Source organism: Dendrobium catenatum, unplaced genomic scaffold (assembly GCF_001605985.2).
Source record: "Dendrobium catenatum unplaced genomic scaffold, ASM160598v2 fragScaff_scaffold_80, whole genome shotgun sequence".
In the NCBI taxonomy this organism is placed as follows: domain Eukaryota; kingdom Viridiplantae; phylum Streptophyta; class Magnoliopsida; order Asparagales; family Orchidaceae; genus Dendrobium; species Dendrobium catenatum.
In genome coordinates, this window is record NW_021318542.1 from 10,434 (window position 1) to 65,948 (window position 55,515).

Sequence of the window (55,515 nt, forward strand, 5' to 3'; positions counted from 1 at the left end):
CACATTTTTAATTAGCATTAGATGGTTATGGAATGAGTAGATTTCTACCACCCCATGTTGAGGGAGAATTATGGATTGGTGTCACTTCATTTTCTTATTTGTTTGTAGATTTTATATTACGCTCCATTTTATTTTTTTTAATTTTAAATTATAATGCTTTATGTAATAACTTAAATCTTGCAGGTATTCATGATAAAAGTAGAATATGTATTTGATAAAAAAACTAGTTATTTTCTTGGGATTGTGTGCTTGGTTGCCCCCAACCTATGGTTTCTTATGGTGGAAGACTTAGTTGTCCCCAAAGGTAATTACTTAGATCTCTTAATTCTTCTTTCTCCTACAATTATATCAACATATTTCCCAACATCTCACTCATGCCTAACCTTTCCATTACCCCTATAGCCATCATATAAGTCATACCCTCATCTACATGCAATCATTCACACTAAATCTTCTTGTAACACAATTTTTATCCCTTCCGCTCCATCACCCTCAAAGACCCTTCGATTTCAAAAAAAAAAAAAAAAACTCTAAATTTAACATGCAACCAATTCTTTAAAACTTTTAAGCCTTTTAACCCTCTACATATACTATAAGGACACTCATTCAATTCAATATTTCAAGACTAGTCTAAATTAGCCTAAATGGAACTTTTACATAGTCTTGATCAAGCTTCCCATACACAACCCTAAGACTTTAGATCTCAACCCCAAAAATCATAAAATAACTCTCCTAACATTCTCCTAGTACTTCCAATTGGATCCATGTCCTAAATCCCCCTACATATCATAAACCTAATTTAAAAGGCATAAGGAAAACCTTAGGACTTAGTCTACCACCATGGTTTAGCCTATCTTTCCTTTGGTCCATTGCCTCAAGTAAACTTCTACAAACAACTCTAAGGGTTGTTCTTATATTGAGTATACTGTTATATGGCAAGGGCATATCTTAGATCAGACAATCTAAGGCTAGGTCTCTATGTGCCTAGAAAAACTTTAATGGAAGGTTAGGAAAATTAGTTCCTAGACGTGGCTTTTCCAAAGGGAATAAACTAATGGTATTGAGGAGTCAATTTTTTTACCAAATTTCCATTGAGGGTGGAATTTTCAATGATAAGAGTGTTGCAATGAGCAGCTTGCTTGCCAAAAACTGCAAAGCTGATCATTTGGAGATGCAACTAGCAAAGTCATTGCTCCTTTTGACAAGGGTGTCTCAAGCTCCGACCAATATAATTGGAGGATCAAAGGAGACATCCTAGTGGGGTTATAGATGATGATTCTTCATTGCATTTTTAACACACTTCTTTCAAATATTAAGCCTTTGAAGATAAACGAACTCATAATATTGCAAGATAAAATATCACTCTTTGAGAGTCGCACGAGCAATAATTTTAAGAGAAGGATTTGACTAATTATTATTTAATATCAGGAGAAAGACACATTAATACAATCCCAATAATAATATTCCATGACTAATCCATGCTAATAATCCTAAAAGAATAGGTCATTTTCCACCTACTTTCATCCTTATTGTGTTAATGGAACTGAGTTACATTAGATATCTTATCATTATTTACTATTACTTACACATCATTCATCATTTTTAATTGATTATTATTACATGCTATAAATAACTAGAAGACAGTAGGTGTTACAATAAGCTCGGTTCATGCTAATTCTTTAAGTTATTTATCCTCATGTAATTTGAACAATTCTTTAAAAAAATATTGACATTTTCTCTAAATAGTATTTTTTATTAAAAAAAAATAATAATAGAAGTATCCTCTCCCCATTATAATGAACTATATATGTAGTGCCCATCAATGAGTTAATCTATTTGAATTGGTTCTAATTGCTATTGTAGTATATGTATAGCTTGTTTTAGTTTCCTTTGAAGTGTTGAGTCATGCCAAGTGGAGCTTATTATATGTGCAAGCTTACTTAAATTGTTTTATTACATCAAAGAAAGATATTAGAGTTTGTATTAGAGCTTTTTTTTTCCCTTTACTTTGGTATTCCTAATTTTTCTTTATTTTTAGTTTGGCACATATATTTTCCTACTTTCATGCTTATGAATGATTTTTGTAATATTTTTGAGTTTATTTCTTTTTACTAAAAATTTAATTTTTAGTATTACATTATTTTTTTACTATATTCAATATTTTCTAATGAGGTTGGTAAGGAAAATAATATTATTCAAAATAAGGAACTTAAGTTGTCTAGGTTTTTTTTTTTTTTTATAAAACTTAAATTTTATAAATTTAATTTTTTAAAAATTTAAGTGATCCAAAAATTTTAATTAGTTTAGGATAAGTCTTAACACCTTTAATTAAATAAATTATATCATTACCTAAAATTTTATCTCATAAATTATTAGAATGTATTAATTGATGTAGAATGTATATACTTGATAATCAATCCATATTAAGTTTTTGCACTCCAAATGTCATGTCTTCCTTGGTCCTTCATGAATACAAAAATGTATTATAAGCCTACTTCTTATATTTTAATACTCAAACTAGTTTGGGTCTACTAACTAGTATTTCACTACAAAAAAACACGAGTTTTAGACAGCAATTTATCGCGGCAGTTTGCAAATTGGCGCCATAAACATATTTAGGCACCCGTTTAATTTTAACCGGTGTTCAGAACTACTTCATATTGCGGAAAGCATGTTGTAGATTATTAGGTTGTCCCTTACCCTAGATTCATACTGCTTCATTGGCCCAAGCTCCATTCAGCGAGCATCCATGATCGACCCGCTCGATCATCCCAATGCAAAATCAATCCACCTCAGTCGTCAAATCCAAGGTCTGGAAGTTATCCCTTGTAGGTCCTAGATCAGGTCATCCCCTGTCCTAGCTCCGTACTGCTTCATCTGCCTGAGCTCCATATAGAGAGCTTCCATGAGAAACTCTCTCAGCCCGATGCAAAATTAATCCCTTTTCCAAGATCCTTGCATAAATTTCTCCATGCGCCTAATCCGAGGTCGTAGATCAGGTCATCCCTTGCCAAAACATCATTATCTTGTTTTGCATAATCTTAATATTCTTGCAAATTTATTTATTTGAGATTAAACATATAAGTTTCCTTAGAATCTCCTAGAGAATGTGAGATTATTAGAAAACACCTAGCCTTGTTGCGTTTGTGAGCAACCCATGGCATTGGCTTTTTAACTGTTTAAATGATTTGTGAACTACAAAGTTTCTCTTCTACTACCCATCACTATCTTCAACTTAATTTGCAAATTGATAACTATTAAGATGCTAAATCATTTAATTTTACTTACGCTTCGTTTGGGACGGCTTTTTTATTGCTTTCTAAAACGAAGTTTTAATACAATTTTTTTTATTTTTGTACTAAAACTCCGTTTTAGAAAGCAATGAAAAAACCATCCCAAACGAAGCCTTAGTCACGACTATCATTGAGATTTGCATGTCACATAGGAATGGGATTGTGTTTCAGGTTTCACATTTTGGGATGAGCGTCAATTGAAGAAATGCCTAATTATTGATAGCTCTTAAAAATTCTGATAACTAGTAACATGAAAGAATTCTCACTTAAAATAGAATCTTATGAAAAATCCATTAATAAGTGTCAAATGGAAGTATAAAGCTTCGATATCTATTTTCTTTGAGTATCTTGCAACATTTAAATTTAATAAGCTCGTAGTTTAGATAGAAAATTATAGCCATACGATTTCTATTTTTTTGTCACTCCAAATATATGTACTCAATTTGAGCTCTTTTTTATTTTTAAACCTATTATTTTGAGAATTTTGTATGTTATAGTTATTTTTTTAGAGTAGCAACTATTTTGTTAGTTGTGATGAACTTTTTTCTTTATTTTTTGCTTTTGTGCTTTGCTTAGGGTATTATAAGTGTTGCGTCATGGAGTATTCGCGGCGGTATAGAAATATATAGTTTAACGTCTTAGCATTGTACGAAGATCTAACACACAAGAAGATAAGAGAGAGGGTGTGTAGCGTTCATATGAGACACTATAGTTTTTACGTGGAAACCCCTGAAAAGGGGAAAAAACCACGGGGCCTGGCCAAGTTTGAATAAATCCACTAGTATTTGCAGTCGATTACAAGTAAGTCCCTTCTTAGGGTGAAGGCCTTGGTTTGATGTTACAAATGTACATCATATAGAGCGCATTACATTGTGGGAGTTACAATAATCAACATAGACATGTTTGTTTTGTTGGAAGGGTCGTAGTCAGCACGAAACAAGGGTCCTAAAGACCGTAGTAGGCATGAAACCGGGGTCAGAAAGACCGTTGTCTGGTGATGAAGGTCAGAAGGACCATAATCAGAAGGAGACAAGGGTCCAAAAGATCGTAGTAGGCTGGAGACTAGGGTCAGAAAGACCGTTGTCTGGTGATGGAGGTCGAAAGGACCATAATAGGTGATAGAGGTCAGAAGGACCGTAGTCGGCAGGAGACAGGGGTCTAAAAAACCGTAGTAGGCATGAGACCAGGGTTAGAAAGATCGTTATCTAGTGATGGAGGTCGGAAGGACCATAATAGGCGACGGAGGTTCAAAGAGGGGGCTGCGGGCTACCAAGCGAAGAGGAAGGATCAGGAGAAGAACATGGGAGGAGCTTCGTCACGCTTCCCTCGTCGAGCTTGCGAATGAAAATGGGAGGAACGGTCGAACGGGAGGGAGCTTCGAACGAAGAGGAAGGAGCGAGTGGCTTAGGAGATTGGAAAATTTATTCTGTGCGGAGTCCAGACCCCAATGAAAATGCGTCACGTTCGGTATCGAGCTTAGTACCGAGCGGTACTCACGGTACCTAAACGTAAACCACACGGTTCTTCTGTTTGGTGTCTGTACAGAATAATCTCTCTAGGAGATTGGGGATGTCAGAATAATTGAATAAGAATGAATTTAGGGGTTTTTTAGTTCATCTGAACCGCTTAATCGAAAACGAACCGTCCAAATTTCATTATTCTTTAACCGCACGGTTTTGAGAAATTGGTGTCTGTTCACAGGTTCGACCACCGATTCACCCAATTTTTAAGCAGTTTTATGCTATCCTGGTTCCCTGGTTCCCTGGTTCCCTGTGTGGATCGAAATGGCCGCTCGGCCGGTTCGCGGTTCAACCGGCCGGTCCGGTCAGGTATTAATAACCATGTATATAAGTTGATTTTTTTAATTAAATAATTTATAACATTTTATTCATTCATTTTTAATTAATATTTTTTCTAAATCAAACTCTAAGCACGTAGGTGAATAATGTTGACAAACTTACTAAAGTTTATTGAAATTTTCAAACTAGTGGAATTACACATTTAGTTAACCCTTAAATCTGCCTATAATTTTTTTTTTAAAAGTATTATGATTCTAGTAATTTTCCTAAGTAATATAGAAGTGGGGCAAAATTTTGTAGGTACCAACTTTTGATATGAAGGATTTAGCTTTTTAAATTTTTTTATTTTTTATTTATTTAGCTAAGTAACTTATATCTTTTGCCTCCATTTATTTTTAAGGGGTGTTAGACATTACAAGTATATATTTTTAATATCAATACTTAGCCTTTTTTTAATCATTTTCACTTTAACCTTTTATTTTATCCACTAAATAACTTATGTAAATTTTGAATACATGTTTATTGCCTCCACTTTGTATACTAATATAAAGTTTATTATATGTTTTATAATTTCCTATTTACTAACTTTTTATGTGATTTAGAATTAATCTAATTATTTAATTCACTTTAATCCTAAAACCTAATAGTTCTTTATAAGTAGTCAAGTGCTTCAGTGATTCATAGTAATTTAACTTATCTGTTAGTACTAATTTTAAAGAAAAAGATTAGTTGTTTCTTGTAACTACTTTATTCGAGAGATTTTGCAAATTATGTACTATTAAATACTTAAGAATTTAAATTTTTAATTTTCCAAATTTACCCGTTTGCCTACCCGGGTTAGGTTAGGGTTGACCTGATTGAACCCGGGTCAGTTCCTGGTTCGACCCGTACCCAACCCATGGCCCGAAATTGACACCCCTACTTTCGGGGGGAGAATCAAAGAGCTTTAATTTTAGTATTTTAGTTTTCAATTTTCTTGTACTTTGAGTAAAGAATAGGGTGTTAATATTTAACATGACCCGAAATCTGATCAGAAAATTTTAGATTCGGGTTAAACCATTTTTAAGATCGGCTTGGTTTGATTTCAAATATTTACCAAATTGCAAATTCAGGCCCGGTTTGGTTCAATCTAAAAACCCAAAATGACATCAATCATGCACAGTGCACTCACGCTCCCCGCCTCACAGAATCGCCGCTTGTCGCGCTAGTGGTCACCCGCACGCACTCGCCTACACGCACGCCCCCCTTACCCGCACCCGCTCACCCTCGCCTGCTGGTCGTGCCCGCATGCCTGCTCATCATGCTCATGGTCATCCTTGCCCGGGTCAGCGAGTCGTGTTGGGTCGTACCCGATTCTAACCGGGTCAGATGCGGACTTGGTTATGTGACCCATTTCCCTAATCGGATTGGGTTCAGGTCGAGATGGTTGATGACAGATCATGTTCGGGTCGGACCTAAATCCGACCCAAAAATCCACTTTGACATCCCTAATAATGAAGCATAAAAATATATTCATGTAGAGCCTCAAATATTAAACTCCACGGTTGAAGAAAACCCTTAACAAGGCCAGTAGCAATTTGAGGTGAGCTTTAATTCAAGTTCGTACATTGTCATATTGAATATACGATTATGTAATATATATATCCATCTACCATAATCATAAAGAAGTGGTATTTAGTTATACATAAGCGATTGTGATGCATATTAAGAAGAAGTGGCTACAACCAACGGTTGAGATCACTTATTCCATCGCAACCGTTGGTCATATTACATATTCTTCTTCGATCATCGCAATCGCTTATGTATAACTAGTTACCAAAAAGTCCACTTCTTATTATACACTCGGTTGAGAACAACTCTCATATTACTACAGTTTTCTAACTTCCATCATATAATATACAATGTAGTTAACTACAAATACTATTGGATTCATTTCAATTGGGCTATGTCCCGTGAATTTTATCCTTTTTCAAAGTTATCAAAATAAAATTATGGTGCCTCTTATTACTCTCTCACCCCTCTCTTTTTATATGTATATGCGCTGGATCTTTATTCAAAACTAAGATATTAAACTTTTTATGACTATACTGCCGTGAATTTTTCAATCCACAATAAAGAGAGAATGAAGTCAAATCTAATCAGAATGATAAGCTACAACCCCAATGTAGCCCAAAAAACAAAATAGAAGCCATAAAGGTCTCAAGAATAGGAATTTTTATTGGGTCAGGTTACCTAATGTAGAGATACATCAGGTAACCAATAAACAGCCGCCATGTGGTTTTATTTGAGTCAATTTCAGGTTAGATATCTTTATCCGAATAATTTTGAGTGTGATTTGGGTTGACCTAATGGCCATAAATTAACCTTATAATCATGAACTTTTATTAAGTCCGGTGCAAGGACGTAGAGGAACGTCCGGTCGGAGGCAATTTCCCGTCAAAAAACTATGTATTTGCTCGGTACAACTAGGTATTATTTGATAATAATGAAGAATACCGTGCTCTGAAGACCAATACCGAGTTATACAGAGCTGTACCGAGTTGTACCGAGTTTTTCCCAGAAAAACTCTGTACAACTTTGGTATAACTCGGTATTTGCTCGGTAAAGTCCGGTATAACTCGGTATTGGGTCTTCAAAAGATGGTATTCTTCGTTATTGTTTGGTATTGCTCGGTATTTACTCGGTACAAATCATTTTTTGGCGGGAATTTGCCTCTGACCGGACGTTCCTCTACGTCCGGTCGGAGGACATAATAATTGTTCCATAATCATTGGTTTGGATTAAGTAGATGGGTTTAGGTCCTTTAGGATAAACAAGTCGTTCTTATGTTTAATGATATGTATTTTGATTAAATAGGTCATGTTGATAAAATAAATTATACAATCTACATAACAAATGGGTCAAATGAGTAAAATTAGGGTTATGCATAATAATTTTAAAAATAGTGGTTTTTATTATTTTTGAATTTTTTAAACCAATTTAAAATAACTCTAATAACATTATTAATTCTTGGGATTGATTTTCCTTAACTTGCTAGGTATCTTCTATAATTTTCATTGAATTGTCTCTCATCATTTTTAGAGGTTTCATATTTATGGCCAAAAACTAACCCTCTGTGAAATGATCAAACTAATCTTGGGTGGGTCGCTAAACCATTATAATAATTATATAGGCTTAAGTCACCTTTTTAAACATCCACAAATTTCCTTAGTTTTTTTAGATTTCGGCTTTGTTTGGGATGACTTTCTTCCTACTTCTTAAAATGACTTTTTAGTACAAAAATTAGTTTTTTTTTGTACTAGAAAGCTGTTTGAGAATCAGCAAGAAAGTCGTCCTAAATGAAGCCTCAACCTCCCATTTTTCATAACTAAAATAAGCCTTGTTTCAATTATTTAATATAGGAAAATAAATCAAATGCCTTTAAAATTTTAGAATTGCTTGAACGTAGGGGTGTCAATATTTGACACGACACGAAAATCCGACTCAAACCCGACCCGGAAAATCCGGGTTAGACCCGACCCGATTTTAAAATGGGTCAGGTTCCCGGATTCGAACTGTTTGAAAAAATGGGTCGGGTTCGGGTTGACCCGACAGGTTGGCGGGTCAACCCGGAAACCCGCTTAGAATGAGCTGCCTGAGGCTGCCCCGGCTACCCGCGCCTGCCCGCGACTGCTTGCGAGGCCGCCAATAATGCCCGCGCCCTGCCCGAGGCCACCCGCGTCGTACAGCTGCCGCTGCCCGCTCAAGATTCGCGCCCGCGCTACTCAGCTCGTGAGGCCGCCAATGCTGCCAGTGCCTGCCCTTCCCGCACACACGTGCCCGCCCTGCCCTCGCATGCTCGCCCTCATCCGTGCACCCGCCGCGCGCCCTATTCTGCCGCGCGCCTTGCGTCCGCCAGCCTGCGCGCCCTGCATCCGAGCTCGGGTCCCGTGTTGGATCGGGTCAACCCGGCAACTCGACGGGATGGGTCCGGGTCCGAGTTTTCGACCCATTTGCCTATTCGGGTCGGGTTAGGATGGACCCTTTTTTCAAGAGTTAGCTCTTCTCCTTGCTTCTTTTTCCTCACACTTCTAATTGTGATTTAAATAATATAACGTACATAATAGCATAATAGATGTGGGTTATTAATCGAACAACTTTGAAACTTATTATGTGTTGAGCACTGTTTCTCTGCATTATGTCGTTGTTGGTCTCTCTTTACCTCTTTATTGAGCAAGTTTCTTCTACTTTGTATTATCCCTTCCATAGCTCCCCATAAACCTCTAATGCTTTTAATCTCCCTTACAACCTCAGTTTAGCAAGTTATCGCCATCTACACATCTCATTTTTTTAATGATCTTATCAGATAAAAAGAAAAGAAAAGATATTGCATGCTGGAACATTTGCGACGGTAGAGAGATATGAATTTTAATGTCTTAGTTTTGAATGAAGATCAAGTACACATACAGATAAAAGAGAGAGGAGTGAAGCATCCATAAGAGACAAAAATTTTGACGTAGAAAATCCTAAAAGGGAAAAAATCATGGGGTTTTGCCAAGTTGAGAAGAATCCACTAGTGTTTGTGGTTGACTAAAAAGGAGGCTCTTCCTCGGGTAAAGGCATTGGCACAATATAGCAAATATACATCATAACGGGTACATTACATGGTTGGAGTTTGAAGAATCCAATGACATGAGAGTTGTTATCAAGTTAGTGGTGGCCTATTCGTTCAGTTGGTAGGTCCATAGTCGGGCGACGGTGGTCGGAGGGACCATAGTTGGCGGATGACAGAGGTCGGAGGGACCGTAGTCAGTAGGCGAAGGAGGTAGGAGGGACAGTAGTTGATAGGGGACAGTAGTCAGAGGGAATGTAGTCGGCGGGCGACAGAGGTCGGAGGGACCTAGTCAGCGAATGATGGTGGTTAGAGGGACGATTTTCGGCGGGCGGCGGTAGGCAGAAGAACCATAGTCAACGGGTGATGGAGGTTGAATGAACCGTAGTCAACAGGCAATATCGGCTGGCGATGGTGGTCGAACGAACCATAGTTGATAACAATCGGGTAAAGGTATGATGGTGATCATGGATGGGCAGAGGTCTGACGAGCGGTGGTCTAATGGTGATTGGCAGAAGGCCTATGACCTGGCGATGGTTAGCGGGGCCGGCAAAAGAGCGGTGGTTAATGAACGGGCAGTGGTTGATGGAAGTTTGTCGGCATTAATGCTCGGGTAAAACTCTAGGATACTTGAAGCCTCAGTTCGTTGGCGCTTACAGTAAATAGGGTGATGATCATGACTACTTCACAACTGGTGACTTATAATCAGGCCAAGGAGGCAATTCTTGGGAGGAGATTGTTACTTGATGGATTGCCGTTGCATGTAGATCGACGAGGTAAGTGCAGAGCTGGGTTGGCTGGTAGTGCAGCCATGAGGCAGGAGCGAGTGCTGGACTTGAGTCCGCAGTAGGATCCAGGATTGAGTCATGATACGGGGATCTGGGTCACCCGAGACAACTTTGGGTTTTCAGGTTAACTCGAACCCGAATTGATTTTCAAACGGGTCCAAAATTCAAACTCAAACCTGACCCGTTTTACAAATGGTTTGACTCAAACCTGGATTTTTTCGGGTCATGTCAACTTTTGACACCCCTACATTTTTCTTGATTTTTGAAAGTAGATTGTCTCATAAATATGAAGAAGATTTATGACAAATTCAGAGTGCTTCATCGGAAAGCCCATATCTATCCCCTCAATAATAGAGCATTAGTCAAGCGTTTATGTGCCCAAATAATGCCATAATTAAGAATTCTTAGGCTCAATGGGTTTGTCTCATCGAGCCACTCAATTTGTCAGTAAGCATGTCATATCTGAATATCATATAGTCATCAAATTAATGTTTTGAAGCTTCCAATTATGCTTTTCCCTTTATTTGGGCCCATATTGGACGGATTTTAGTGTCGTTGGGTTCATCTTCTTGAAATGTTCATTTTGACTATAAATCTGTTGAAATTGGAGTTTAGATGGTCCTAACTTCGAAAGTTGCTAACTTTAAATATGTCTCAAGATTCGTGCTGGAACAAGGAGATTTTTGCTCACATATCAGACAAAAAATTGCATGTGAGTGGAAAGCTTCATATAATGTATAACCATGCACGAATGCAAATATCACTTAACGTTAATTTCTATGTAAATAATAAAAATAATTTTTGGTATTAAAATTACTTCAACATAATTTTTTTATGAAATAATTATCACATCAGAAATTAAATTTTAAAAATATTATTCGCTTATCAGACTGATGCGAAAGGGTCTTAGTTAGAAATGGAGCGACTGTAGGGCAGATATGGCTCTTATTTGGGATTAATTATTCCTTGATGACGCTGAACGTCGTTCAGAGACCAATCATAATATGCCACGTCATCCATTCGCTCGATACCACGGCTGGGTACTGCTTGGTACCGCGGCTCGTGGTGCATTCTAGTTAGTCTCCGGACGACATTCCGCGTCCGGCTTCCGCACAAAATTTCTCCTTATTTGGCCACCCTAATAATGCCAATTCATTAAAAAAGATTACCTAAATCTAATTTAAATATTTATAAAACCTATTCCTAATACATGCAATCTATCTTTAATTTGCGTCCGGCCTCCCATTAGCATTTGTTTCTTTACTAACGTTTCCATTCTTGCTCGCAACTACTCGAAAAAGAACACATCACAGTTCTTGGAGAGTCATCTGGAGGAGAAGCCAAATTTTACTAGTTAAAAACTAAATTTTAATTGATATGTCACAAAACTTCCTCTTGGACGGGTATGAATTTCGATGCAAATCTAAATTAAAAACTGTAGAAAAAAAATTTGGATCATCCAAACTCCGATTATAGTCAAATTGAACATCTCAAGGAGACGAATCCGATGGCACCAAATTCAATCCAATCCAAGCTAAATTGAGCCCAAATCGAAGGACGGGAGCCAACTTGAAAGTTTCAGAGCATTATTGGAAGATCAAATGATATCCAAATATAACATGCTTATAGTCAAATCAAGCGGCTCTACGAGACTAAGACAACAAGCCTAATATCACACAATTCTAACATCTCTAAGGCATGTAAATGCTTGATAAATGATCCATGATCATGGGAATCCCTTTGAGCCATTTGATTAAACAATCATAGCTTGTCCTAGATCTTTTCTATATTTATTAGGCATGCCACTCGAAAAAATTTATAAATAGTCATACATTCTTCACATGAAAGAGGAGGAAGAGAGAAAATCTTTGGAGCTTGAAGATTCCTGGAATTCCACCCCGGCATCATCATCGACAAATCCGCACCATCAGGCCGCTGCTATTGAATGTCCTTCAAACAATTGTCATCAGACCTCCATCTGGAAGCCATTGACGAGCCTTCCTAACCTCCATTGTCTCCCACCAACTATGGTCCTTTCGACTATTGTCATCTGCCGACTACGATCCTTCCGATCACTGTCGTTTGCCGACTACGGTCCCTCCAACCACCATCACCCAACTGCAATCCTTCCCACCTCCGTCGCTAGCCAAATACGATCCTTCTGACCATCATTATCCAACTATGGCCTTACCAACCAAAAGAACAGGGCAACACTATCTTGATAACAATTAACACTACAAGAAAAATGCTAATTTCCATTAAAATTTTCAGAGAAAATAAATTCGTCAGAATTTCTGGAAAAATATTTTTAATGGATTACCAACGGTTTTTTGATTGGATTTCCGGTGAAATTTCACCGCAATTTAAAAATTTAAGAAATGTATATGGTATAGGTATCTAGTCAGAAACTTATTTTATGATGGTATGTATCTAGTGGGATAAAAGTTTCACATTGTTATTATTGTTGTTGATATCTAATAATAATAATTATTATTCTATTTCCATCATTGAATTTTTATAAGGAGCTTGATTATTATTCTATTTCCATTATTTAATTTTTATAAGGATAAAATACAGTTCAACAAAGAAAACGATAAAAAATATAAGAAATAAAAAACTTCAAACTAAAGCTGGATAAGAACAATGAATACCAGCTGGAAGAAAGTTCAAATAGGAAGACAACAACAGCAAGAAGAGAAATTTCAAGTGAGTTTACAAACCGATCAGCTATGCCGAAATGGTCTGTTTGTGCTATAAAAGGAGCTATCAAATACCTTTATTTCTCCTTGTAGGGCTATTATATTCACCCCTTGAAGGGAATCCATGGCTACTGCCATTCATGTCTTCCTTCTTCTTCTTCTTGTAATCTTTGCAGTATGTAGCCAAGTGACCGATTTCAGTTCAGCAAGGAATTTTTGTCTAAGAAGGATGGGCATCAGGTTGATAAATTACTTTTACTCTCATGCTTTTCCTGTGGCTTATTGATGTTCTTATTGTACATTTATAAGAGGATGTAGCTTAGTGCATGTATGCTTTTGTGTTGATGAAATTCTACTTGTTGAGAAGATTAGAGTGGGTGTTGATTAAAAACTTGTATTTTGGAGGTCAACTTTAGAGCCTAAAGATTTTTATTTGGGTAGATCTAAAACCAAATGCATGGAGTGTAATTTTTTGTAGTAATAGATCTAATTGTGGGACTGTGACATTGGGTGATCAAGTCATTAAAAAGAGTGCATATTTTAGATATCTCGGGTTCATTATCCAAAACAATGTGGAAATAGATGGGGATATTATTAGTAGAATTCAAGTTTAATGGTTGAAGTAGAGGAATGTATTTAGGCCTATTGTGTAATAGAAAAGTACCCTAAAACTTCAAGAGGATTATATAAGATGGTGATGGGACCTATAGTGCTTAATGACACAAAATGTTGGGTATTAACAAAGAAGCACAAAATTAAGTTAAGTATTGCGTATATGAGGATGCTCAGGTGGATGAGTGACTTTACATTTAGAGATAGAATTCAAACTGAGTATATACATGAAAAAAGATGGAGTAGCTAGCTCAAGTGGCAGATAAGTTTATAGAAAGTCCACTTAGATGATTTTGGTCAAATAAAATATCAGACTTTTGATGACCCTGTTAGGAGAATAGATGCATTAGATCTAACATTTGTTGAAAAAGGTAGAGTTATACCTAAAAAGACTTAGTTAGAAAGTAACGAAAAATGACTTTTTTATTAGATTTAAATGAGAATTTGACTCTTAATAAAGTTGCAATGATGAAAAAGGATTCATGTACAAGGATTGTTGCTATTGTTTATTCTTTCATATATTTCTCATGAAATTAGAGTTATTGAACAATATATTGAAAGTTTTCTCTTCAAAAATTCAAGTCTATCATAGGGCTATCAAAGTCAGGTCACAGGCCGTGTTTGGATCTAATTAACTTGAAATTGAACTGGCACTAATTCAACCCTACCCGTTTTTAAAAACGGGTCAGGTTTTTGGACCCAAACCCGACCTACCAAGGGCCAACCAGGTTCGTGAAGGTAACTTCGTTGTTGTTTGACTTCGCTCGCTGTTGTAACTTCGAACCCGAGACTTCGTTGTTGTTCGACTTTGCTCTTTGGATGACGTTCCGTTCCGGTCGGATCGGAAGTTACAACATTTTGATCGGAAGCAACGACAGGAATTTGCTCGTTGTGAAGGTAACTTTGTCCATTTCGTGCACTTAAAGGAGTCTACCCTCTAGGGTTTGTAGGAGTCGCCGACAATCGGCTCCCTTGTTGTTGTTCAACTTCACTCCACGGACGACGTTCCCTTCCGATCGGATCTGAAGTTACAACATTTTGATCATAAGCAACGATGGGAGTTCGCTCACTATGAAGGTACCTTTCTCCATTTCATGCACTTCTTCGGCTACATTAATCACGTAAATAAGCTCGAACTATAGGATTCTGGGTCAAAACCTAGTCACTCTCATGTTTCCGGGTCAACCTGAACTCACCCAAAATTCAAAATGGGTAATAAATCAAGACCCAAACCCGACCGATTTCAAGTTCGGGTTGACCTAAACCTGAAATTTTTGACTCAGGTTCGAGTCGGATTTTTTAGTCATGGCAAATATTGACACCTATAGTCTATAATAAGATAAGTTATTTAAAATTTTAACAAAATTTTTTACAAATTACTATCACATATTGTCTGTTGAGTCAACTTTATTACATTTTAGAAGAAGGTTATGGAGTGTATGTGGTAAAAAATCTAATTGATTTAAAGAAAAATCTTCTCTAATTTTTACATGATCATATACAATTAGGGAGTGTAGATATATTTACATAAATGTAGTGTAGTAATACCTTTGGCAAATAGAAAGAAAAGACCAAATTATTTTGTAACATCATTGTATCTACTTTTTAAGCTTTTTAAACAATGCTATTGACTTATTCTAATGTATTAGAATTATTGGATTACTCTTTGTTGTATCTAACATATAATTAGTTATGCTATAGCTAAACTTCTTTTTCTATTTTATTATAATTATTGGATGCACTTTCTTATATCTACCTTGCAATATAATGTGTTATAGGCAACCTTAAAGCCTGTTGAGTTATAGCAAATGAATTTTACAGTGTTGAAAGTACCTTATAAATTTTTTTCCTAAAGTTGTTTTATAGATGTTGGAATGCAATCTAGTGGATATACTATAAAGTATGTAGTATTATAATTGTTGAATTTTACTCATTTTTATGCATTCGAACTATGCTTGAATCATACTAAGGCTTCGTTTGGGGCATCTTTTTTGCTGCTTTCTAAAACGGCTTTTTTTATAAAAATTTCTAATTCACGAAATTTTTGTACTAAAAAAATGTTTTAGAAAGCAACAAAAAAGTTGTCCCAAACGAAGCCTAAATAATATTTGAACTAGATACAAGTTCTGAATATAGTTTAAATAAGGTATTTCCACAAGTTTGAATAAGGTTTGAGCTAGATTTGAACAAGTTTTGAACTTGGTTCGATCTAGGACGGAAGTAGTATCTAATTTGAATCTTTGCATTTGTACTAGACTTCTAATGAGTAGTTGGCAATTTAGCCTACAATGAACTTCCAAGCATATTTTTTTAAAAAAGAAAATAGCTGGCACATTTGACTATTTATAAAAATACATTTTCTAGCTTTTGACTTTGGCTACTATTAAAAAACTAATCATTTTTCCCTAAACTCTTTCTATTGAAAGAAATTTATTTCAAAATCTTTTTTTTGTTCTATCATAGCTTATTCTCTTGAAGAAGTGAGAATCATCAAACTTGATGATACTCATGTTTCCTTCTTCTATTTCTAACCTTTGCCTTCTATGGCCAAGCCACAAGTTTTGGTAATCTTATACTTTACTTTGTTCTCTTTTAAATTCTTTTGTGAGTTTTTAATATCTATTCCTCTTTGCTAATACACAAATTTTAAATAAATAGTATATCATTGAATTAAATCATTTAAAATTTTTATTTTTGTTACATTAAAGATTGCTCGCCAGAGATCCCTTCTACTTCGAAGAGGCCACCATCTCTGACATACAAGAGGCCTTCAAGAATGGGAGTTTGAATTCCTACCAACTAGTCAATATCTATTTGGATCAAACAAGGGTTCTAAACCCCCACCTGAATGCAGTCCTAGAAATCAACCCTGATGCAGTTGATGATGCAGTCAAAGCTGACCTTCAACGCAATGCTGGCGGCAATCTTAGCCTTCTCCATGGCATCCCGATTCTTGTCAAAGACAATATCAACACCCGTGACAAGCTCAATACAACCTCAGGCTCCTTTGCCCTTCTCGGCTCTATCGTGCCTCAAGATGCTGGTGTCATCCAAAAACTCCGCAAAGTCGGTGCTATCATTCTCGGCAAGGCTACCATGAGTGAGTGGGACAGCTTTCGATCATTAGACATAAAGCATGGATGGAGCCCACGTGGAGGACAAGGTCGGAATCCCTACCCTACAATGGATAGTCCATGTGGGAGTAGTAGTGGGTCAGCCATAGCAGTAGCGGCAAATTTAGTGACTATTTCGCTAGGTACAGATTTAGATGGTGCCATCACTTGCCCTGCAATTATGAACTCGATCAGTGGTTGGCATCAAGCCCACAGTAGACCTCACAAGTAGGTCAGGGATGGTGCCCATCTCGCCGAGGCTGCAAACCATAGGGCCAATGGCACGAACGATGGCAGATGCAGTGACACTCTTAGATGTGATCGTAGGATTCGATCCCCTAGATGCCAATGCGACCACGACAGCATCAAGGTTTATACCAATCAATGGATTTCAAAAGTCATTGAAGGATGATGGACTTAAGAGAAAGAGATTGGGGATTCTACGCCACTCATTCTCTAAGGCTTCGTTTGATTCGGTTTATGCTTACATAAAAAGGAGTTTTAGAAAAGGAGGTTGAGAAAAAGCCGTTCAATAAAATGGAGTTTCAATAATGAGATATGTTTGAGTAATATTTTTAAAAGTGCTTATTAATACTTGAAAGTAAATTTAAATTGTTTGTTTAGGAGTTCTGCTTTTGAGATTTTATTATAAAAGACATAATTGCCCATGAAATTTATGTACACGTAATATATGTGTATATATTAAGTAAGAGCAAATCCTCATATCAAAGTCAAAACATAGTGTTTCAACTTTGATGGATTCCCTCTGCCAATCCTTTGCATCACGTATGCGAATCATTTTACCAATTAAAGCATTAATAGTCGTCAACAGCTTCTCCTTTGCTTCTCTCTCTCTCTCTCTGACAGTTGACATGGAAAGCAAAATAGCTGCTCGCAGCTGTTTGCAAATGAAGAAGAGGCACAACAAAGGAAGAAATATAAGAAGAAAAGAGCAGATCAGACGAAGGCCAATGGTGCAGCGAGGGCAGGTCAAGTACCGAATAACAGCATTAGCATTTAGCAACGCATGCAATAATTTCTGTTATAGTGAAAGCTGCCGCAACTCATCAGTCTCGAACATATCACAAAACATTCTGATGCTTGAAGAACTCGATAAATGCAAATTGATATAGCTATTGATGCTTGTGAAATTAATAAATGTAAATACTTCTATTTTTTAATTCAAAAATTTGTCTCAAGGAAAGGGGAATGTAACGGCTTATCAAGAGCAGGATTGACATGTGCTATCATTTAACTGCTTATCAACAGCAATAAAGAAAATATTAAATCGTAAATCCACAGAACTCTAGGATTTAGTAAATCCCGGATTTATCGCAAAAAAGGTCCTAATGGCGAATTTATTCCGCCGTGAGATTTAAGCTGACTCGAAATCCTGTTTGGCAGGATTTGCGCTAAATCCTACTCAAATCCTGTGTAAATCCTATTGCCAAATAGCCCCATGCCAAGCACTTAAATTGTGTCCATGTGTGCATATATTCAGCCATTTTGGTTTTTGATCAGCAAGATGATACTAGAACTCAGATTGAATACATGCATGTGTTCTTCATGACGTTGCTGCACAGTATCCAGCACTCACTCGTAGTCTTCGAGCTTGGCCTCTTCTACAACATTGCTTGTTTGGGCATTTCTTTATTTGTTTTCTTTTGGCTTCTTGATCAAAGTTGGTATATATCTTCCATACATTTTCTAACGACTGAATCTAGCACTCGCTCAGGAGCCAATGAACTCGGCCTCTTCTACACCGTCGCTTATTTGGGTATTTATTTATTTTTCTTATGGCTTCAAGATCAAAGTTGGTATCTTTCATTCATTTTCTAATGATTTATGTTTGTTTCTTGGCAAAGGTTTGAACTTTCTGGCGTTGCTTGGGCTCATCTTTTGCTCTGCATCATTTTTTTATCAACCTGCTTCTTCGTGAGGTCCTCTTGGTGTTTTATGCTATTTTCCAAAGCTTTCTTATTTTATAATGTAGCTTGAAATAAGTCAATTGGTGGTTGCTTTTGGTAGTTTTTGTTTGAATTAGCCTAAGTTATCATTTCAACAAGTTGGATTAAACCTTCGAATAAGCGAAACCGTGTTTGGACAAGGGATGAGCACATGAGAAACAATCTTGTTCTCTGATTACATATGATGTGAGTTATGCTGCATTGTTTCTTTTAATTTCGTTCATCTAGCTCTAATCTTCTAGCAAGTATTTTAATAGCTTAAATGTCTCAAGCATTGATACTATTTTCATTATGCATTAAGTTTACTCAAAAGGTATAGTATAAACAACTCTCCAGTGATGCAAAATTAATTACTTCTAAAGTGAATTAAGGAGGGTACGTATACCCTTATTTTATACTTAAGGTATAAATTCTCTCAGTGTATATTTGTATATTTCAATTTCAAAGAGTTGTAAAGGTTTATAGATACTTGTTTATATGCATATGTATAGGGCTCCAAAAGATAGCCTCTCTCCCTTAAGGGGTTTGTTTTCTTTTGAAATCGTATAGAAGACGAGGAGCCAAAAGATGATAAGCAAGTATACTTAATCCTATATTTCATAGAAGTAGAAAATTAAATTTGTTATGATGGAACCTGGCCATCTTAATTTCTTGTAGACCCTGGATTGTATTTATTTTCTAAATAAATGATTAAAATATTTTATTTAAACATTTGTTTCAAGCATCATATATGCCGGCCGATAGATAGATGCATTTGTATATTTTACATATCCTGATTTGAACTACTAAATTGAAATCATTGACTCATTAGGATAGAATTATCCTATCTTGCATTCAAAAGGAGATCAATTGTGTTTAGGATATTATCTTACATCTCACTCTAGAAAAGCATAAGCCCATATTATACACCCCTTGGTGTGTCTTCTATAATTCATAAGAAGTCATTAATCTATAATTTCTACGAGCACAGTAAATCAATATTTAATCTTTTAAATTCAAAATTTTAATCAAATCTTCATATATTTAAAAATTTTAATCCTCACTAAAGATGAAGAGAGAAGTTTATCCTATTTAGATTAGAAGGGTTTAGGAAACTCTATTATGTATCAAATCAAGAAGAGAATAATATATCATCCTTAATCGAAAGTATCCTTGGGTCGAAGCCTAAGATGTAATTAACCATGGGGGCTTGCGCCTATGGGGAACCACTCGGGTCGAGGCCTAGGATGTAATTAATCATAAGGGCTTGCGCCTGTGGGAATCCACACATTCGAGATGATGCATCGAATGGGAGAAATCTCGTGATTATCAAGTTATACATATTATCATCATCGAGATATATACACGAAATTTGTTATTCTCTATGGATAATCATAAGTATAATTCTATCTTCTCTCATATTAGCTTATTTATGTAGAGTGTAAAGGTCTACGACTATTTTGTCCTACGAAATGGTGTGATCGTATCATTTGTACTTTAGACCCTGTGAGTTGCATCCTTTCGGAGACCCATAATTATCTTCAAACTACCTCACCATTTTCTCCATCACACCCCTAATCATGTATATTGCCTCGACGCTATCTCTTTGCTAGTACAATCAGATCAAACATCAATACACATAATAAAACGATAGTAGTCAATTAAAAGTTGATCGAATAATGATCAAATATTGATCGAATTATCTTAAGGATTATTTGAGCATGATTGAACTTATTTCGAAACATGTTTTAAAGATAAAAGATCATGATTTTAATCCTCTTAAAAGATGATCGATCATGGATTCAAACAACTTCGAATATGATTGAAACATGGTCTGAAGCATGGTTTGAAGCATGGCTTGTAGATGATTGATCATGGTTTCAAATATATTCAAAGAAGATAGAAGCATGGTCTGAATCATGTTTGAAGCATGTTTTGAAGAAGATAGATCATGGTTTCAAGCTTCTTTAAAGATTATTGAAGTTTTAGGATTTACCATTTTACCTTAGGTAATCTGAATATGAATAAAAAGGCATTCAGAGTAATACTGCTCAGTGAGGTTACCACTTGAATATTATATCATATTTTCTTAAAAAGATAAATAACGATCATGTTATTTAAATGTTGAGTAGTTTGAGTCATATAAAATTAAATTTCTCTTAAGGGTTGTTTGTTTGAAAGAAAGTGATTCTAAAGTAAAGTAAATACATTACTTTTCCATTCTTTGATATTTGATTTGATGAAAAACAAATCCAAGATAAAGAAGAGTAGATGCACTGTGTTCTATTTTAATTTAGTTCATTTTTAAGGTAAAGTGTTCTCATCCAATTTGATTGATAACGCTCTAAGCAGCTCAAGTGCTTCCTTGATCACCCACGGTGACCACTGTCTCCACCACCACTTGCTGCCCGTCGCCTACCATCACTATATGTTGGCGGCCCATGCTTGAAAACCGGGTGGCAAATTTTTCTGTTGATTTTGCAGAAAGCCTCCTGTTATTTCCTGAGTCATGCATGCCTCATAGCCTTCTTGACTGATTTTTGGTTATTTTAGTTGCCCACATAATGACTAAATTTTGGGTTATTTTATCTTTTTGAGGTAGTTTTTCAATATGTACGTTTATTCTAGTGATTAAAAGCTTTGTAATATTTAGTTTTGGTCTTCGTTTGGACCTATGATCGTAAATCTTTTTTCCATTTAATGAAATTTGGAATTTATTGTGAAAAAGATTTGTAAATTATAGCTGCAGGTCTTTGAACGACCTGTTCTTTTGAATTTATAGCTGCAGGTCTTTGAACATTCCTCTCCTAGATGGCTGCCTGCTTACTTTTTTTTTTTTCTTAGCTACTTTGGTTAATGTGGGATTGATTGTTAGTGCTACAAAAGATTGTGAAATTGAGATTAGTGCTCCAATTGCCTTAGTTATGGGCGATATTTACTACCAAAAAAGACTTGTTCTTCTTCTAGTGATTTGTTAGTCTATTTACAGATAATGAGCTTGCTCAAATTAGACTCCCATTGAATTCATTTTACTATTTGTTGATTCTTAAGGCTATAAATAATCTAAATTGACCTTAATATTATCTAGATCAAGCTCATTTATTTATTTATTTATCAAATTTTGATCAAATTTAAACATTTTTTTGATCTTAAATCTTATTCAATCTTATTTATAAGTTTTCTTTCAAATAATTTTTTTTTTTCAAGTTGATGTCAATAGGAAGATATAACATAAATTTCATGAAAATAATTTTTAGAGGTATTAAATTTATATTGAGATAAATATATCATAAATTTTGATTGATAAAATATGTTTAAAACATATTTAAAAATATGAATGATGATAAAAATAATTAAATATGCATGAGAATCTCATGAGTCATGACTTAATTAAATCTTCTCTCTGTTAGCTACACGGTTACACGGCAGTCATTAGTTTAATTCCTTTTGTAACACAAGTTGTAGCCTGTACTTTCTTTACTTTATTTGTCTATAAATACCTATTGTAACCAACAGTTAAACGAATGAAAAGCTATCTTTCTTCTTTATTCTGTTTCCCATCTTGTTCCCTGTTCTTGGACGAAAGCCACGTCCAGGCTTACTCTTTCAACATGGTATCAGAAGTCTAGGTACCTCTCTCTACCCTCTCATCCTTTCCACGACAATGACCACTCCAGGCAATTCTTCTTCCTCCCAGGCGGAATCCTCCACCGCCGAAGGCACCTTCTCATCTCTTCAAATCCCATCCTCTCTCAAATTTTTGATGAGTAACATCAAAAATGTCATCTCCCAACCATTAACAGCCGACAATCACTCCCTATGGAGGTCCCAAGTCATCAAACTCTTCAGGGCAAATAGCTTTGAAGGTTTCTTGACCGGCTCCACCTCTTGTCCGCCTGCTTCCACTAATCCAGATCACTCCACCTGGATTTTGCTAGATCAGAATCTAGCAGCCGCCCTATATTCCGTGATATCGCCCTCAATTCTCCCCTACGTCCTCTCCGCCGATCATTGCAGCGACATTTGGAAGATTCTTGACAGCCGTCTCCAATCGTCCACTCGTTCAAGAATCTCACAGCTCAAGAACGAACTTCACTACCTCAACATGAAAGACAAATCAATGACGCAGTATCTACTTGATGTTAAATCCAAGGTCGACGCTCTTGCTGCAGCTGGCGCTCCCGTCGAAGTCGAAGACGTTATACATTACACTCTTAATGGGCTACCTACCACGTACCAAGCTTTCAAGACCGCCATCCGCACAAACCTTCGCTCGGTAAGCCTTGACGAGTTGTATACTCTCCTATGCAGCGAGGAACTCAATCTCCTTCACGAAACCACGAAAGAACTTCACGCTCTCAGCCTCAACGGCAACCAAACAGCGCTTACAGCAAACCGTGGAAGAGGACGAGGCCGCTCTTCCAATTACAGAGGCCGAACCAATCCAAGATCCTCCTATACTCAATCAAACAACAGAGGGGTTAAATCAAGCAAACCAGCCATTTCTTGCCAAATCTGTGGCAAGCCCGGCCACTCCGCCATCAAATGTTGGCATCGCCACGATGAGCAGTACAATTCCGATCCACCGACCGCCCTGTTCACTTCTTCAAACTCAGCAAACCCCTCCGAATGGTTTCTTGACAGCGGCGCCACCGCACACCTCACATCCGATCCTAACAACATCCAGCAATCGCAACCTTACTACGGCTCAAGTCAAATAACGCTCGGCAATGGACAGCAAGTTCCTATCAAAAACACGGGCAACGGCCTTCTACCCACCCCATCCGGTAATTTAAAATTATCTCATTTAAACTTAGTTCCAAATTTATCTTTCAATCTTTTATCCGTTCAACAACTAACCGCCGATAACGATTGTTTCATCATCTTCCATCCACACGGCTACGAAATCAAGGACCGGAAGACCCGCCGCAGTCTTCTCACGGGTCCATCTATTAATGGACTTTATCCACTCCAGCTCAAACAACAACCAGGACACACCGGCAACAACCTCGCTCTTCTTTCCGTTCAACACATTCCAGACCTATGGCACCGGCGTCTCGGTCATCCGTCATCGCAAACACTGGTCGCAATCTCCAAAAGAAACAGCATGGTTAAACCCGGTAGTAGTGCTTCATCTTGTAACCAGTGTAAAATGGCTAAAAGCCATCGTCTCCCTACCTCCTCTTCTCATTCTGTAACTAATTCTTTGTTTTCCGTTATACATTCCGACGTATGGGGACCCTTTTCTATGGTTCCAGCTCAAGGGTATCGCTACTATGTATCCTTTATTGACGATTTTTCAAAATTTTCATGGCTATATCCTCTCACTAATAAATCAGAGGTTTTCTCTAAATTCATTGAATTTCAAAATCTTATTGAACGACAATTTAATCTTAAAATCAAAATTCTTCGTTCAGACAACGGCGGCGAATTTGTCAATCACCACTTTCATAATTATTGCAAAACCACAGGAATCATTCATCAAGCAACCTGTCCGCACACTCCTTCTCAGAACGGAGTCGCCGAGCGCAAACACAGGCACTTAATCGAGACCACCAGAACGTTGCTGCTACAAGCCTCGCTACCTCTCTATCTCTGGGTGGACATACTTCTTGCGGCCAATCATCTCAACATCTTCCACTGCCCCTCGGCCAACTACATCCTCCCACACCACCCTTACCACTCAGACTCAAACTCACACAGAGATCTTACCAACTCCAACCCATAGCACTCCCGATCCTATAAGACCTCCACAAACATCTCAACTCATCACTCCTCAACCTCATCCTATGCTCACCAGACTTAAAGCCGGAACATCTAAACCGAAGAAAATATTCGATCTCACTCATATTATCCAGCCATCCGAACCTAAGACGTACAATCAAGCCTCCAAATCCGCACATTGGCGCAATGCTATGTCTCAAGAGTTTCAGGCTCTTCAAACACAGGGTACATGGGACCTCGTCCAACCGAACTCCACTATGAACATACTAGGATCCAAATGGACTTTCCGCACAAAATACAATTCAGACGGCTCGGTCGCTCGATACAAAGCACGTCTCGTCGCCCAAGGCTTTAATCAAGAACAGGGCATAGATTATAACGAGACGTTCAGCCCAGTAGCAAAAACGCCAACAATTCGGGTGCTCATCCACATTGCATTGCATCACAACTGGCCAATTCACCAATTAGACGTCTCAAACGCCTTCTTGCACGGTAAGCTATCCGACACAGTCTACATGTCACAACCGCCTGGCTTTCAAGACTCAACACATCCCGATTACGTCTGCAAGCTCAAGAAAGCTCTCTACGGGTTGAAACAATCACCGCGGGAATGGTATGCAACCCTCTCAAACCATCTCACCGACTACGGCTTCCACATCAGTGCTTCCGATCCATCGCTACTCAAGTTCCATTCCGGTACCACTCGCATGTACACGCTCGTCTACGTCGACGACATCTTACTCACAGGTAACTCTCCTACCGAAACACATAAATTACTCTCTAATCTTCACGCTTCGTTTCAGATGCGGAATCTAGGGAGCTTATCTCAGTTCTTGGGCATTCAAACAACCAAAACTAAGAACGGCTTCATACTTCACCAACAAGCCTATGCCAAATCCATTATCCAGCGGGCCGGTATGGATACAGCAAAGCCGGTAGCCACACCAATCTCCTGCAAAACAACTATCACTTCAAAGTCTCACGCTCCATACGATCAACCTCAACTGTACCGACAAATTATCGGAGCCTTGCAATATCTCACACTCACCCGACCGGACATTCAGTTTGCCGTCCAACAGCTATGCCAACACATGCAGAACCCGCTCAACATTCATCAGGAGGCATTAAAGCGTCTACTTCGCTACATTCAAGGATCCTCCGCTCTCGGCATTCCCCTCTACCGATCCAACCTCACCCTCACTGGATATGTTGATGCCGACTGGGCCAGCAACAATCAAGATAGAAAATCCATATCTGGGTATTGCAATTTCTTAGGAACTTCCATCATCTCATGGCAAGCAAAGAAACAAAACACGATCGCCCGATCCTCTACTGAAGCCGAATACCGGGCCTTAGCCACCGAGAGTACTGAGATCCTTTGGCTTCGTCAACTGCTCGAAGATTTCCATACACCGCAACCGGCACCTACCACTGTTTTCTGCGACAACACCTCCGCAATCGCATTGGCTAAGAATCCCATCTTCCATGCCCGCACAAAACATATTAAAGTTGACTGTCACTTCATCCGGGATTGTATCAAGAAAAACAAAGTTTCGGTTCACCATATATGCACTGAAGATCAACTAGCCGATCTCTTCACCAAAGCCTTACCAAATCACAGATTTCAGCTCCTTTCCAGCAAACTCACCGCTACCTCCCTAGCATGAGTTTGAGAGGGGCTGTTAGCTACACGGTTACACGGCAGTCATTAGTTTAATTCCTTTTGTAACACAAGTTGTAGCATGTACTTTCTTTACTTTATTTGTCTATAAATACCTATTGTAACCAAGAGTTAAACGAATGAAAAGCTATCTTTCTTCTTTATTCTGTTTCCCACCTTGTTCCCTGTTCTTGGACGAAAGCCACGTCCAGGCTTACTCTTTCAACACTCTTCCTCTTTTTCACCCTGTACCATTCTTGACTTGTAAATACATTCATTTTCTTATTATAAAACGAAGACTTCAGTCGTGAACTTACGACGACGCGGCAGCTTCGTCTTCTCTCTCACTTATTCTCCGTTTACTTGACTAAGGTTGTTCACATATCCGCGAAGCCGTCCGATTTCAAAGGAACGGTCGAAATGAAGGCTTCCCCTTAACAAGGCAATCATCTATTGGAAAATACCTCTTCTAAAAGTCCAATCTCTGTTTCTCCTACTGTTCAGTTGTTCTGCTCTCTCTACCTCGATCATCGGAGCCATGGCGGAATGGTTTGTTGGTCCAATCATGGAGAAGATCATCAACGCTTGCTCTGGTTACCTGGAAGATCAAGTAGGATGGCAAACAGGCATGAAGAAGGAGCTGGAAAGCCTGCGAGAGAACCACCCTAAGATCCAAGCTGTCCTCGAGTTTGCTTCGAGCCAAGCAAAAATTGGAGGCCATAATAACACGCCTCTCCACGAATGGATTTGGCAGCTGCGAGATGCCATTGATGAGGCAGATGATGTGCTCGATGAGTTTGAGTACATGAAGCTTAAACAGCAGCTCCCCAAAAACACGGAAGAAACAAAGGTTTGTTCCGCCACCGCCTGCTTCCTATTTGATTCTGCTCGCGAATTGATAATATATTTCTAATTAATTTGACCAGAAACGAAAGGTCACGAGCTTCCTATTTGAAAGTGCTCATAAAATTCTCAAAATTGGCGAACGAGGTCTCAAAAGGGATCCCAACTTGAAGCGACTGGAGGAGGCTGTGCAGAAACTTGATAAAGTTTCGGCTGATGTTACTACTTTCCTTCCTCTTTTAGACAGCGCGAAGCAGGAACAGAAGGAGAAGGAGGTTGATTTCTACAAAACACGTGAAACAGGATCTTTTCCTAAGAATTATCTCATCGGGCGGCGCAAGGATAAGGAGATTGTTATGAACTGGCTGAGGAATCCATCAAATGAACATCGGGGAACTGATTTGTACAGAAACATTTCTCTTCTATCTATAGTGGGGCATGGTGGTATGGGGAAGACTACTCTCTTGCAACATGTTTATAAAGATGATGAAATTACAAAGGAATTTGATCTTAAAATGTGGGTTTGTGTTTCCAACAACTTTGATGTGAAAAAAGTCATTGCAGATTTGTTGGAATCTCTTAAGAAGAAGAGGCCTCGTTTAGAGACACTTGAGGCACTTCAAGATAGTCTTCGGACTGAGATTATGTCCAAAAAGTTCTTACTTGGGCTGGATGATATTTGGGAGGAGGATGAGGAGAAGGATAAAAGCAAATGGGAGGATGTGCTCGCCCCTCTAGCTTCTGGGGGTTTTGGTAGTAAGATTCTGGTAACAACTCGAACGGACTCTGTTGCACTAATGTTTGATAAGGTAATTAAAAAGAAGACGGAAAAAGTAAAAATAAATGGCTTGGAGGAAGATGAGTGTTTGCAGCTCCTCAACTCTCATGCATTTGCTGGTGTAGAGAACCCCTCTGACGATTATAAAAAATTAAGAGCCATTGCTGGAGAGATAGTTAAAAAGCTTTTAGGATCTCCATTGGCAGCTAAAGTCATTGGTGGTGTTCTGAAGGACAACTTGGATGAAAGGCATTGGAGGACAGTTCTAGAAAGCAATTTATTGGGTCAGAATTCTATCAATTCCATCTTAAGACTGAGCTATATAGTTCTGTCAAATTATCTACAAAATTGTTTCGCATTTTGTTCAATATTTCCACAAGGTTATAGGTTTGATAAAGATGATTCAGTCAAAATGTGGATTGCATTGGGTTTCATTCAGCAACCTAATGATCAAGAATGGACTATGGAGGATATTGGAGGAACGTATTTTGATGTTTTGGTTAAAAAATCTTTCTTTGATAAGTTTAAAGATTCTGGACATCAACGATTCTACAAGATGCATGATTTAATGCATCAATTGGCACAATCAGTTTCCAAACATGAATGTTTAAGAGTTGAGGATGGTACAAAATTGCCTTCTATAATTCCTAAGACTCTTCGACACTTGTTTGTTGAAACTACAAATCCAGACATCATAAAAATGATAGGGCAGTTTAAATATTTGCATTCTCTTATCTTGTTCTCTAAAGCTTCTGATCAGGATCTTTGCAGTGCACTTATTGAAATATTCAAAGCATCGAGAAGTCTACGCTTATTAAATGTATGTTCTCCATGGTTGGAAATGATGCCTGAGGAGATTGGAAATTTGATACATCTTCGATGCTTAAAGATTGATTATAATTTGACAATGCTGCCAAGATCTCTAAGTAATCTCTATCACTTGCAATACATAATCTATGATGGCGCAGAGCAGGTTTATGTTAATGATTTTTTACCAAGTGACATTAATAACCTTTCTAACTTGCGTTACTTGAAATCTCTCGAGGTTTGTATTTCATCGATATGTGGGATTGGGAAGCTAAAGTCTCTTCAAGAACTGGAAATGTTTTATCTTAGAGATGTGAGTGGTTATAGAATTGGGGAGTTGGAGAATATGAATGAACTTCGCAAATTAGAAATCAATTGCCTTGAAAATGTTAAGAATGCTGAGGAGGCTTGTAGTGCCAAATTATGTGAAAAGAGGAGGCTCACAGATTTGACCTTATGTTGGAGTTACGCTGATTTGAGGAACATCGATTTAAATGAGAACGTGCTCGACAACCTTCAGCCTCCAAAATGTCTAAGGAATCTGAGCATATATAAATACATATGGGTGCAAGGTCTGCAATATGGATGAACAATGTCAATCCAATCTTGAATCTAGAAAAAATCATATTGACAAAATGCTTGGAGTGTGAAACTCTTCCACCTTTTGGGCAACTTCCCTTTCTCAAGTCTCTGACCCTTTCTAACATGCCGAAAGTAAGATGTCTGGAAAGTAAATTTAATGGGAATGATAAATACCGTGCCTTTCCATCGCTAGAGGTGTTATATATTTACGAATTAGAAGCATTAGAGGATTTGTTTGAGGCAGGAGTAGCTGCTGAAGATGGATGTTTGTTTCCTTGCTTAATTGGACTGTATCTATGTGACTGCCCGAAGTTGAAAGAGTTGCTCTCTTTGCCTTCTAAGCTCAAGAGATTGTACATAGAAAACATTGGGTGGACGACTTTAAATTTTTGTAGCAATTCAAATCCTATTCCCGTTGAAACATTAAAGGTCTCTGACTGTCAAAACATCACATCTACTCCGATCTTCAATCTAGAGGAAATCAATTTGAAAAATTGCAGTGAGTGGGAATCTTCCTCCTTTGGGACAACTTCCCTTCCTCAAGTCTCTAGAACTTTATGACATGCCGAAAGTAAAATGGCTCGAAAGTAAATTTAATGGGAATGATAAATACCATGCCTTCCCATTGCTAGAGGTTTTGCATATTCGCGGCTTAATAGCATTAGAGGATTGGTTTGAGGCAGGAGCAGCTGCTGAAGATGGATGTTTGTTTCCTAGCTTAATTGAACTGGAGCTAGAAAACTGCCCGAAGTTGAAAGAGTTGCCCTCTTTTCCTTCTAAGCTCAAGAAATTGAAGGTATGTAGATTTGGGTGGACGACATTGAATTTTTGTAGCAGTTCAAATCCTATTCCCCTTGAAACATTATTGGTCAGTCACTGTCCAAACATTACATCTCTTCCTCTGGCTGATGAAATAGCAAGACTTGCAGCACTAAGATACTTGACAATTAGAGATTGCCCCAATCTGATCTCTCTCGGAGAAATGCGAACAACTAATAATTGCCATCTCATGGTACTTAGCGATCTCAGGATAAGTGATCCATCAGTGTTGCTAATGGAGCCATTGAGGAGTATCGCCTCCTTAAAAAGCCTTTCAATTGTGGATAATGATGAGCTGGTTTCATTTCCAAATGAGGCGGAGGATTGGTTTCTGAATGTTAGTTCTTCTCTTTGTGAGCTGGATTTTCGACAGTTCAAATCCTTGGAGTCTATCCCTTCCTCCTTGGAAAGCTTATCTTCACTTCATTGTCTATATATTTCTAAAGTTCCTATGCTTCGGGAATTACCGAACCTTCCTCCCTCTTTGAAAGTTCTATCAATTTCGTTTTGTCGTCCAGAGTTATTTGAGCGCTATCGAAAGGGTGTAGGCTCCGATTGTCACAAGATTGCTCACATTTCTCATATTTATTTTCAGCACTGATAATAGGTCCAACTACTTTAATGAAAATTTCAAAATATATAAGCTGCAAACTTCTTTCTTCTTATTTGTTTGATATATATATATATATGAAATGTGAAGAATGCTATCTCAGCATTAACGAGCTGTTTGTATCCCTTTATATATAAATATATTCTTCTTTTAATGCTTCGTTATATATGTTGTGAATCATTCACAACTGAAATCTAAATAATTCTTTTTAATATCTTATTGATTCCAATAATATAAATATATAATTCAATTACCAAAAGCGAGATTGTGGTGGACGATATTTTATTTTCATCTTTTGAAATTGCAACGACAACTTTTTGAATATTAATCCGGCATATTGTTATTGTTCTTAGCTAAAGAAGCTAATCAACTAATTTTTGAATTTATTATCAAACATAAAAATTCATGAATATAAACAAGCTTCAAACTCTTTATTATATAATAATTTTTAAATTTTTTATTCAAATTTATTTAATTATATAAATAAATAAACAATATATAAACAAGCATCAAATTATTCATCAAATGCATATTTGCATATTTTAATTTAATTTTAAAAAACTGAATATAAAAAAGGTTATTTTAATCAATTAAAATTAAAAATAGGAAGATAAATGAATCTGACCAAAAAAAAACCTTGATGATCAAATTGCAAAGGAGGATCACTTAGTGCAATACAAATTAAATTAGGATGAACTTGAAAACTGTTATATTTGCCTTGAGAATATTATAACAAATTCTACATAGAAATATCACTAATTTTAAAGCAAATACAAATAATTCGGAGCTAATCTTTATAAAATTTGTATTAGGATATCCTCAAGTAATTTTTTTCTCCAAAGATCCACGAAAAATTTAAGTTCTTAGTAATCTATTTTATCCCACTATTCCTGATAAGGTTTGTAAATCTTGACTGATTCCCAAATATAAGCGTTTTGAAATAAAATAATCTGATTAATTTTAATTACTCTATTAATAAAAATTAATTAACTTAATGTCTATTATGCCTTTTCCGCTTTCTTTATTAGTCTTTACCCCTATAAAAGCAGGGTGCGGGTTTTAAGAAAGGGCAGAGAAGTTTTTGCGATTCATTCATTGGGATTTCTGGTTTTTCGAGTTGAGAGAAAAAGGGAGACGTCCAAGAGAGGGTTAGGGTTGGAGTTCGGCTTGGCTTCTTGTGTGAGGAGGAAGACAGGGTTTGAAGGAGAAATTATTTGGTGCGGAGTCTGGACATACTCCGGACATAGCGGAGTCCGGATGTAGCTCTATGCTCCGGACATAACGGAGTCCGGATGTAGCTCTATGTTCGGACTCCAATTAAAACCAGACATCAGACATGTCAAAGAGACACTTGGATTTTTCTTTTGTATATTATCTTTTCTTTATGTATTGTTAGCCTGACCGACTCGACTAACCCACATTTTTTTACTTTTTAAATGCCGTGATAAAGGGTTGGCGCTTCATTAATTTTAAGAAAAAATGTGCGAGAGCTCCCAAATCCAAATATTTTAGGACTTGTCATACATGCCCAGAAAGAAAAAATAGAAGAACTTTGCAATATTCGCGGAAATGGAATGTTGGTTTCAACTTATTAGTAAATTTCTACCCCATCTTAAGTTGTTCTAAAGGGTTTCCAAGGTTGTGTATAAATAAGGACTTGAATACTGAATACCGAAACTTTGCAATATGCTACTATGCTTTTTCTGTATTTTAACTGTATTTGAAATAACGCTTTCAAGACACTTTCACCGAACTTTTGCTACGTCAATACTGAATGTTTGATGTACTTTTGCTTAAAATGTACAATTACTGTAATTTTGATACGGTATTGATGCGCTATCACTGCACTTTTGAAAGGTGGTACTTTTGCTAATCTTTCACTGCGTATTTTCTACGCTCTTGTTGCGCTGTTACTACGCATTTGTTCCGCCTTTTCTATGCTTTTGACGAGCTTTTTTTCTCTTTACATGTGTAGAAAAATGAGAAAGAAGCATATGATGCTTATTGCACTTATGCTCATAATAGTGGATTTAGTGTGCGCAGGAATCATCATAATTACTAGTAGAAAGAAAGAAGCACGAGTGTTTTCTCTGTTATATTATTTCTCTATTAACACCCACCATCGTTTTCCTGATGTCCACTTCCATTACTTTGATATATGCTCCTCCTCGTTTATAGGTTTATATTCGATCAACAGCCTTATTTACCTTCTCTTTAAGCATTGTCTTCCATCCGATTTACTAAGGTTTTATTTGGAAATTTTTTTTACTATTTTTAAGTTAATTTTTAGTATAAAAATTTTTTTAACTAAAATTTTAAACTAAAAATTACTTTTAAAAAAAATAAGAAACTTGCCTCAAACGAAGCCAAAATTTTGTACATCGACCGGCATCATAGTCTTCAAGTCCACATCTCTTAATTTCCCTACTTAAATGGATATGATTATTTAGTGACTACTCGCTAACCTATTATATCCTTTGATCATTAAGCATCTTTTATTGATTTAACCTGCCTCAAACTCTATTATAATAACATACTATGTTGTAGGCCTGTCAAAACCGGGTCACGGGTCGGGTTCCGGTTCAACCCGAAACTGACCTGGGTTCATATGGGTCAACCCGAACCCAACCCGTTTTTGGAAACGGGTCATTTTGCTAGACCCGAACCCGACTCGCTTCGGGGTTGGGTCAACCCGACCCGACCCGTTTGACCCGATAAAAATTAAAATTTTGGGGTTTTGTATTTAATTACAAATAAAAATATGTACCCTTCAATTAATTGTTAAACAAAATTTTAAAATGTACAACAAAACATATCATTTGAGAAGGTTGATCATCATCGCATCATCACTTCAAGACAACAACAAAATATCAGAAAGAACCAGCAATAAACTGAACAGCTCAGAAGTCAGAATATTAAAGTTCAGCAAAAGTGCAAAACATCTCCTTAAGTTGCCAGTGCCATTTTTACTATCACATAAGTATTGAGCACCACATCTTTTGCATTTACACCTTTATTTATCATATGTAGGATTAGGTAACATCTCAAAATGATCCCAAACCTTGGAAGTCATCCTTCTACGCTTCTTAATGATGACTGAACCATCATCACATGCATCATTAGATGCATCTAATCCCTCTACCACATTGTCTTCAATGCGAACTTCATCATTTTCTTGAATATAATTTTCAGGAAGTGTGTTTGAATCCTCCATCTATTGCAAAAATTAAATCAAATTATACAAATGAAAAATGATAATTTACCTTAAAAAAATATCCAACACACAAAATACAAACTCAGTGAAATAGTATGAAATTATTGTAATTGCATATAGACATATAGTCAAATTCAATACACTGAGCCACTTATCACTGATACACTCATACACAGAATCAGTGAATCACAGCCACAACTCACAAGGCCAATAACAGATTAACAACCACAAGGCCGACAACCCACAGGACACAGGCAGCAACCAAATGCTAACAAAAAGACAAGCCAACTGCTAATAGATAATGCCAATTTTAATTTGCCATAACATATAATCAAAGTCCAAAGAAAGCCTAGCCAACTGCTAAGTGCTAACATAAAGTCGGAACTTCAATTTTCAAAAAACCCTAAACCGAATCTCAACAAAAATCTGTTTATGTCTTTATGATTTCATAATAAACTAATTAACTGCATCTTAAGATAAAAATTCATAAAAAACTAAACAGCTAAAGCACAAAATGTGAAACCCTAATCGGTATTTCAACGCCACACTGCCACAGCAACTTCAAATTGGAAGGAAGAATCGAAGAAGCAAATAACTAAAAAAAATCAATGCTTCCGTAACAAAAAATCATAAAAATTTGCAACACTCATTGCTTGACTTCAGACTTCAAAGATAACCGAAAGCAAGTTAACCAAAAGATCAAACCAACGAGCTTATGAGCCGATGAGTCGATGACGATTGACGATTGACGAAGAACGGAAGAATCAAAGAGCCGCAGAGGCACAGAGGAGGAGATCTCAGCGAAATCGACCGCAGAGGCGCAAAGAGCTTAGGGTTTTCTCGCTCGAAGAGAGACGAAGTCACGACTCACAAACTGAACGCTCGCAGTCTCGCTCGACAGCTCGATAATGGGATGGCTACTTAAAACTTAAAAATTAAAATGTTAAATGAATAAATGTGAAAACGGGTCAAACGGGTCATTTTCGGGTTACCCGGGTTGACTCAAACCCGACCCGAAATGCCATACGGGTCAAAAACCAGAACCCGAACCGTTTCGGGTTCGGGTTGACCCTAACCCGAATTTCTCTGGTCGGGTTCGGGTCGGGTTTTCGGGTCGTGTCAAATGTTGACAGGCCTACTATGTTGGGCAATTCTCAGGAGAAAGAAGAAGCTCTAGCTTCTTCGAAAAGAGAGAAAAAGAGAGGGAGAGAGAGCTCACATAAATTTCTTTTATTCCTCTTCAATTGGAACTTTTATTTGGTCCGGTGACCAGACGTAGCTCTACATTCGGTAACCACTGAGATAGCGCCACGTAGCAGGCACAAAACCGTGGACCCGACCCGACGCTTAGTGGGTAAGTCGCACGTGCGTATTATAAATCCATGATGACCCGACAACCAGCCCATCAAAGTATAGTAATATTTTAAATAAGTTCCTACCTTGTAGATTTTCACTTCGCTTTATTAAATTCAAAGACGAAGCGACTTCTGTAACTGTTCCTTTCCTTCGTAGTTTGCAAGCATTTGCCGTGAGTTCGAAGCAAATTTTCGATCGAATACCTTCAGAGAAATGATGCCTCAGGTTAAAAATTTCTTCCGAAGAACATTTATTCTTGTCATATAGTTTTTCTGGTTAAAAAATTTTAAAATCATATTTTTAGGGTTAGGGTTAACTTACTAACTTTCTTTTTAGTGTAAAAATTTCAATGTATACTGTGAGAATGTTTAAAATCAAACAGAGTTTCATGTTTGGTAGTTCGTAGTAATGTTCGGTACTAATCGGTATTAGGTATTACTAATTAATTTTTTATCTGTATTTATCAGTATTGATAATTTACAACATTAATGGAGTTTTAAAATAGTGCATATTGTTTGAATAGATATATCATGAAAATACCGTGTATATGTGATCACTATGAATCCTCTGTAATATTACTCGGTACTTGAAACTAATACTCGGTATTTACATAAGTTTTGTTTTTTATTCTTTATTATGCAGGGATATTCCCTCAAGATCCATTTCAGATGTCATACTTCAACTTTTAGAGAAGTTTGTAATCAAATGGCTGTGAAATTTAGGGAGCTGTTAGTTACAAGACTATGCCAGCTACATATTAATCAGTTCCTATTACTTCCTCGATTCCCTCATAATGTTCTAATTGTTTATATGTTACTATCGAAGTGGGACATGCAGTCTGAATGTTTTGTTATTATTGGCAAGATGTTACCTTTCACATCTGATGAAATTGCTTTGATTCTTGGCTTGCCCAACAGAGGAATTAAATTTGAGACAGGTACTGCTACAATGACTGGAGTGACAGCAAATAATATAAGGCATGATATTGAGAAATTGGATGTGTCAACTCCAGTAGATAATGTAGTGAAAGAATTCATTGTGTACTTATTGTTTAACATGTTCTTTCCAATGGTCAACTTCCGTGTACCATCTGCAATATTGGACGTTGCAAAGAATGTCGAAAATTTTGGAACATACAACTAGCCTCAATCCATTAGGGATTTCCTCGTGATTGAATTTAATGCAATTGCAAAAAAAGAATCAAAAGGTTATTCACTAGCATATGTAAATGGATTTGTGATGATTATAATTGTGAGTATTTATTACAAATATGGCTTGATTTTATTTACTTTACTATTGTCAATTATTTTTTTTATCATTATTATATTGAATTATTTGGTTTTATTTTTTTACACATATGATTTTTTGAAAATACAAAGTTCCACCACGTAGTGGATGATATAGCTCGACCCCGTCTCATTTGGTGGGATGAAAAATTTAATTATAGAGATAAAGATGTTAAAAATTTGTTGACCTTTAGGATGCTAAGGTAGCAAACCTAGGTGTAGTCATCTAAATTTCTAATTTATTTATATATTTTTTATAACTATAAACACATTTTGTTGTAGATTTTCACGCATTTACAAGGAATTACAGATGCTAAGAAGACTTTACTTGAGTGTTCTTCTACATATCCAGTAGAAGAGCATCTGTAAATTATACTTATCCCACACACAACCACAAACATATCTTCTAAGCCCCCAACTCCATCTCCACCAAGTTCAGACGGTCCAATTAGAATGACAAGCTCAACTGAATTTCCTAGCCAACCGCCAAGCACCAGTAAGACCGCACAGAATGAATCAACCCCTGATCCTCATCCAAATCATCCTGTTTCAGAGGAAACAAACTTATTACCCAGCAAAACACACTGGTCAAAAAAGTGTCATCGGCCAAACGATCGAATATTATACTTGAAGGGAGAATTGCGGCATTGGAACAAACAATATTTGACATAAAAGACGAGATTAAATTGAAATTTGTTGTAATAGAAAAATTCTTGACTGATAATTTTCCTGTCTCTTTTAAATCAAATAGGAGTGAAAGTCCACAAAAATCTTCTTCAAGAACTATATCTGACCATAACAATTTGAACGAATTAGCCAAATCTGTCGACCAAATTGTTGAGGAAATTACAAAGAGGCAGATTTGGAAGTGATGGATGTGGTTGTTACCCAATCTCATGCCTAAGTACATGAATCCTTAGAAGATAAGGATGTGAGCCAATCAGAAGATGAGGAATTTGCTTCATCAAATCGGGGAGGCATTGCTCGACGGTATAGCTGAGGAATGATAGAAAAAGGAAACGGGTTAAAACTCCATTCACAACAGGTGACATGAAGAAGAAGAGAGTTGAGAGTACTTCGATTCATGTGGCTGATCCTTCTATTGAAAAAAATAGTAAAAAACAAACTTAATGCAGAGGAAGAAAGCCTGCCATTCGCGCTTCTACAAAATTAAAAATAAAGGCTAGTGCTGCCACTACTACTGCTGCTCCGGTTGCTGTTAATGCTTCTGAAGTTGATGAATTAAAAATGAAGGCTACTGTTGCTGCTTCGGCTGATGCTCCAACTATTGTAGTTCATGAAGTTAATGAATAAAAAATAATTGAACGACCATAGTCAAAAATATTGGAGTACCTAGCACGATTATTATTAAATAAAGAGAAACCGATTTCCATTAATAATTTTCTGAAGAAGTTTAAGGATAAGTGAGTATCGATGATTATCGAGCCATGTAATTCATTTATTTAATTATTGTATCGAACATTATCGATAAGTACAACGATCATAAGCTTATTGTACCGAGTTGATAATAAAAATACTGAGCTGTACCGAATAAGAAATAAACTCAGTATTGCTCGATATTAATAAGTTTCAAAAAATATTAAACTGTACTTTATAATGTTCTGAGTCTTATCAATTTTTATTGTTAAGTATCTATTACGAATACTAGATATCGAGCAGTATCGACCAATCATAAGCTTAATGCACCGAGTAGATAATAAGAATTATGAGTAGTACCAAGTAAAAAATAAACTCAATATTGCTCGATATTAATAAGTACGAACACCAAATACCAAGCAGTATTGACCGATCATAAGCTTATAGTACCGAGTACATAATATGAACATCGAGCAGTACCGAGTAATAATAAATTCGATATTGCTCGGTATTTATAAGCTGCATGTATTGAGTATTTATAACTTGTACATAGTAGGAACACCAACTACCGAGTAGATATTTTCAATACTGATATGTACCGATACCAAAATACTCAGTATTGTTGGTATTCATGTATATTTTTATTTTTTAATGAAGATTACCTGAATTATGTAGGGGTGATATTATTTTCTCCTGCGAAAATGTAATTATTTACAGAAGCCAATAGGATGAGTTGTTGCTGTCACAAGAGCTTGATAACAATCATATTGATGCTTTTGGAATTTTATTATCCGAAAGGAATGAATTGATCCCATGACTCAACCAACTTTTTATCTTTATTTCTAGTTATCATTTGTAATTCAGGACTTCTGTGCATTTAAGGAATTCTCAATTTAAATCCTATTTATTCCAGGGTTATTACCATCACGGAAATAATACAGACATAAGTGCTTTCATTGCTCATATCACCAGAACTTCTGTTATGAATGTTAATCTGATCCTTGTTCCCATCATAAACCAAAAGCATTGGACACTCCTGGTCTGCAATCTAAGGAAAAAAAAACTCATAAATTTTTGGATTCATTACCCAAAGCCACTCACAAGGCTGTGGCTCTTGAAGTTGTAAGTGCTAGTAAGATTTATATTTGATTTTAGTTATGATATTGAATATTAAAATTTTAATTTTATTACCTTTTTAGATATCTCATTTATACGCTGAAACACAAAATGCTTTTGACGATGATATAAGAACCTGTCCAATCCTAACAATTCCAAACTTTGCCAGTACAAGACAACAGCATTGATTGTGGAGTATTTGTTTATAATTATATGAAAACAGTGATCCAAGATGATATTATTCAATGGGATATCCATAAGAATTGACAAAGTAATATGTCTATATTCAGGGCTGATTTTGCATATGCCCTTTTATGTACTAATATGAAATAAAAAAATAAATTTGCATAGGTCATTTTTGTGTTTTTTGCTGTGATTTTAAATAAATTACAATGTTTCGATTAATATCGATTTATACAATGAGGGAAAAATATACTTGATTGTATATAATTCTCGTTCACGAAATGAACACTAAATACCATGCAATACTTAATAACAAAAAAAAATTAACTATGAGAAAAACCATCTAATACCGAGCAATACCTACTAATACCAAGTAATTTAAAATTTTCGGATTTGTTTTTTAAAATCGCAAAAGATGCATACGTCAAACGGAGTGCAACTTACAATTGAACCTTATAGCAAAATATTTCTCAATGAAGCAAAAAACTTTTAATACCAAGTAATACCTACTAATATCGGGTTATAACGAGTAAATTAAAATTTCCGGATTTGTTTTTGAAAATTGTAAAAGATGTATACATCATACACAGTGCAAGTTTTAATTGAATCTTATAGCAAAATATTTGTTAAAAAAAATATAAAAACTATTAATACTGAGTAATACCTAATAATACCGAGTTATACTGAGCAGTTACATAAAGGACGACTGACTTCCTGTTTCTCCTAGTGTAAAATGTATATTTGTAGGAGGATTCCTCTCTGTGGGTTTCACTTTTTTGCTCTTTCTCTTCTCCCAATGATCCTTTAATCTAGCATTAGAGATTCCCTTTGGCCGGCACTTCGCAGGATCTTTAATTATTTTGTGGCTCCCCTAAGGTATGTGTTTATTTGTTTCCCTTCCATAATGTTTTAAACATTTAAAGTCATTGCACTCATAGCATCGATCATACATTGTTCTGCATCCTCATTATCCTGTAATTCTGTGCTAATTTGATATGCAAATCGGCAAACATAATTCCTAATTTAAAACTTGACCAACCCTAACATATTATAAAACTGTATTCGTTCTTAATGGAAGTATATGATTTGAATTTAATTAGAAGCTTGTAATGAATATTAAAATGATTGTATTTTTTAATGTCATGCGAAGATCTGAAATCTTTACTCTTAAATTACATCAAATGATCCAATAATCACTACAAAGCTCGATTTGTGACCAAATATTATACATGATTATTTAGTCCATAGCATCAATTACTATGCATGTTGGGCCTTCACCCCTAGACCCTAAGAAAGCTTTTACTTCTGAAAAAAATAATACGGAAATACACAAAAAAAGTAATTTCAATTTGGTGAGACTCTATTTGATTTGAAGGAATTGGATATGAGAAAATGAGAAGAAAATGGACGCGGTAATGTTAAAGGAATTTAAGTAAAATATATTTTTTTACCCCTATTTGTTTAGTTGAGAAAAAAATGAAGAAGAAAAGTGATTTGTTTTCTTATTTGATTAGAAAGAAAAGTAATCAATGAATTTGAAGATCGAAATGAGTTTCAGAACCACAGAATCATTATGCTCTTTCTTAATACTTCGATCATTAAGCCAAAAACATATAGATCAAACTAACATTTAAAAAGTTCTCATATAAAGTTCATTGGATTTCTCCACTATAACAAAACGAAATCTATTTTAGAAAAAGATGTAGGCTCGTTTGAGACAGCTTTTTTATTGTTTCATAAAATAACTTTTTAGTATAAAAAATAAATTTTTTGTATAAAAAGTTACTTGAAGAAGCAGTAAGAAAATCATCTCAAATAAAACCGTAGCAGCTAACCAAACTGGGAGATCTTCTGCTCTGTCAATAAAGAAGGCAACACATAGTTTCATCAAATAACGACCAGCTCTAACTTTCGAAAGAGAATTATTATTCAAAATAGTCCACTACTTTTCAGCAGAACTTCATTTTAAATTTCAGCTGAAACATATAGAAGAACTGTACACATTTCTTGGTCTACAGGTGCTCCAACGACTAGCTTCATGTTCATGAAACCAATTATGCTACTGCATTATTACAGTGGGCAGGCATTGGTTAATGCAAATCCATACTAATCCAAGCTCTATTAAAAAGGAAACTCTACTTGTGAAAGTTCTTCCTTTCCACAATCCATCTCTATATTGTCACTAGATGGGTGTACTTCAATATCTTTTCATAACATGATCTGATTTATCCTTTGAGGACAACATACACTCCCCTCAAAATCATCAATTCAATATGCTTAACTTGATTTATATATTACATCTACAAAATTATATTTCACGTTTTTGTTGATGTTGATTGGGCTGGTGATTAGCATGATCGCAAGTCGATCACTAGATACTGTCTTTTTCATTTTAACTCTTATTTTATGGGTACCAAAAAGTAGACAACTGTGGCACGATCTTCAACTGAGTTAGAACTATTGCAATAGAAAATATTCGGATCAGAAAGTTTTTGTTAGAATTTGGTGTTGAACTTCCTCATCCCACACCTTATGATATGATTGCGATTCAATCATTGCTCTTGCCAAAAATCAAATCGTTCATTATACCCGCCTTTTCCTCATCAAATCTATGACAGTTAAGATCACCCATTAAGAGCCAAGGGGCATCCATGGAAGCCGCAATGTTCAACAGAGAATCCCATAAGTCCTTCCTTTCATCAACAGAGTTAGAAGCATAAATAACCGTGAGGTAAAAAGGGGGCAAGCATCCCGAATTAACCAAACCATGGATAACCTGAGAGGAGGTGAAAATGGGATTGAAAAACAGAGAGGAGGAATCCCATTTTACCCAGATACGGCCGGGAGAAGAAGAAGTGAAGTTATGACAGCTGCTCTCATTCTCAAATAAAGAATGAGTGTAATTGAACCAATCATTATGTAGAGCATCAGGCTGTATTTTAGCTTCTAAAATACAAATAAGCTTCAGATTAAACTTCGAAATAAGGTCTTTGCACATCTTAACTTTACCTGGGTTATTAAACCCCCGCACATTCCAAGCACCTAAAGGAGGGAGGGACATAATTATTATGAACATTAATTGAGCCATTGGTAGTAGGCGGCAGTGACATTAACAACAATATTTTGTGATGGCCAATGACAATAGCTATCGATGGCGGGTGAAGTACGGCTGTGGCTAGCGAACAATAATAACGACAAAGAATTTATAGTGAAATTGAAAATTATAAATGAATTTGAAAATTGTTCAAATGTAATAATTTTCAAATACAATTTATTGCACACTTCATATACATCAAAAGTTTACTATGCATTTCTTTTACTTTATATTAAATACTAATATTTTCAGAACTCATGTATGTACAATACTTTATAAGTCATTTACTTCAAACAAAATAATCACTAAAAAAATTTAAAAAAAAATTAAAAAAATAAAAAATATTTATACATGAAAAAATATTTCAAAACTTGTTGATATAGTTTATATTAGGATAAAATTAGCAATTTATGATATCATAATAAATATTAATCATAAAGTAAATTCTAAAATACTCATGCTCATACTGACGTAATCTTTTTTATATAATTACTTCGTCACTATGATTCTGTAAAGGAAAAAAAATTACAAGATATTCAAATACATATTTTATTTGGATGAAATTAAAAATTATCAGAATTGCTATGGAATTAGGATTAATGATTTTTATTTTTATTTTATTCTTTGATGAAAATTAAATCATATAAATTATATCGTTTAAAATCATATTAATTTCTAAGAGAACATTTGCTGGCAATGAAAGCGACAAATGGAAAAAACTATGGGATTAAAGACGTGTGAAGTTGTGTTAATTTGCGGGTCAAAAAAGTTCAGTTCTTCAATGTTGCTTTCGAAATAAATATATAAATTAGGTTTCGTTTGGGACGCTTTTTCATTGCTTTCTAAAATGGAGTTTTAATTAAAAAATAAAAAAAAAATTTACTAAAACTCTGTTTTAAAAAGCAATAAAAAATCGTCCCAAACGAAATCTCAGACAAAATATTTTAGTGGTATGACCACTCCCACTTTTTAGAAGTTGACATTTGAATACAATTTGAATTAGATTTGATATATCATTAGAAAATTATCTTGATCGGGCATAAATCACGAGACAAAAATCAAGTTGGAACCTTCAAAAATTAAATCAAGAATTGATTTCTGCACGACGTCAGACTCCCAACATGTAATGCACTCTATATGATGTTTATTTATTACATCAACCCAACACCTTACCCCAAGAAAGAGTCTCATTTGAAATCGACTGCAAATACTGGTGAATTCATTCAAATTGGGGCAGACCCCGTGAATTTTTCTTTTTCAGGGGTTTTCATATAAAAAATCTTTTTCTCTTATGAATGATACATCCTATCTTTTATCTGTTTGTGTGCTAGATCTTTGCACAACGCTAAGATGTTAAAATTGATATTTCTCTACCACCGCGAATATTCCAGGGCGAGACAAGATTAATAAGAAAGGTTTATAAGAAAAACAACCATTGCTGTAAATTATTTTTTTTATTTCTTTACAAAAAAACTCTAAATGAAAAAAAAAAAAAAAAACTAACTTTGCTGGAATATAATGAAGAAGATGCTTATGCGTCGGTATTTTATTAATTAATGTTCCATGCATTATTCCATGGAGGTTTCATTTGGGACATCTTTTTTACTGCTTAATTTTTCAAATCATAATCATAATTTTTATTTAGTCACTGTTTTCACTAAAGCGACAGTAACAACATCAAAAGCCTTAGGGTCTATTTGGGATGGATGTAATATTATATAAAGTTAATTGTGAAGTTGGTATGGAGAAAATAACATTGTTTTTATGGTTGCAGAAAACAACGTTCTACCATAAAAGTTTTTTAAAAGTAACGAGAAAATTGACTAAAATAAATATATAGTAGTCAAACAAATTTATGATTGTGACTTAAAAAAATAAAATACACAAAAAAATTGTTCCAAACATATCATTAATCACTATGTGGGTTTTTTAACTAGAAAATTGATTTCTATAACAATTTTAAATTTTTATTTTCTCTATAACAACTTTATAAAACAGTAAAATAAACTCCCACATATTATATTTACGCACATTTAAACATTATTATATCTAATTATGTCAAATTGTACTGATCATACCGTAATATATATCTTGAATGGCGATGCCATAATATTGGGTGATGATGTTATCTACTATTGCTTAGCTTGCACTAAGCATATAATGCGTCATTGAATTGCATGTTGTGATATCATTGCTATAAAAATGTGATTTTTTAGCTAAAAATTCATTTAAAAATCATTAAAATTCATCAGAACTTCACCTTATATTAATGGATTTATGTCAAATTTTTGCTCATCAGAAAAAAATCCTCATCCCAAAAGATTATCAATAGGGGAGGACCTAAAATTAGTGAGGGCATAAATTGATAATTTTTAAGATACTCCTAAAATTTTCGGATGAGCTCTTCTGCCTTTCTAGATAACACTTCATAACGAATAATACTCTAAACCCAAATTTTAGGGTTTAGAATTAACGACCCAAAGTGATCAAGTGTTGAGGGAGGATGAGGAGTAAACACCACAATGACGAAACAATCAAGAAAGTAAAAGCATCAGAAAAGTAAATGACATCAGGATTTAATATGAAAAAACTCAAAATAGGAAAAAAAACCACAGAGCCACTCCATACCAAGAAATCTACTATGAAAATTAGGAGAAATAAGTACAGATGTCTCTTCTCGCTCATTCTCTTCTTGCTTCTCTTCTCACAAGCACAATTTTTAATGTCTACACATACAAAATACAAAAGAAAGCCAAGTAAAATAACCCCAAGTGACACAATTCTTCATAAAAAAAATCGTGAAAAAAAGCATCCAATCCGTCTCGCAACACCGCAACGCTCAAGCCTTTGTCTTGCATCACTGCAGTGCCGTATATATACCGTTACAACACTCTGCTCTCTGTCGTTTAGCTATGGGGTGCTTGAGAACATAGTCCCGACCAGTTCTCTCGGGTACACAACATTAGGGTGTTATACAGAAAAAAAAAAATTTCAAGTACAAAGCACTCGAACCCAAGTTGGGGGTAAACCCCCCTCCAATCATACACGACATACTTTGAGGTCCAAGACAAAAGAATAATCAGATTGATCAACACAATCAAATTTCACATATAACATCAAGAAAGAAGAGTACAATGATAAAACGATGAAAAAGAGAATGATAATACAATATGTTTTATGTAAAGTATTTTTTTTTTTATTTTTTTGATAATTTGCTTGAGATATTTGATTATTTTATATGATATTACATGAATATTGTATAATCTACTTGTTAATTGCGTTTAGATTGTTACCGAGTTTGGTGTGCCTGTTAGTTATTATTGTTAGATGGAAAGTTCAAGTTGTCAATTGTTATATGATTTACAACTAGTTTGCTACTACGACTACATGATAATAATAATAATAATTGTTGCGTCCTGGAGTATTCACGGCGGTAGAGAAATATTTAGTTTAACGTCTTAGCATTGAATAATAATATAAAAATTGAATAAATGCACAAAGTTATCAAATCATTGAAGCAGCAAACCTTTATTTATTCTTGAAAACTTTACCAGGGAAAAGCCAATATATAATATTTCAAAGGCTTCATTTGGGATTATTTTTTCACTGCTTCTTAAAGCTGTGTTTTAATATAAAAATTTCAATTTTTATACTAAAAAATGACTTTAAGAAGCCAGAAGAAAACCGTCCCAAATAAAATCTAAGAAAATATGAAAATCAAAACAATAAAACCAGAAGTTCAGCTAGCTAGCATTGGAGCTGCTATTAAAAAACCTTCATCCTTCTCTTAATCTCCTTCTCCAATTCCTTCTTCCCTCCAACCTCCTCCAATTCCTGTGTTCACATAAATTAACACAATACATAAAAAAGAACAATTAAAGCAATTAATTAAAGCTCCACTGACCTTATGCCCCAGAAAGAGCCCGTATGGGACGCCATTAAACTTATCCGCATGATGCATCTGTGCCATTTGTTAGCTAAAGCTGAGAACATATCTGGCTTAATTTTAAAGATTTCTTTTTTCTTAATGTGAAAGCAATATATTTTGAACTTATTTTTGCTTTCAAACATGCCTTGTTAGATCAAATATTTTTCGTTTGAGACGGCTTTATTACTTTATTACTGATGTAATTTTTTAGTATAAAAATTTTTAAAAAAATATTAAAAAGCTGCTTTAAAAATCAATAAGAAAGTATCCCAAATGAAATCTTAGTTTTTGTTTGGGACTACTTTTTTATTGCTTATTAAAACATTGTATTAAAAATATGCTTTAAAAAATAAACAAAAAGCCGTCCCAAAGGAAGACTTAGGCTTCGTTTGGGACGACTTTCTCGCTATTTCTTGAAGCAACTTTCTAGTAAAAAAAATTAATTTTTTACTAAAATATTACTTTAAGAACCATCAAAAAAGTCATCCCAAAGAAAGTCATAGTTTTCTAAAATGAAATTGTTGGGAAAGAGAGATGAGCGGTACCTGATGAGCAGCTGCTACCCGTTGGAAATAGGGTACGTTGGCAATGGGACCCACTGGGAATCTCCGGTGGACAAGCCCGTCATGGACAAACATATAAGCCATCCCGAATAGAGTAATTCCCAGTCCCTATTAGTTATTCCATGTCAATTCATCGTGTTATTTTGCGTCGTTTGGTTATTATGTACCTTTCCTAAAAGGTAGTTTTAAAAATGTTGTTTGAGAGAATGAAATTTCCCGACGGAAAAGTTAATATCATAAAGCTTTTGAAAACAGTAAAAAACATTTCTACAAAAGTAACATACAAATAATTGTAAAAAAAATTTTCTAAAGTTTCAAAACTGAAAAGGCGAAATTAATTAAGGAGCCTCAAAAGAGGACTTATACATTGTTATTTTATTTTATTTTTTTTCATTTTATCCACCACCTAATCTTAATTTATAGAATAAATTTGATGTTAAAAAAATTTAAGAAAATAGCATACGTATTTGCTTGCAAAATAAAAATTGAATATATATAATGTTTTTGGGTCATCGATGGGGAAAAGAGGAGAAATGTAAGGGACATTAGGGGGAAGCTTACGGCGCCGAAGCAAAGGCCGGGAAAAAACCCGCGATGGAAGAAGCCGAATGCGAGGAGCGCAATTGCAGGGACCGCATTGATGATCGCAAAGACGTCATTGAGCTCGAAGGGGCCATCCCTCGGCCTGTGGTGCGACTCATGCATGTGCCAAAGCGAAGCGTGCCATACTGCTCGGTGTGCCCATCGGGCCCAATACTCCATACCCACCTAAATAAATATAAGAAAAAAAAAGGAATAACGTGATTTGTATTTATATATATATATTTGGGACATTTAGGTCATTTAAGATAAATTCACACACACAACGCATACACATAGACTCAAATTCTGGACCTCTTAGTTGGAAGCCTAAGCTCTCAACCAATAGGCCAAGGAGAGTTGTGTATTTTTAATTTTTTATTTTTTATTTTTTGAGAGTGATGGGAATCGAAGTACATTTTTATTTAAAACTAATATATTATGCGGTCAAAGGCTGGCCTAGTTTGACCATTTTGAATATATGTAAATTATCTTCAACTTTATATGATATATTAATTTAGTAATATTAAATATGTATTAAATTTAACCTATAATTTTATTAATATATCGGTATATCCTGCTCAGTACTATTTCTCTTCCACTAACTATATTTAATATTTCATATTTTTAGAATAATTATGTAATAAATTACTTAATTATAGTGGTTTATACGGAATTTATTCTATGGGAACGCAATTTATCGTTCGGAGATCAATTAAAATGCATCACGTCAGCGGTATTGAGCTGTGTACCGAGCGATACCAAGCTACAGTACTGAGTTGGGTACCGAGTAGGGGGTGACATTACACATTTTAGTTGGTCTCTAGATGATGTTCGGAATCCGCACAAAATGATTTCACCGTATTATTATCTAAACTCTTAATAAGAACTCGTATAATATTATTTCAAAATTAATTGATGTATTTAATCAAAGGATAATATTTCTTATTTTATTTATTTATTTGTTATTATTATTATTTGGATATCAACAATACTTTATTGAAAAGGTGGAGGATGTACAAAAATTGAACTTACGGCAGCCCCAACAGCAAGAGAAAATGTCCCCATCATTTCTGTCAATGGAACCTCGCTTCCCTGCAAGTTATTTTGAGGATTTGAAATCTCATCATTTTATGCTATTGCGGGAACCATACGAAACCTACAATATTATTCAGGCTTTAGCCTAAAAATAGTTGAACCAACATTTCAATTTGTATCAGTTTATGAGATATATTTTTGTTTGAGAATAATTTAATTTTTCCACGCAATCAGATAATGATGTGATATGAATTTTTGCGTAAATTTTGTTAAAATATTGTATTTTCTTATTGAATTTAAGAAAAAAAGTTATTGTAGAGAAATACTGTGTATTCAACAAAATATTAATGTAAAATTCATAAAATTTCTTCATAAACAAAAATGCATGATACTATCTTGTTTTATTTGGATCAACTAAGAAATGAATTCCAGAACTTATATTATGAGAATGATTAAACTTTCTCCTAAGTCATAAGAAAGGATTTTAGGAAAACAGAAACTAAAGGATTACATGGCGATCGTAAGATTCGAGACCAAAAAAAAAACAAAGGAATCGATTGATCAAAGATTACGGGGGCGGAAATATACCTCCATTTGCCAGGCAAATCTATAATACACAGCTGCGGCAGCCATAGACGTGAATCCGAAGCTGGACATCATCGCCGCAACCAAATACGCCCTCCGTTCGGCCTTCTTTCTCTCCGACCGCTGCGTAGCAGAAGAGCTTTTGATCGCTGTCGGCATAACAACGTCCTCAAACTGATCCTCCTCCGCCTCCACTAACGAGTCCGCGCCACCGCCTTCCCTCACCACAAAGTTTATCATCGCGCTGCGTTTGCACTGTGCAATAGATGGGCTTATTATCGATGTTTCAGAGAGGCAGTTGGTGGGGATGGGAGCAAATACCAGAACGAGGTCTCTGCGGCGGGAGGAAAAGGGGTTTCCAGCGCGGCTTTGGTATTGGAAGATTGTTGATGCAGAGGGGATAGTAGAAGCCATGGCCTCCCAGCCGATGAGAAATTGTTCCTCTCTCTTTGAGCCGAGAGGTGGAAAGAGAACAGAGATGGAGGCTGGGATTAGTGATCGGAGAGGAAGAAGACAAGTTCGTGTGTGGAGCGTGAAAGGCACATGGAGGCATCATTCTTGCGCAGATGCGCTCGTGCTTATAAGCTAGTGGGCCGGCATTGATAAGTTTAATTACGTTGAATGCCACTTCAAAAGAAAAAAAATAAAAGACCCAGCCATACATGAAATATATACATACACGTCATTAAAATCCAGTACGAATCTTAAATCAAAATTTAGTTGAAAGCATCCAAAAATAAATCGAGGACCATCTAAACTCTGATTTCAACCAATTTATAGTCAAATTGAACGTCTCAAAAAGACGAACCCAACGACATGAAAATCAGTAAAATCTGAGCCCAAATGAGTCTAAATCAAGGGTTCAAAGCACTTTTGGAAGCTTCAAACTTTAATTTGGATTACCATTTGAATTCTAAACGCAACATGCTTATAGCCAAATCAAGCAGCTCGACGAAACAAATCCAACAACCCCAAGATCACTGAATTCCAATATCATTAAGGCATTCAAATGACTATTAAATGATCCATGATCAAAGGGATCAATATCGGCCGTCCATTCAAACCACTCCCATTTTGATCTTGATCATCTCCAAATTTACAAGCCATCCTACTCTCAAAAAATTATAAATAGACCCCCATTCTTCACATAAAGGTAGGAGGAGAATGGAAGAATTTGGGAGCATGCTTGCTGCCAACCACTGCTGGAGTAGTTCTTCCCGACCACCGCAAGACTTACGCCGGTTTGCCGATCAATGCCGAAATTCTTCATAACCACCGAAGGAATTCTGCTAGTATGCCGACCACCACTGAACTTTTGCTATTCCACCAACGGACTTCCGCCAGTCCTCTGACCACCGCCGAATTTCCACTGGTCCGCCGATAGACTTCCGCGAGTCCACCGACCTCCGCCAAACTTTTGCCTCTCCACCGACCTCCGCCGAACTACCGCCGCTCCGCCGACCACCGCCGGTATGCCGACCATCGCTGGAATTCAACTCGTCCACCAACCACCGCTGGAATTCTTCCCAACCATAGTCAGACTTCCTCTTGTCCATCAACCATACCACAGTCAGAGTTCTTCTCGACCACCGTCAGACTTTCGTCTGTCCGCTGACCATAACTAAAGTTCTTCCAGACCACCGACGGACTTCCTCCAATCCGCCGATCACCTCCGAACTTCCGCCATTTCGCCAACCACCGCCGGACTTTCACCCGTCCGCCAACGGCTGCCAAAGTTTATCCAGACCACCGTCTGACTTCTACTTGTCTGCTGACCACCATTGGACTTCCGTCCGTCTGTTGACCACAACCGAACTTCCTCCAGTTCGCCAATCACTGACAAACTTCTGCACGTTCGTCGACCACCACCAGAGTTCTTCTTGATCGCATATCGTCCTCCTAACCTTTGTCACCCACCGACTACAGTCCTTCTGACCATCGTCGCCTAACTACGGCCCTTCTGACCTCCGTTTCCCACCGACTACGATCTTCCGACCATTGTAGCCTAACTAAGACCCTTCTAATCTCCGTCGCCCGCCAACTACTTCCAACCACCATCGCCAATTACAGTCTTTTGAGCTTGAAAAAAAGTAGTACATCATGTAAAAAGATGAAACTTCATGAAATGCTTGTTTAAAATTTTTTAATTTAAAATTAAGCATTTCAAATTTGAAATTAAATTATAAATATTTTTTAATATTTAAAAATAAGTTATTTAAAATTTAATTATTAAAAAATACAAAAGTTGAATTGGCCGGTTCAAGAGAACCGTGACCGGTTCACCGGTTGAACCGGCGGTTCTTGACAAAACCGGCCGGTTTGATGCTAAGCCGGTTCTTAGGTTGAACCAAACCGACCTTCAGACAGGTTCACGGTTGAACCGATCGGACCGGACGATCCAGTCTGATTTTTAAAGCAATGGTTCTAGCTGTCTCAATTGGCTTTTCATTCATAGAAACTATCAAACATTGAATTGGTTTGGAGATATTTGAATGTCATAGATAAGTGCAATAAACTATTGTTGTTACTATTGCAGATGGAATTGTATATTTAGCATGTTTGACTCTTATTGCTTAATATATTTTTTTCAATAATTGATCTATTATATCATGCTCCCTGCTAATAGAAAGTGGCTCGATGACCTACCTCAAGGTAACTTTATCTACTTATATGGACCATGACCATGTCAAATAGTTGATCAGCGCTTGGCAGCTATGGTCTTATGATAGTGCAGTAGTGGCCTCAAAAGTGAAGTCTTCAATCAACAAACATAAGAAACTATCTTGGAACTCTTGTTTCATGACAAGAGGAGAGTATTGGAGTCCTGAATTACAAATTCGACTTAGGAATTATAGAACAAAACATTGAGTATAAGTTATGTTTTACTATCTCCTAAAATAATGTTATGTGAGGACAATTCATATAAATTAGAGCTGTAAAAAATGGGTCACGGGTCAGGTTCGGGTCCAATCCGAAATTGATCCAACACTGTTCAACCCGACCCGTTTTTACAAACGGGTCAGTTTTCCGAACCCGAACCCGACCCGTTTCAGGTATATTTCATTAAAATTTTTTTATTTAATTTATTTAAATCTAAATCAAATTAAGGTAAGATTTACTTCAATTAATTTAAAATAAATCAATATTAATTTAATTTGGGCAACAATGTTTATAATTTGTTTGAAATATAATTTACTTATTTCATAAAAATCCTTTAAAATCCTCCTAAATTAATTAAAACCGGGTTGATTTCGGGTTTCTGGGTCAACCCGAACCCGACCCATTTTTACAAACGGGTTGAAATTCCTAACCCAAGCTCGAAATTTTCGGGTCGGGTCAAATATTGACAGCCCTAATATAAATTTATTCATGTGATAATATAAAATGGGTCATGAATTGGATACCTATGACGTAATAATTAGGCCAAAAATGAACAAAGCTAAGCTGAGCTAGAGGCTATTTAAGCTCAAGCTCAATTGCTAAAAGGTAGTTTGAGCATGATTCAAGCTTTTGTGATATGTTCATGCTTGATTGAGCATGATTAATTTGAGCTTTGCTCTAGCTTGATTCATTTTATAATTATTGACTTTGAAAGCATAACTCATTCAAAAACAAAAATGAGCCTTATCAAGCTAAACTTATTGATCTGAAAAAATTAATATTTCAATTTAACAAGCTTTTAAAATAAGCCTTAAGCCCTTAAGCTCTTGTCTAGAAAAACTCATCCACATGCTCTTGTATGGGTTATAATTCATACAACTAAACTCGATAATAGCTACGATCAAAATTATACTATGTTAAATATCTAAATGATGTGGGACTAAATAGCTTAAAAAATCAAATTAATTGGTGTGAGTCTTGAGGAAAATCATCTTTGGAGACATAGGAGGAAGCTATGCCATTTGGGGCGATGATGACCAAGCTATGATAGATGAAGGGAGGCTATATATAATGAGAGTGGATGATAAAATGTAGAAGAGATGATTCATCCACAATACTAGGCTGGAAGCATCCAAACTTAACAGTGGCATTCTCTTCAATCATCCCTTTCTTAACTTGATTTCACATTTTTCGTCTTCTATTTTTGCTTTCTTCTTAAAATCTGTCAATCCACTCTCACCTATTAAAAATAAAGCTTAACTTAAGGTAAGATCTTTTGAATTTTTTTGTTTTTGTGTGTGTATGCCATTTATTTTATTGAAAAAAATATACCAATCATAGTTATATTAATTTTTATTAGCTTTATAAACTATTAGTTAATAAGTTATTAGGATAATTATCTATATATATATTAATTAAGATATTAATTTATGCTCATTATGATACGTTCTAATGAGCCTTATTTGAATTGTATATAAAGTATTATATCAAGTCTTAGTTGAGCTTCTTATAATTACCTTACTCACAAGCCTTAAACAATATTGTTGATGATCATGAATAAATTAATCAACAAGCTGCTCTTCAAACTTGTTCATTTAAAAACATAATATTTATAAAGCTATTAAGATTTGTTAGGTTAACAAATCTAATGATTATGAACGAGCTCTAATCAACAAAATCACAAACAACTTATTAAACATTCTGTTCATGCCATAATAATTTCAAAAAGATATATTAATCAAATTTAGAGGTGATGGAACGTGGCAACGAAACCCTGCCATTTTTATGACAAAACATTCTTCTTCTAGATATCATTCTCATGTTGTGAATGACTCTATATTTTAGATCTCGCAAAAGTCATAATAGTTTCAAGATATTTTAATCTTCAAATTTCTTCAAATAAATTGTGCTCAAATCGACCGGGTCATTGTGATCCTAGAATAAATTCAGAGTACTCCTCTTGATTATATGAGTCTAAAAATGATTCTGATTTGTCCATTAGGAGGCGACTAGAAGAGCACTACCCAAGATCATGCAAATTATGCTAGCCCTTTTAGCCACATCTATTCTTCTACCCTCTACTTATATGATTAATATAGACATATAATAATAAAAAAATCATATAGATTTGCTATAGATTAGTGCAATATATCCAACATAAATTTTTAAATTTGCTATGAGATTAGAATAATATATAATATTTAAGAGTTGCATTAATAATCTCAGCATAAAACTAAATGTTTTAAAATTCATCCAAATATAAAACACTTTAATATTTGTTTTTTACCCTAACAATCTAATATAAAAAAATTCTAATTATCTAATTTATATGGAAAAAAATATTATACCTACTCATGAGTGACCTTTATATATTAAAAAAAGTACCACTCAGGTAGACCCCGATGTACTTCATGGTGACGGCGATGTTATTTTTAAATAGCATGGATAAGGACAAATTAAAAAAATTCAAGTGAAAATTAATTATATTTTCTCTATAAAAAATATTATAATTAATTTTTTAGACATGCATTAAACTAAAAAAAAAAAACATAGAAATATTTGTATATAAACGCATAAATCATAGAAATATTCATTTAATATTTATATTAAAATGAGTTTGAGAGTTATTAAATTTATTTCAAGATTAATGTAATATAAACTTTTTATAAATAATATTAATTTTAAAATAAATATAGGAGCTGTCTCTTGGAAGTGAAATATGTGTAAAATATTTCAAATATAAGGTTTTGAAAATATTAATATTTGGTTGGATGAAAAAAAAAAACAGAGTAAAGTAAAATAAATATAGCATAAATCATTTTAATTAATTTTTAAAGGTAAATCAAACTCACTCAATTATAAACGAAATTGTTTACACTGCAAACAATATTGTTTGACTGCAGACACCCGCCGTTGGCCACCAACACCGCAGCCATCTGTTGCTGGCCGTCGCCGCTACTGCCACTATCGATGACTACCATTTTTGAATGTTATGTTATATTCACTTTACTTCAAGCCAAATAAAAAAATATTCGTCTATATTTACTTCATATTTATGGAAACAATTCCAAATCATTTCTTTTATACTGTAATTTTTTTTAGCCGATGGAACAGCCTCATAATAAATTTTAAAGTAATTTTAATATGATTTATATGGAATATTTTTATACATCACATAAAATTATTTTACTTCGGCATGGTGGGGGAACCCTGAGCCTGAGTGCAGCAAATAAACGCGGAGAGGCCAAATTGGCGAGGGGGGTCGCAGAGCCAGTGGTGAGCTAACGCCACATGTTGGCTTCTCCTCTGCTTCTTCCGCCGTCCCCAGGCACAATCGGTCCCACACAAATTCCTTCTTTTGTGCTTCCGGTGCCCATGCATTTGGTGGCTTTGACATGATTATTCTAATAATGATCTTCTATATCATAGATCCTCTCGTTTTGTCTAACAATTATTGTGTCCTCTGATCGGACGTAGAGCTACGTTCGGCCGTCAATAACATGTCGCCACGTGCTCTTACTCTTTACCGCGCGGCCCGACGACTTAACCCGGACCGGAACCCAGGAATGCTATGTTCGCGATTTTCTCGGTATTGCTCGGTATTTGCTCGGTATTGCTTTGCAAAAATGAGAAATACCGCTCTGTGAAGACC

General features: G+C 35.7%; 2 protein-coding genes and 1 pseudogene across 3 annotated transcripts; 2 read left to right on the plus strand and 1 right to left on the minus strand.

Annotated features, from left to right (window-relative positions):
* The window catches only part of LOC110104463, a 24,203-nt pseudogene extending 5,369 nt beyond the window's left edge, over positions 1 to 18,834 (plus strand).
* Positions 18,835 to 26,763: 7,929 nt separating this feature from the next.
* LOC110104461 (putative disease resistance protein RGA3) lies at positions 26,764 to 29,242 on the plus strand. Its single transcript, XM_028696095.1, has 3 exons — positions 26,764 to 27,075; positions 27,152 to 27,512; positions 27,633 to 29,242. The coding sequence occupies exons 1-3, from the start codon at positions 26,764 to 26,766 to the stop codon at positions 29,240 to 29,242; spliced, it is 2,283 nt and encodes a 760-aa protein (XP_028551928.1).
* Positions 29,243 to 45,791: 16,549 nt separating this feature from the next.
* LOC110104474 (beta-carotene 3-hydroxylase, chloroplastic) lies at positions 45,792 to 49,541 on the minus strand. Of its 2 annotated transcripts, XM_020833614.2 has the most exons (7): positions 49,305 to 49,541; positions 48,987 to 49,238; positions 48,396 to 48,455; positions 47,343 to 47,549; positions 46,764 to 46,889; positions 46,195 to 46,251; positions 45,792 to 46,124 (listed from the first exon to the last, which is right to left on the minus strand). In XM_020833614.2, the coding sequence occupies exons 1-7, from the start codon at positions 49,395 to 49,397 to the stop codon at positions 46,056 to 46,058; spliced, it is 864 nt and encodes a 287-aa protein (XP_020689273.1). In that variant the 5' UTR covers positions 49,398 to 49,541; the 3' UTR covers positions 45,792 to 46,055. The 2 variants fall into 2 exon arrangements, with proteins under 2 accessions (XP_020689273.1, XP_020689272.1); XM_020833613.2 differs by having other exon boundaries at positions 48,987 to 49,541.
* Between the last annotated feature and the right edge of the window lie 5,974 nt (positions 49,542 to 55,515).

Coding starts and splice junctions, on each gene's coding strand:
- LOC110104461 (XM_028696095.1), top strand. CDS start 26,764: ATGGCGGAATGGTTTGTTGGTCCAATCATGGAGAAGATCATCAACGCT. Junction 27,076..27,151: donor AAAACACGGAAGAAACAAAG/GTTTGTTCCGCC, acceptor TAATTTGACCAG/AAACGAAAGGTCACGAGCTT. Junction 27,513..27,632: donor ATCTATAGTGGGGCATGGTG/GTATGGGGAAGA, acceptor AAGTCATTGCAG/ATTTGTTGGAATCTCTTAAG.
- LOC110104474 (XM_020833613.2), bottom strand. CDS start 49,397: ATGGCTTCTACTATCCCCTCTGCATCAACAATCTTCCAATACCAAAGC. Junction 48,456..48,986: donor GATTTGCCTGGCAAATGGAG/GTATATTTCCGC, acceptor AATAACTTGCAG/GGAAGCGAGGTTCCATTGAC. Junction 46,890..47,342: donor CCGGCCTTTGCTTCGGCGCC/GTAAGCTTCCCC, acceptor AATAACTAATAG/GGACTGGGAATTACTCTATT.